This window comes from Ovis aries, chromosome 1 (genome assembly GCF_016772045.2).
Source record: "Ovis aries strain OAR_USU_Benz2616 breed Rambouillet chromosome 1, ARS-UI_Ramb_v3.0, whole genome shotgun sequence".
In the NCBI taxonomy this organism is placed as follows: Eukaryota; Metazoa; Chordata; class Mammalia; order Artiodactyla; family Bovidae; genus Ovis; species Ovis aries.
This window is the reverse complement of record NC_056054.1, coordinates 106,344,618-106,405,565: the sequence shown is the minus strand read 5'-3', so window position 1 is coordinate 106,405,565 and position 60,948 is coordinate 106,344,618. Positions and strand designations below refer to the sequence as shown.

General features: G+C 53.3%; 1 protein-coding gene and 1 long non-coding RNA gene across 13 annotated transcripts; one reads left to right on the top strand and one right to left on the bottom strand.

Annotated features, from left to right (window-relative positions):
* Window positions 1-5,071: 5,071 nt before the first annotated feature.
* LOC101105119 (uncharacterized) lies at window positions 5,072-29,583 on the top strand. Of its 9 annotated transcripts, XR_009597489.1 has the most exons (10): window positions 5,072-5,305; window positions 5,769-5,937; window positions 8,398-8,471; window positions 8,641-8,704; window positions 9,097-13,386; window positions 19,836-19,943; window positions 24,192-26,131; window positions 26,851-26,968; window positions 28,479-28,939; window positions 29,254-29,583. It is a non-coding gene; the product is annotated as an uncharacterized LOC101105119 (long non-coding RNA). The 9 variants fall into 9 exon arrangements; XR_009597486.1 differs by having other exon boundaries at window positions 8,398-8,445; window positions 19,836-26,131; XR_009597483.1 differs by having other exon boundaries at window positions 19,836-26,131.
* Window positions 29,584-45,387: 15,804 nt separating this feature from the next.
* Window positions 45,388-57,943, bottom strand: RHBG (Rh family B glycoprotein). 4 transcript variants are annotated; one of them, XM_027976362.3, is made up of 10 exons: window positions 57,724-57,943; window positions 52,196-52,382; window positions 51,581-51,731; window positions 51,316-51,463; window positions 48,436-48,602; window positions 48,004-48,141; window positions 47,757-47,890; window positions 47,085-47,206; window positions 46,002-46,075; window positions 45,388-45,807 (listed from the first exon to the last, which is right to left on the bottom strand). In XM_027976362.3, exons 1-10 carry the CDS (start codon window positions 57,908-57,910, stop codon window positions 45,748-45,750), a joined length of 1,368 nt encoding a protein of 455 aa, XP_027832163.1. In that variant the 5' UTR covers window positions 57,911-57,943; the 3' UTR covers window positions 45,388-45,747. The 4 variants fall into 4 exon arrangements, with proteins under 4 accessions (XP_027832163.1, XP_060258707.1, XP_060258705.1 ...); XM_060402724.1 differs by lacking the exon at window positions 57,724-57,943 and adding an exon at window positions 56,447-56,650; XM_060402722.1 differs by lacking the exons at window positions 45,388-45,807; window positions 46,002-46,075 and adding an exon at window positions 46,082-46,287.
* Between the last annotated feature and the right edge of the window lie 3,005 nt (window positions 57,944-60,948).

Sequence of the window (60,948 nt, the reverse complement as noted above, 5' to 3'; positions counted from 1 at the left end):
TCAGTGCTGACTCAGCCCATTGCAGTGGTGACCCTGAGGAGCGCACCAGGCGGTGGGGAGGGAGCCTGCCTGGCCTCACCAGCGGGCCCAGCCATGGCCGTATACACAGCCACCCGGAGTTCAGTAGCTCTGCCAGGACTAACGTTATCCGGGCTCCTAAGGTGGGGAATACTGGCAGCTTGTTTGGCTGAGGGATCCAGCTCAAACCCCAGAGCCTGAGCCCCAGAAATGAGCATCAGACCTAAAGAACCCTCTGTGAAGCACAGAAACGGGCACTGCACCAAGAAAATGGCACCGTGTTAGAGTATAAAGCAGGCACGCAATATGTGTGCCAGGATGTATTCCGTGCCACACATATCCCACACAGAGCGGGTGTTTGGCCAGGTGCCCACATGGAGACCATTATTTTTGTGAAAATGAGCAGAGGAGATATATACCATTCTAAGAATAAAAGTAACGCATGTACACAGATATAGGTACCAATAGACAACTAGGGAGATGTCAAGGAGAAAATCTCTCTCCAGCTCCTGGGTATTGTTATCAGGCTGGCATGCTAGACCAAGTCTCTGTGGCGAGGTCTGTCTCCTTTCCAGGGCAGCTGTGATTGTTTGGCACCATGGGAGTTCTGCGGTGAAAGACTGGTTTGTGAGACAACCAGATGTATCTGACATATTATCAGCCCATCAAAAGGGGAGATTTTGGCAGCTTTAGGGGGGATCTTTGGGGGTAGAAAACGATCTGATTTGTACCTCAGAAGTTCTGGGTTTGGAGGATGCCCTGGGCTGTAGCAGTGGTGGCCAGACATGCCTGGCCAATGGATGGTGGAGCCTGAGAGCTGGCACATAGACTGTGCTGGATAAAAACATAAACCTTTTCGTGCCATACACAAATCCGCTCCACACACAGCTCCTAACAACCGCACCGGGTAATGTGCAAATATGGATGTCCAATGGGGTTGCCAGAGAGATTAAAATTGTAAAAGAGAAAGATAAGAGATGTTTAGGTGCACGCACAGAGCTCCATAGGTTTGGAGCTCAGTTATTGTGCAGGAGAACCACAGAGACAGGAAAGTGCCTCTCGTTCAAAAGAGAAACACAGGCAGGCGAGTCCCCGTGGCAGGCAAGTCCCCATCGTAGAATGCCAGGCTGCCAGGAGATGGGTGTCTAAGCGGGCAGCCCTGGGAAGGATTTGATCCATTGTCCAAATGACTCCAGGATGTGCCTGAAGAAGCTGCACATCTACTCACCAATTTTGGGCTGAGCCTGGGGAAGAAACAGGCAAAACTGAGGACCACATGCCCAGTCTCTAACGGGGGATAGAGAATGGAAAGTGCAGCCCCTGGGGCTGGCCGACTGCCACCCTCTGGTCTTCCCTGCTCCTGACTGGCTTTCTGGTGCCTCTTAGCACCTATCTCTTTCTCTCGAGAAGGCTTCTGCCTCTCAGAGCTCTCAGTTTCTCTCTGCTCCATTTGTCTCGCTTTCTCTCACTGCCTCTTTAGTTCTTTTACTGTTCTGAATCATATGGCCACAGAGAAACGCAGCCAGATCCAGGAGCAGACACAAAAATAAATGCATAGTGTAGATGCCGAGGTCACTGGAGATAAAGCCTATCCATCTTGCTGGTCTAGATATAGCTATGTGGCAACACATTTTCATTTTGGGGTAAGAATCTAAGCGCAACATTGAGATTTTGTTTCCTTGCAGTCTTTTGGCAGCTGTCTCTCTGGGTGTCTGCCTCTCAGGGTCCCCTCCTCTTCTTCGTTGTACCACTGGAGAGCAGGTGTTTTGGCTAGTGGACTCTGCCACAGGTTTGGTAATACCCCTCCCCCACATTGCCTCGTTTGAAGTTTTCCTCACGTGGGCAAAGGTTTTTTTGTTGTTGTTGTTTAAACACGGACAGCTAGAGTGCCACATCACAAGTGGTACGTGGACAGAGGCATTTAAAACACGATGGAGATACAGGAATATCTAGGGGTTTGGGACCAAACAAAGATACTCCTTTAATGCACCTGGAGGCTCCTTCTGAGTGGAGTGGAGGGAAGGATATAGGTGAGGCTCTGAAATCCCAGCCGCTGATCCATTGGCAGCCATGCACCAGCAGAATCCCATCCAGCAAGGCGTAGGAAGAGGTACCCAGCTCAGCAGGGCAAGCCATGGGGCAATATGAAGGAAAAGCAACAACTATGAAGGCCCCACTTCCCAAGTGTGGATCTGGTATACATAGTGTCTTAGTAAAAGAGGTACAGAATGTGAAAAGGGAGGCAGTGGTGTGACTGACTCCCTAGAGACCTAGGCAGCCTGTGGAGATCTAACGGGGAGGGGGGAGGGGGAGCCAGAGACTGACCGGGCTGATGGCTGCATAACCTGGGGGAGGAGAGGAGACAGGAGGTGGAGGGCTCCCGGCTCAGCACTGGTGTGAGAAAGGAAGGTGGAGAAGGAAGGGAGCATATAGGCGAGGCTCTGAAATCCCAGCCGCTCGCTGGTCCATGGCAGCCAAGCGCCAGCAGAATCCCACCCAGCAAGGCAGAGGAAGGGGTACCCGGCTCAGCAGGGCAAGCCCTGGGGCAATATGAAGGAAAAGCAAGGACAAAGTTAAGACTGTCATTGCTCTCTCCATGCCATTTACGCTTACCCCCGTGGTGGGTGGAGTAAACGACGCTTCTGCTCGGATCCCTTGCCATTTACTGAGTGATGCAGAGAGGGCACAGGACTTGGTACTGTCCTTGGGTTGGGCTCTGGAGCCCGCAGACCACTGGGGAAGGCCTGAGCCCTCAGGCTGCCCCACGCCCAAGCCTGAGTGACCTAGAGAACTCATCCCTCTGGCTTTCAGATCCTTGTTTTCTCTGAGATCCAGATTCCTCGTGGCTCTGTGTGAGTTCACCCCTCTGTTCCTGGAGCCTTCACTCTCCTGAACTGTGGACCTGCCATCTCTGTCATTGCTTCAAGGCTTTTCTGACTTCAGCTGTCTCTGTTCTCAGGTCTCTGTCTCTCCATATCCCCTCCCTTTGTTAATTCAAAGTATTCTCACTGAGCCCCTCCCTAGCTTCACAGAATAACATTGAGTAAAATGAGATAAAACCCGCCTGCAGGTTTTTTTTTTTTTTTCTTGTCCTATTCCCCTCAGCCCCCTCCTCTGGGGCTACAACCCCCTCTTATAATGTCAGATAATTGCTGGTGTGCAGCTCTGAGAAGCCAGAGCTGATACCAGAGAAGGAGAGAGGGGGAGAGAAATAAATAATAATCTGCTTCCATTCAGCGTATATAGGTTACCTGATTTGCATATATGCTAATATTGCTATAATTACCCTGCTGTTCTGGCCTATGATCAAGTTCTATAAATACATAGGATAGCAGAGCTAGGCCTAGCAACACCACCCTGAAAATTATCCAGTATACATACATATGCATCTGTGTGCCTTTCTGTGTACTTTAAATCTATGAGCCTCTCTTAGACACAACACACTCCCTGACAGATCCCCCTAGCTCTTCCAGCTTTTCATTACCCCTCTCATGTTTAAAGGCCCCTCCAAGGAAGGAGGAAAGAGAAGCCTGAATGAGAAGATATTCTAGGTTATATTTAAATTCTTAGACTCAGTATCATTATGAATAAGTTATAACTATTTTATTAGGGAAATCAAAGATGTCCCCAAATTATTGAATTAGCTATTATTACCTGAACGCCCTCACCTCTTACAGGCCCATGCTTTGGGGTTCAGGTTGGGGGACAAGAAGAGGATATCTCCATATTCCCAGGCCTCTCACAATATCTGAGAAAGTGCTATCTATGGGAGAGGAAGTAGAGCCCCCTTCCCCAAATCCACCCCCCAGCCTCACTCTCTTAGCGTGCTCCCCACTCTCAGGAAACCAGGGGGAAGATGCTCGAGGAGTTGTGCAGATTTTTGGGTGCTAGTGGCAGAGGTGGGGAGGAAGCTTGGAAGAACATAAAAGACGCAATCCACAGCTGTCTGCTCTTAATTATAATTATCCCCTTTCGCTTCCTTTCTGGCTAATGAGGGGGGGATTAAATTTTTTTTCCTCCCTCTCTCCCCCCCCCCTCTTTTCTCTGGAACTGAGGGGTGGAGTGAGTTCAGGGTCCTCCTCCCCTTCCTCCCCAAGCCCCCTGTTACTGGGAGAAAGGCAGGCTCCAGAGGGTGGTGACAGTATAGAGAGATTTGTAGGAACAAAGGAAGGACAGGTTTGGATTGCTGGACACGTCCCAGAGTTGGAGAGACCCCCCCCCCCATTCCACTAGCACCCCCTCCCTTCAACCCCCAGCTCCCTAGACAAGGAACTCAATGTCTTCCAGGCGGTGAGAAAGGAGCTAAAGGGAGCCCTGGTCTAGAGGGAAGGAGGAGGGAAGGGGTGGGGAGCCGGGGGTGGGGGGGTGCAAAATTAGTCTCAAAGGATCTTTATTTCTGAGCTAGTGAAGCAGATGTAATCAAGGGGAGAGCAAGATAATCATAATGGGAGGAATGAGGGGCGGGGGAAGCTGAGGCTGGAATGGGGGGACTGGGCCAGGACAGGGCTGAGAACCGGGGCAGGGAGCCTTGAGTGGGGGCTGTCTGGTATCTTCTCCCACCTCCACAAAGTCTCCCTACCTTGGGGTGGGGAGAGGAGGACCGGGTCTATAGACTCTGACCTTTGCCCTCAGAATCCCTCTTTCAGAGCTTAGGGATGGCCAGGCCAGAAGGTGGCTGGGAAGGCACCAGGGAGAAGGGAGGCGCCCCCCACCCCCTAGCCCCAGCTGAGGGAGGTGGTGAGGAGAGGGGAGACTGAAAGCAGTGGGGGAGGGTGAGAGAGGGGAGCCAGCCGAGACTCAAGTGGCCTCCAGGTCTGTGGGACAAAAGTTGGAGGGAGATTTGTGTATGAGAGAAGAGGGGAGGGGGCCTTGGGGAAGGGGGGGCTTTGACAATGAACTTGAGACAAACTTCATTAGCATGCAGGCCTGCTGTCTGTCACGTCGAGCTCAGACTGAGTTCCCATGCAGGCCAGGAAGAGTGGGAGGGAGGAAAAGGGAGGGGCTGAAGGTGGGGGTGAGAGAGAGAAAAGAGACCCGACCATTGTACCATTCTGGGCCCCAGCTTCCACCAAGTATCGGGACCCCAGCCCTGGAAACCAACCCCCAAATCGCTCTCCTCTTCTTAGAACAAGATAATTTATCTCCTACTTTGAATCTGTGGTCCCACCCCTCCTCTGCTCCTGTCTAGACTTCCAAGTGCTGGCTTTCACCACCCTGCTCCACCTCGTTCCCCCCTCAAGCTCTCAGCCTTCATCTTCGGATTGCCACTTTCTCCTTCACAGCTAAGGTCTGGATTTGTGATTCTTCGAGCTGACAAGGACAGGGAGCTGGGGGAGGTTTGGGAAAGGGAGACTGGAATACTTTGACCCTCCAAATGACAAACTGTGTGCTCTTTCTATCACTCTATCAACTCCACTCCCCACCCGAGACACACATCATTTAATCACGCTCTCAAGTTCGAAGGTGGATTAGAACTGGAAGGAGGCTGGGAATGCGGTATCCCCGTCACACCCTTTCTCTTGCTTCCTTTGGGAACGAGGGGTCCTGGAGGAACAATAGCTTTCCTTAGCCCCTTCTTCCTGCCTCAGGTTAGAAAAGACAGTAGGAGGAGATGGGAAAGAGTGGAGATGACAAAGACCCCTTCCCTGACAGGCATGAGATGCGAGAAGGAGGGGCTTCATCAGAGTGGGCTGTTATCCTGGGGGGTGTCTCTAGACAGGGGCAGTACCCCCTGTTTGCTGCCTTTCCAGGGAGAGCAGCACGAGAAAGAAAGAGGGAGGCAAGCGAAATTCCTGAATGGATAGACAGATGCTACGTCATCGGAGCTGCATCCTCCACTCCACAAGAGGCTAGGAGCCGGAGAAAGAGGCAGGCCAGCGGCAGGGGCCACCGAGCCAGCGCGCCTCCTCCCAGAAGCCGGTAAGTGGCCATTCATCTGGAAGGGTCCTAGCCCCTCAGACATCCGGGCTGGGGGTGGGAAGGGATCCTCTAAAATCAGTTAGGGCATCCTACCCTCCTACTTTGCCCGCTGGCTAATGGAGGCGGGTGCAGGAATCACAGAAAGGCTGAGGAAAGATTGAGGGGGGGACCAAAAGGGAAGAGGCGTGTGTGTGTGTGTGTGTGTGTGTGTGTGTGTGTGTGTGGTGTGGTGTGTAGGAGTAGCTAGCAGAGTGGGATTTCATCTCCCGCTTCCCCATCTATCTATCGAGGTGAGCTGAGGCAGGGCCCTGCCCAGCTGCCCCAGAGCGCCTCTTGGTCTCCCTCCTCCCCGCCAGCCCAGAGACAGCTCACTAAGTTTGTCAATGGGATTCAGGGGGGCTTTAGGGTCACGGTGCTACTGATCCTATTAATCTGCCCCTCCCTTCTCCCCACCAGACAGGGCCAACATCTTAATGCTTGCACAAGAGGAGAGGCAGGAAGGAAGGTTGTAGTGGAGATGTGAGGGAAGAGAGAAAACGGTGCTGTATTCAGGCTCCTGACCTTCTTTGCTTTCTCTGGCTCTACTCCTCTCTGCCCCCAGAGACTTCAGGTTTTAGGGGCAGACAAAGTCTGAGGGACTGGGGTCACTGGGGGTTGGGGAAGGAGCCATATCTCTAAAAGGGAGGAGACCAGAATTAGGGGGAAAAAAGAAACACTTGTAGAATATAGATTAATTTTATTTCCCCCTCTCCTTGCTTTTCTCATGAGCTGGGAGGTGGGAAAGGGGCTGAGGGGAGCTTACAGGCAAGCGAGGTTTTGGGGCAGATGCTTAGGTTCAAAAAGGGGAGAGAACCCTGCCCCAGCCTCAGGAGACCCATCTGATGGTGGCTTTTTAATTTCTTGTGTTTTGAGAAGGGTCAGAGGAGACAGGAAAGAGGCACTATTCTTATCTCGAGCCCCCACCTGCTCGATGCTTTCTGGGAGGCAGGCTGGGACCCTCGTAGGGTGGCAGAGGCTGGAGGCCAGCAGGTTATTTCTGGTTCCCCAGAGGCCAGCTGTCTGGGAGAGGCCGAGGCTACCCACCACAGAACAAGCGCACACATATCCCATGCCTCCTGGGGTGTGGTCCTTGTCCCCACATCCCCCTGTACACTGTGTGTGTGTGAGGGGGTAGAGTGGGGTGTGGGGCACAGGTCAGCAAAAAGAGACACAAGTGTTCCAGGGACCCCATGACTCTTTGTGAACAGGGTCGGGAGAGGAGCCAGAGGCTCCTCAATTGCCCTTGTGCTTATTGTCTAGCAATAAGATAAAGTTGGGGTTGGCCCCCACTTTGGTTTGAAGATATTTTCAGACTGAGATGTCCCTTTATGGAATGGATGGGCTGGCAGAGCTGAAGCTGGGCATTAAGTGGGTATTCATGGATGTTAGAAGAGGGGAGAGAGGCATATTCAAAACACCCCCCCTAGAAATCAAGATTTGATTTAATTCCTAAACCTGCCCCCCAGCCTTCCTTTTTTTCTGATTTCCTCTGCATTTAGGTATGTTATCTTCCTGACTTTAAAAAAAAAAAAAAAGAAGAATTAGTTGTAAAATTGAGTTTGAGGTAGAAGGATTCACTAATTTATCACAACACACACACGCAATATACTTCTCGTAGTATTTTAGGACCTGGGTTACCTGTGGTATACGTGTCATTCTCCAAAATCATAATTTAGGCTGAAAGCAAAATACTTAGAAAGTAAGACTAGAAAATATTGAGACGGGGTTTCATACCCAACATTAAATTAAAAAAAAAAAAAAAAAAACAACTGCTTTGTGTTCACAGCTTTTGTATATGTGAGAGAGAGACGGAGAAGAAAGGGAGAAAATTGGTAGCTACAGGATATGTCTTTATGGATCTTTAGTGATATGCATGGATAGATGATAGGTAGGTAATGATGAGAAGAGAAAAGAAAGCTGGAGACAGAATGCGATCGACAGTGTCTTAAGCACCTAGAACTTTAGAGTTTCCAATGCAGTTACACCTAGATAGACAAAAATATACGTCTGACCCCAGATCCTTCTTTCCATCCTGAGCATGCTTTGTCATGGTGTACCATGAGCAGCAGGAATCTGGGAGGAGATGGTAGCCACTGGGCAGGGGATTACTCCTCTAGGTTCCATCAGAAGGGCCACAACATATTCACAGGCTCAGTTCAGATCCCTGGGCCCAGTGATTTCGGAGGGAGTTAGAGGGAGGTTGTGAGGATGGGCCTGGCTTAGAGGTATCTAGGCAAGATGGAGCCAGAGAGCTCAGGCAGGGGTCCTGCCTTCCCTGCCCATCTAGGCTTTTCTCTTCCAGCTGCTTCCCTGTGCAGCCCAGAGCCCTGTTGGTGAAAGAGTGTCAGGGAGACAAGGGTGTTAGGGAGAGGATTGGAGCCACAAAAAAGACTTTAACCTTTGCATTCTCCTCCTCGACAGGAGCGGAGCATCGGAGAAGAGGCAGCCTCGTTTGTTTCTGGTGTCATCGTAGGTGTCCACCTTTGGCTTTGGGGGTACTTATTTTCTTATTTGTTTGTTTCTGATGGTGGTGTTGGGGGGTGGGGTGGAGAAAGAAGCTGGCTGTGCAGTCACCTGGGTTTTCCCCCATTCCTTATACCTCTCAACCCCCTGCCTGCTCTCTTCTAGCTTTCAGGCCCTGATTTGGGTCTATTCTAATTGTAGGAAGACCTGGATAGTCGTTGATAATGGGGATGGAACATGGTGACTTAAGAATGAAGGCTACCCGGTGAGCCCCATTCCATGAGAGAGAGGAGAGGCCCTGAGGATTCTGGGGACCCTTTGCCCTTCTCTCAGAGGCTCCTGAGGGAAGAGATGGAGGCCCATCGACCCAGGGCGGGTGGGGCTGGGAGGCAGTGAATTGCAGAGGAGCAAAGTTATGGATGGGACCTGGATGATAGAGGTGAGAAAGGAGAGGGTGTGGGTGGTGCTGAAGGGGCACCTGGAGAGCTGAAACAGCTGTGCGTGGGTGTGTGTGCAGGGTGTGTGGGAACTGGGGGGTGGCACCGCTGCGAATATCTGCAGCTATGTCACTGTGTTTGTCTTAGTTGATAGGCTTGCATGTATGCGCATGCATGTATGCGTACACAGACCCTTACACATTCATGCTTTGCCCTCGAGGAGACCATTTGCTTATGGCTGACCACCTTTGTCACCGTCCTGACTCCATAAGGCTCTCAAGCAAGTGAGCGGTGTGTTGAGTTGAAGGAGAGAACTGAGAGCCATCGGGGGAGGCAGTGCTTAGACAGCCCTGAGGAATTCTCAGGCTGGCCTCTGAACAGGAGGAAACACACTTTGTGGGAAGAGAAGGGTGGTATCTCTGGGGAGAAATCGTCCAGATTGTATCTCCATTCCCTTTAAACTCATCTGCCTATATAGAGGTTGTATTTTTTTTTTTTTTTGGCAGCTTCCCCATTTTTTTTATTTTACTGCCAATTCTTGCTTTTATCTGGTGCAATCCCATAGAAAATGCAAATATTCTGTAGCAAAAGAATAATGTATGATAATGTTCACAATAATGAACCACGAAGACAGAAATAAATATCTGAACTCAACCTCTTCCAAATGCAGCTTTCATCTGTATCTTCAAGGCAAATTAACCTGATAATTGAAACAAAGAACAAATGTGCTTTTTATTTAATTACCTGAGTATTTTCAAGAGAGTGGCATGATGCCAAAATATATTCTGGGACTCAAACTAGAAAGATTCATCCAAAAGCTGCATGCACAGGGCATAATTCAGGCCGTGTTTTCCTATACATGGGCCTCTTCAGGGACACAGACAATGGGTGGGCCTCGGGGCTGTAGAGGTGGGGGCAGGGACAGGCACTGGCAAAGCATGTATGCTCCTTGGCTAACTGAGACACTTAGAGACTCAGATCAGCACCAGGGGGTTGGTGTGCTCTCTCCTCAGTCCGCCAGAATTTCCCTGGAAGGACTTGGGTGGGGTCTGTAGACCATTGCTCTAAGACCGCTGCGGCAGAATGTGCTGTGTGCTGGAAGCAGAGAGCTCTGCTCCAACTGAGGCCTTCCTAGAGGGACTGAGGCTGGTGGGCCAAGAGCAAGGGGAACACAATGCACCCATTCTGCCCCAGCTGTTGGCTTCTCCCAGGTCTGCTGTATCCAGTTCTTCATAGTAGAAGGGGCTCCTCTGGTCAAAGGAGCTGCCAAATAGTCACTAACATACAACTCCCCCTACTCCCCTCTCAAACCCATACACAGACCCCATAGGACACACATTTTGTCAATACCTTCCTTCTCCACCCACGATGGGCTCAGTCCACAGGAAGGCAAACTCAGACTTGCAGCCGCACGCACAGGGACACACATTCTTCTATCAATTCATCAGTTATTCATCAGGCACCCACTATCTTTTAGGCATAGTGTTAGATACCATAGAGCTGAATATGTATGAAACCACCTCTGACCTTGATGGACTGTCTCTTTTGCTACCCTCAAAGTAGCATCTTTTTTTGAAACTGGAGCAGCATGGCTTGGTATACAAACCAACCCCAGTTAACATGATGGTGGAGAGTTCTCTCCTTCTTTCACGGCTTGTAGCTCTGTCTCCATTAGAATAAAGGCAGATGCCCCACTCATCATCATTTCTGAGCAGGCACTGTGGGAGATCAGGTTGTCAAGTCTACCCAGACAAAACTAAACAAAACATTACTTCATCAGAAATCTAGGCATAGAGGGGGATTCCAAGTAGATAGTACCAGGACAATGTAGAATAATCTCTGTTTTCTTTTGTGCCACGCCCCTCCTCTCATATTTGGACACTCTGTTTAGACTGAGGTACTCTGGAAGAGCCAAAGCCACAGTAAGACACAAGGGTAGTTAGCTCTTTATCTAGCTATTTGGAGAAAATTAGATTTGTACCCATTGCTTTCCTGAACTTGGTTTTTTAGGAAATCCAGTTGAGTTGAATTTGGGTAATAAGTTGGGGGGGTGCGGTCTCTGTTGGGCAGAAAAACCCTTTCTGTCCTCCTCTCTGACAAAAATGTGGCTCCTGCTGATCCCAACTATTTCTTGCTAGGCTGTCTGGATGGTCCAGCCCTGGGTAAGGAATTGTGGAGCTAAGCTTGGGCTTCATAGAGGCAGGGGACTTGGTTGGAAATTAGGGACAGAGAAGAAAAGGGAGAGTGCTAGCTAGCAACACAGCCTCTTTCCTACTTGCTGGCCCAAGCCTCCAGGCAGTGGGTAAGGGGAAGGTGGAGGGGCACAAAGGGTTTATTTGAAGTGCTTTTAAAAGATCTTGTGGGAGGGGAGGTGGGGAAATACTTGTAGGGGAAGTTGGTGGTGTGTTTGAAGAAGTGCAGTCCCTATTTAGGATTGCTAGAATGTCTAGAGGATGTTAGGTATCCTGTAAAGGGGTGTGAGGTGGTCGACTGAGAAATACTTGAGGAGGTTTGTAGGTACAAAGAGGCCTATTGTTTCTCTGGGGCCTGGCATGGAGGATGCATTTAGGGGATACATTTAGCAGCACATCCATTGGGTAGGTCTATCTCTGAGAGTGGGGAGGGTTCGCCTTTCTGCAACTGTACCCCACCATTGACTGGTGTGCTTTCAGTTCTAGGACGGTAAAGAATTGATAGTGTGGCCATTTCTAGAAAGACTTTCCCTTGGGTAAGGCCCTTGAGACGCTATGGAGGCAGACAGAGGGGGCCAAGCACAGCCCCACCGTTAGTGTCCTGTAACCTGGGAAATCAGGCCAACAACTTCAGCTTCCTACTGTCACTCTGGTGGGGAAACACAAGTCCCTGGCCTTTGTCTTATTCCAAAGTCCCCCCACCCCGCACACGCACACACACACCTGCCTCACAACCATGCAGCAGTTATTCAGACTTTCCAGTCTTTAAGGGGAGCACCAAATGAAACCCACAACTAACCAAGGCAAATAGCATTCGGGCTGGGCTTTGTCCTAGACTATGCAGAGGGCCTCCCCCCACCCCCGCCCCACTCCGCACGGATAAAACAACCTGGCTGGGTCTGATGGAGAATCCTGGGTCCCCTGGGGGGCACTTCGGTTGCTGTAGGATCCCTGTAGAAAGGAGCCAGCCCAGATTAGGCAGAGGGACTGGCTTCAGTTATCCAAGTCTTAGGGTTTGTTTGTTTGTTTTTAGAAAAGGAGCCCAGAGGAGGGTGGTGGAGTGATAGGGTAACTCGCGACCTGTCAGGCACGGCGGCTCAAATGGGAGTTCGCAGCTCGATCGCAGAGAGCTCCACGGATCTGAGAGTCCTGACCCTGCCTGCAGACCGGTGTGTGCCGTTTTCTGATTCTCTCGGCCAGCTGGGGATCCAGGTCGGAAAACCTTGTCTGAGAATGATTTTTCTCCCTGTGACTCCGGCTCTCCAGACACCTGGAGATGGAACCCGGGGTGAGGGTGCCAGGCTCGCGATTGGAGGCGCACAGGATGAGGGGAGGAAGAGAAAGCGCTAGGGAGGGCCTCCAGGGCTGAGTCAAATCTCTGTGTGTTGCCCAGATTAATGTCAGCTGGGATTTCCCAGCCTACCCTACCTGGAACTTTGGTGCTGAGAACAAGTTCCTGAGATATTCTTATTTCTGCACGGTGAAAAAGGAGGTCGAGGCTCGCTCACACCCTGCATCTCCCAGTAGGAGTCCCAAACTTCCAGGATCTTTTCCTCGCTGTTTTGGGTTGAAAACCAATAAGGGAGGTTCCTGTCCATCCTAAAAGATTAAGATTACAGTCTGGAATGGGTCAGAATCTTAGAAGCACAAAGGATATCCTGATGCGAGAAGGCCGGCAGAGGTTGAGTCTCCAGTAATCTGGTTCTTTTTGAGGAGATATCACCCGATCTCTTTTCCCATCTTTGAACCCTGGACCTGGTGCAATATACCTTGGGTCAAAATGGAAAACGTAGAACCTACAGAGTGAGGTTGGAGATCAAAACCACAAATGGCAATGGATTGGAGATGGCGGGCAGGTCTCGGGAATGTGTGAGGCAGCAAAAGGCTGAGAATCAGCACACAGACATAGTAGTTCCACCCCCTTCACCGTTCTCCGGGGGGAAGGGCGCCCCAATTGCGCGCTCCGGCTCAACCCGGGAAGGGGGAGGGGCGGAGCCGGTGGGAGAACGAGGCGGTGACGTCAGACTCGGCGAAGCCAATCAGAGGCTGGTCTGGGGAGGGAGCACGAAAGGATGAATGAAAAGTCCGGAGCCGGAGCGCGCCCGGGCCAGAGCAGCGGCAGAGGCTGGGGAGGGAGCTAGGGAGGTGAGCTCTGCCCTGCTCGCCTTAGCTCGGCGGAGGCTGAGATCCCGGCGGGCGCCTCCACCCCGGCGCCCGCTGAGCCCTGGCACCTCGAACCCAGGGCCATGGCGTTCCGTGGGCGGGAACGTGCCGGGAGGACCGCGAGGGAGAGCACGGATGGGCACACTGGGCTCGATGTAAGTGACCTGGGCGGCTTGGGACACGAGGTGGGTTAGCGCCTTGGAATCCGGCGCCTCCGTGCCCGGGCCTCCGCCAACTGGGGCTGGCCGAGCCCCACACCCTCCTCGGGGCTCCCGGAACCTCCTTGATTCCGATTCCTGATTGGAACCCCCACCAACCTACAGCACTTCCTCTGGCTTCGGACCCCCGGCCATTTTCACAGCCCTGGGTGATTTCTGGATCTCTTTGTACAAAGCCATTTCTCTGGGGGTCCTGTGAGCCCAGGGACTCGGCTCACCTTCCCAGCCCGCCCTCCGTTTTCTTCCTCCTTCCCCATCTCATGGGTGCGCTATCGGATCCCTTCCCGCATGGTGTCTCTCCCTGTCCTTCTCTCCTAGAGACACTCGCTAGGGAGTCTCCGGCTTGCCTCCCCGCCCCCATTTCCCTCTCTCTTTGGGTTGCCGGGATTTCCCTGTTTCCTAGTGGGACGCCTCCGGGGTTTTACCCCCAGGATTTCGCTGCCCGTTGCCCTTTTTAGTCGGTGGCTAGGATCCAGCTTTTTCTCCCGCCTCCCCCCGACCCCGCGGCGCGAGCTCCACTTCGCTTCCACCGCCCTTGGGAGTTGGGAGATGTGGTGGAGTCGGCTCCGCTGTTCCCCGCTACGACCCCACGCGGAGGCTTGGGCTTCGCTGAAAGCCAAGGCTCAGGCTATCGGATGCGGCTGGATCTTCCAGAGGAAGGGGCAGTGTAGACACCGTGAGGTTTGCGAGGCCTCTGCCTCGGTCCCTGAAGTCTTCCCGGGTGGCACGAAAAGCCTGCGAGTCCCTCCTCCCAGGGACCAGCGGCACTCTGACTTCTGGCTCGAATGGGGAGCGGGAAACCAGGCATCGCAAGCTTCTGAGATCCGGGGGCGATTCCCAGACTTCGACGCCATCGGCCGTCGCATCTTTCCACGCCTTTCTCGGTCTCCGTCGTGTCTGTACCGCAGCGTCTCTGAGTCTTTTTCTGTCTTGGACTCTGCTTCTCTCTCTGTCCTCCCCCTCTCCCAGTGTACCCTTTCCCCAACCTCCACCGGCGGGCGACCTGGAGGCTGCGGCGATACAGGCGTGGGCAGCGGCAGCCAGGCGGCTGCGTGGAAGAGGCGGCGACTGCAGCCAGGAGGCGGGGTTGGTTGTTATCTTTGGTTATCTAGCTGTATGAGTGGTGTGGAGTCTTCATAAAGCTAGATAACCGAAAGTAAAAATAACCCCATACACTGCGCAGAGGGGCCCCTGGAAAGCTGGCGGCACGGGCGGACGGGAGGCCTAAGGGAGGGGCTAAAGCCGTGAGGACCCACGGGCCGTGGGAGGCGAGAAGAGGACCCGGCGGCCCTCGGGCCTCAAGACCGCACGGGTCGCGGCGTCTTTCCACCCTCCAACTTCGGTCCGCGCAGGTAGGAGTCGCAGTCCTGTTTCACTTGCGCCAGGAGCGATGCAATGCTTTCCACCGCCTAGTTGCGGGGTAGCAGAAAGGGCGTGATGGTTACCTCCCGAGACCGGGCCGTTTCAGGCAGTCAGCGCCCGGGAACGCTGCTCCAAGGGAGAGATCTCTTGAAATCTCGTTTTGGGGTTATTCTGGGCAGTGCCTGGGGTTCCTGGCCCAGGCCTTTCCCGCGGGCGCTGGGAAACAGCTTCCCGCAGGCTATTCACAGCTATTGCTGGGGCCGGAGAGTTTGGGGGAGGTCACCTAAGAATGCCAGTCTTGGCTTTGATCTGCTCCCTAAAGCCCTATCGGTCTATTCAGCTTGGTCGGGTGCTGAGAGTGGCAAAGCAGGAGATACGCGGAGGGAGGCTGGAAGTACTAGGGGTCCAGGTTGGGTTGCTCATAGGGAGCCTTTTTGCCCAGGCTGGGTTGTGGGCAACGGAGTGCAAAGTATTTCTCAGCCCCCTTGTTTTCATATTCTTTCCTCCTTCCCACTCAGGACCTGAATTTGATGTTTTGCAAAGCTTCTCATGCCAGCTTTGTCTTCACTGACCAAAGGGGTTGTGATGGGGTCTTTCAGGACACGCTACCTTCCCACCCCATCCTCACTGTCTTGGAAATCATCTCCAAGAGCAAATGGCCTCAAGGAGCTCAAACACAAAGGAATTTGTAGCTTGGTATTTATGCTGCTGGGAGAAAGCAAAGAATTAGAGAGATTAATCAGGGCCTTTCCTAAAAGAATCCATTTATCTGGCCTGACCTAAATATTTTAAGCAAAAGAGTGTTTTAGGTGCAGTTGAGTGGAGGATGGTCTAGTCACTAGGGAGAATAAAAGTAACAGGCAGCAAAACTAGAAGTAGCTCCCTGTGCATTTATTATCTGTTCCCATCCCAACAAACCCCCACCGTGCCCCCCTCCACCCCACCCCGCATTTCAGAACACAGGGCAGGGCCCTAAGGAGTCTAAAGGGAGCAGAAGAACTGGGCAAACGACCTTGTACTGACTCCTGTTTCCTTGTAAATTTAAAATTTCCTCCCAGGAGCTGATTTTATAGCTAGAAGATTATGATTCTATTATATATTATGTGGCAGGAATATTGGGGAATCCAAACTAAAACAATTGGGCCTCAGAGAGTCCAGAGTACGTAGAGGTTTGAAGGAAAGGGAGATTAGCAGACTTTTTGTCTATTTCAGCTCTTTTGAAATCTACCTTTTTTGGGGGGGGAGGGACAACTGGAGACTGGATTAGGGAGCAAGGGAGTGGGATTGGGGCAGGCACTAATAATCCCTAACTCGACACACCGTATTTCTCCTAAGAGCACTCTGCCTGCAAGCCTTTCTTTGATCCTCCAGCCCTGTGAGGTAGCTGTTACTAACCGCATTTTACAAACAGGAGCCACAGACTCAAATGAATCGCTAATGTCACTCAGTGGTTTCAAATCCAATACTTTTCTCCTTCTCTACTTCTCTACACTTGCCTAAGGGAAGGACTGAGAGTCGAGGTGGATTAGACTGAGATGGGGGTGAGAGGCAGGGAATCCTTGCACCAGGGGAGAAGGAAAGCCCACTGAGAGATGCAAGGCCCGGTTGTGAACAAGTGTTGCCTTTTTTTTTTTTTTAACTTTTCTTATAGCTGGCTGGCAACATGTATTCTGGATCTACTAAGGCTCATCCACATGAGACTCAGAACCTATATTATTAGCCACACAATTTGGGTTTATATTATTATTGTCATATTCTATTAGCACATTTGACCATAGAATCTCCAAAGAATAGAGGGCCTGTGGGAAGTGGTGGGTTGAGGGTTTACATCCTACAAAACAAGCTCCTCAGTGGAAAGGGCAAATAGAAGCCAGAAGAGTTGTGGGGGGTGGGGGTTTGCATCAGCCGCATGTGTGGGTGTATAGATGGGGTTGCCAAGAGAATGGTGGGTGACAATGTTTGTGTCTGCTTATGAGCGTGAGAAACTGAGTGATGTGTGAGCTGGTGTGAGATTGAATGTGTGTGATCCATGATGGGTAGGAAGCTCTGATGTGAGATTAGGAATTCCTGGCTACTTACAGCTATAAATCCAGGAGAGGAAGAGACACTCTGAAATATGGAGGGGTTTACCAAATGTCGCCGTCACAGTGACACCACAGAGTCCTCCTTCTGCCTTCCCCAACCTTTATACCATTAGCACCTTCTTCAGCTAAACCCAGTAGGAAAACTGGTAGAATGGGGATGTGTGGAGGCAGGGTTGAAATTTCTCTTTTGTATCATTACATTTCTGTGTCCAGTAATTTTTAGGTCTGTTCACATCTTGCTATATCCACCTATTCCTACTGGAAAACAAATTCTAAACTGGTTTCTTTACCCATTTCTCTCCTCAGTCCTTTATCCCAATACCCTCTCCTATTGAATTCTGAGTCCAGGAGTTCAAAGGCAATTTTCTTCTAAATATTTGTCTCAAGTTTTGCATTTTCACTCACACCCTCACCCTGGGGCAACTTTTTCATAGGTCTAGGCATCAAAAGGGTTTAGTTGAAAGATCCTTGCAATAATAGAAATCATCATAGTCAGAAGTCTAGGGAGAGAAAGAGAATGAGCAAATGTGACTGAACACGGTCTAGGTTTAGGTGCCATTATTTACCAGCTTCTGATCAGATATTTGTTCACTGGGGGTAAGAGTTTGTATCCTCGGGGTTGTTATATGGAACAAATGGAGAATTCTCTATAAATAAAGGTCTTATACATTACGATACCCACAGGTAGTGGGTAATTCTTTGACTGCAGAGGTGATAAATGCTACAGGTTGGAGCAACTGTTTGAAAGCATATGATTGATGTCAGAATGCAGAAAGGACAGCTTTTTGGCATATTCTATGCTGAGGATCTCCAAAGATTTAAATTTAAGGAAGTTCCCCCTCCTCTTCTAGCTTTGAAATCAAGGAGGGACTCTTGGGACCCGAGGAAGCAGTGTCTGAAGCCTGGGGGAAGAGGAGCAGACTCTGGGAAGTCTGTTAAGGAAAGAGGCTGGCGTCCACGTGGCAGAATGACCTTTGTTTTTTTTTCTCCTTAATAAATCTTACCATGTATTGGTAAGAGTACTTAGGATTGGTAAACTGACTTATGTAGGTAGAGAGATATGGCTTGTATAAATGACAATTCCAAATTTATTCGACTAAGCTTCTAGAGTTACTAAAAACAGTTTATTAAATTAAAGGACCAGTTAGATAGTGGGTGTAATTAATGAACTAAAGAGCATGCAGACTTTTCTTCATTGCTCAGTGACTCACAGAAGGAATGTTTTCTGTCCTTTGGCCTCCCAGCCCCACCTCCCACCTTCTCAACCACCTACTCCTGATTCCCAAGGTTGATACCTCACCAGAGAGCACAGGCCCCTCTGCATTCTTCCACATCTGGAAGTCCTTCTAGAGCTCTGGACTTCCCAAGGCTTGGGAGTGGGAATCCCGATGTTTATTTTTTTCACCTCCTTTCCACTCGGGTATTCTGGGGATATTTGACTTTCTTTCTCCCTTCCTTTGCTACTGAGACCTCAGAGATCTTGAGTAGTTATAGCACTGTCTCATCCAGGGCAGGGTATGCCAACTTCCCTAGTTGTTAAATGAGTTTCGGGTAATGCTTTAAAATCACTGGGAGGAAAGAATAGGCAAAACTATAAAAAACATTCTCGGAGCTCTGAGGAGAATGAGGAGTAGGGCTATGGAAGGTAAGGCTGGGCAGGAGCGTATTTAGATAGGAGAGAGTTAGAGAAAAGGGGAACCCTTCTTTGCCACCCAGGCTCTCCCAGGGCTCAGAGTGACACCCCCCTCCTCCTGCCCTAATCCCCCCATTAAGGCTGCTCTGAGTTTGTTATGACAGCGGCTGAAGGCAGCTGAATTGCTGTTTGCTGTGTCTGCTAATTGGACTGAAGGGTTGGAATCTGGACACTGAAAGAGACCATTGTTGCTGTTTACCTTCCACAACTGCCTCCCTGGGGACCTTCTGGGTGAAGGGGAACAGCATGCCCTGGGGTTATTGCACCCATTCCCTGTCTCTGTGCAAGGAACCAGGGTGGGGGGAAGTGTATCTCATTGACTTGGGTGGTGTGAGCTCTCACAGCAGGGAAGGGACAGGCCCAACACCTGAGTCGGTCTCCAGGTCAGGCTTGAGGCCACTGAGAACTCCTAGGCAAGGGGAGGTTACACGAGCTTGTCCTTCTCCTCCTTATTCATTCCCTTCTTCAGGGGCCCTAGCCTTGCCCTCTTCCTCCAGGTGATCAGGCTTAACCCCTGAAAATTTTCACATTTACTTTCTTCCAGACCAGTGATTCTCAACTTGGTTATGCACTAAAATCACCTAGGAAGCTTTTAAAAAGTTACTGATATTTGGGTCCAGCACATCCCAGAGTGCCTGAGAATAAGGCCTAGGCATCAATATCATTTAAAAGCTCCCTTGGTATTTCTAAATGTGCAGTTAGGGTTAAGAACCACTGATATAGTCTTATCACTCTGCCTGGGAAATACATGCTCACACACATACACACACATACACATGCAAGCAGGCACACACATGCCCTTTCCTATCTTGTCTATCTTTCTACCCACCCCATCAAGCTCCTAATAGCTATAATACAATACTATCAGGCAGATTGTATATCTTCTTCATTTTTATTACTGAATTCCTTGTAGGCGCCTTAGAATTTAGGATGGAATTTAGAGGTCTGTAATCCATCAACTGCTTCAACCTGAACTATACCATAAGGGCAGGAACTATGACTCCATCTCCCTGTGGATTTCTGAGTAGGATCCAGATGAGGACTGAGCTAATCCGGGACACTTACAGCATTAGGGATGAAGGAGTGTGAGGTTCAGAGTTTCATTGACTCTTGATCTCTTCCTCCCCTAAAGGAGTACTGGCTATTTGGAGATCTTCAGAGAGGAGATACAGAAGTATTTCTTCAGAAATACATCTGCCCCCCTCCTTACTGTTTCCAAATGTTTCTGCTTCTTCTCTTCCCTTTAGTTTTCACCTGGGGTGAATGGGTGTTCCACCACTCTCCTGCCCTCTTTCCGCCACAAGAGCACCAGAACCGTATCCAGCACCACGGACAGCTCCCAGGCGATGAATGAGGTGGCTGTGCTGACCCCCTTTGCAGGGGTTAGGAGGGGAATCCTGTCTGCACGGTTATATATCAAAGACTAGAATTTTAATCTTTGGGAGTTGTTTGCAGGCAGTTGTTAAGTCTCAGGGAGAGGAAGAGGCTGATGGCAGCTGTCATTCCATCTCCAGGAAATAGGGTTTGTCCATTTCGGAGAGTCTGAATGAGAGGGCTCCAGCAGCAAGAGGTTTGAGGGTTAAATTTCTGGAAGAATTTAAGCTAAGGTCATATAAGATTCAGGCTCCCCCAGTGGCTCAGAGGTAAAGAACCCACCTGCCAGTGCAGGAGACACTGGAGACTCTGGTTGGATCCCTGGGTCAGGAAGATCCTCTGGAGGAGGAAATGGCAACCCACCCCAGTATTCTTGCCTGGGAAATCCCCTGGACAGAGGAGCCTGGTGGGCTATAGTCCATGGGGTTGCAAAAGAGTCAGATACAACTGAGCAGTGAAACAATAACAACATTTAAGAAGCAGAGTGTGTGGATCAGGTAGAGCCTTAGATGGCATCAACTCTATATCCCTTGTTTTACAGATTCCCAAGAGAATGGAAGAGATATGACCAAGGTCACTCAGCTGGTTAGTGGAAAGGCCAAAATCCTGGTTTTGGATTTGGCTTTGGACAGGCCAGGCTCCTGGTATCCATCCTGGCCCTGTTTATTGTATCTGATACCTCTTTAAGGACTCTCCCTGCTTGAGATGGGTAGAGCAGGCCTACTGCAGGCAGGGAAAGTTCACCGATTGTCCCCATACAAAAAAGAACAGGATGCATGTCCGGGCATATGAGGTGTCCACACAAGCCAGGAAGAGCTGGAATTGACTGTTTCCTCTGTCTGAGAAGGCTTGAAAGGGAGGCCTCAGGGAGAAACACAGGGGAAGGCATACCTAGCAGTAGCTGATAAGCCCATGGGAGGAAAGGCAAGGAGGCAACCATCTGCCAGGGCAGAAAGGGCAGTGGATGGCCACAAGGAGTCTCCAGAGGCCAGCAAGAGCCACACAGACTGGAACGCGGCCTGGGAAAGGCCCTTCTGTGTGCCCAGTCCTGCCCCCCCAGCACCGAAAGCCTAGAAACAAAGGGGCCATTCTCTCTAGGATTTGATGCCGCCATCTCCGGCTGGCAGTGCCAGGTGGTGGGGGCATCAGGGGGTGTCAATCCATTATCCCCCCGAACTCTCTAGGTCCTCTGGGGCTGGATGTTGGGAAGGTGGGTGTTCCATGCTATGTTGCCATGGCAACCACCCCAACCCCCACCTTCCAAAGCACAAAGAGAGACAGCTTGCACCCCCCACTCCCAGGAAGAACCTGGGTCTGGTTGGGAATCTTCCCTTGGGAATCCTCCTTTCTGATGCACAAGCCTTGGTGTGCATAAGCATCACCCTCTTTTCAGCTGAAGGTTCAGCCATCAGTGGACCATCTAGGCAGGGAGGCTGATATATCCAGAGTCTCTGGGCAAAGTTGTGTAAGAGAGTTCCTTGTACCTGACCCTCTCTCCCTCCAAGCTCTGCCGTCCCTCACCTACAGCCAAGGCCATCCTAGGCCTTCTCAGCTGAAGCGACAGGGCCTTGACCTTCTTCTCTTTCCCAGAAGCGAAGGACACCTCACTATTCCCAGCGAGCCCCCAGGCTGTGGGAACGGAGAAGAGGGGGTCACTCCTGCCACCTTCCATCTGCACCCTCCGCCATTACTCATTAGGCATTCTGCCCCTCCTTCCGCTCGTTAAGCCTTATTTGCATATATTTGCATAATACAACTCATTTGCATTCCAGGAGGCTCTTGGTAGGAGCCAGGAGAAAAGGGGAGGGGGGCCGGAGAAGAGAGAAAAGGGGAGAGATTTTGTTTTCATCAAAGTATGTGTGTTGGGAAGGGGGAGGTGACAGGAAGAAGACCGAAATAAAAACTCACACTACTTTCTTTCTTCCTTTCTGCTCTCCCTCCCTGAGCTGGACTCAAATGCCAAAAAGAGATGCCAAGGGGCCGGCTTTTCTGTCCTTTTTTTGTCTTGCTTCCTCCGGCCTTGGCTCCCCAGCCTGGCCCCCCACCTTGTTGGGCTCAGGCTTCAGAAAGAAAGGGGCAGGGGTAGGAAGCAAGGCTGTGGGAACGGAAGAGGGAGGCCACCATCTTAGGTAGCCGGAACCTATAAAATGGCCGCCTCTGACAGGTGTGGGCTGAGAGCCAGCCCCGGCTGGAGGGCATGCGGGGAGGTGAGACCACAAGAAGGACTTTCTGGCTGACCAGGAACGTTGTTGCATCTTCCTCCTAGTGGAACTGGGAAAAGAGGATGGGGAGAGAAGGAAGGAAGGAGAGATGAGGGACGGCAGCCCAGAGGAGACGTGAGCCTCACACAGGAGCAGGGGTGGTAGAGAGGTCTCTGTGCTGAGTTTAGTTCCAGACCACTAATGAGTGTCCGTGGACTTGGAGGACTATGAATAGTTTAAAAAAAAAAAAAAAGCTGGAGGAATCAGAACTAGGGGTATCAGCAGGAGGGGCAAGGGGCAAAGATGGGGGCAGGCAGGACACTCTGTCAGCCTGAGGGGCCTGTGCAGGGCTGCTGGGTACTTGAGATGGGGTTTCTTCTTCTGTCCTCCGCCCGTCAGTCTGGCTTCCACCTTCACGCCTGGTCACACCTGTACCTCCTCCAGCCACTCACATAGGCTCCTCAGCTGGACCCCGTGGCCCTTGTTAACCTGGTGACCTCTGGGGTACATTTCATACTGAGGTCTTCTCCGTCCACCTTTGGCTCTTCTCTTGTATCCCTGATATGTGTTCCGGGTTCTAGTCCTTCAGTCCTCTGCGTAGATCAAGTCTCCAGCCAGAAGTGTTTCCCAAGGTTTTGCTCAGTTTATTTTTCCTTTCCACTCACATCCTTTTACTTTTTATCATTTCAACCATCATTTGGAATTATTAACACTCATTTCTTTAAAGTCAAGATTTGTACCCTTACTACCACCTGTGGTCCTGCCACTAGGCTCCTAGATCAGACTGGAGTGGTGCATCTGATTGGCTAATCCTGGATCAGATGACCAGGCCCTGGTTGCAAGGAAACCTGGGAAAGTTCTTCAGCCGCTCAATCATGTCTGACTCTTTGTGACCCCATGGACTGCAGCACACCAGGCTTCCCTATCCTTCACTAACTCCCGGAGTTTGCTCAAACTCGTGTCCATTGAGTCGATGATGCCATCCAACCGTCTCATCCTTTAGTTTCTGCAGTGGTATATAAGTACAGCCTCCCTCCAAAACTCCTGAGATGGCCATACCTCAGACATAGAGAGGGCATTCAGATGTTTATTCACGCAGTATTGTGCTTCAAGACTTGCCCCACATTCCTGCTTCCCTACCTCTATCAAGAGCATCGTTAAATTTCTAGGTCCTCAGGTACAAACCCTGAGCATTATCCTGGGATTTGCCCTCTTCCTTCCCCTTCACCCAGATCATTCACATCAGAACCCATCCCTTCGTTCTTTGTAGTGCTTCTCATATCCATGCTTTCTTTTCCCTTACCTGTCAAGCTCCTTCATTCAACAGGCATTTATTGGGTGCCTACTGTGTGCCAAGGGCTATGTTGAAGAGGAAGGTGGAATACAAAGCTGCTTTGAGGGCCTAGACACCTAGTGGGGAGGCAGATACAAGTGATTACAAGATAGTATGAAGGCTGTGGTCCGGAAGACCTTTGCATGGGGACAGCATAGGGGCTGAAGCCCTGGGATACCTTAGGGGAGTTGAGGAAGGCGTCCTGGAGGGCGCCAAAAGATAAGTAATCAAATAAAAGGGATAAATGTGATCAAAGGTAAGCAGGGGGCTAACAGTCTAAGGAGTTGGAGTAAGTGCCTAGTAGGGAGTGGATAGCATATGTAAAGGCAAGGAGGTATGGAAGAGTGGGTCATATCAGGTAACCATAGTGTCCATCAGAGGGAGTCTGGACTGGGAGAACATGGGAAATGGAGTCAGAAATCCAGTTATTAGGAGACTCATGGGTTTCACCAAGGCAATTGGATTTGATAGGGGTACTGGGAAGTTAGCTGACAGCTTCAGAGATGCCGGGTGTAGAATATGGCTGAGGGGCAGCACATAACCACCCGCAGCATGCAAGGGGATGCCCAAATCTAGCCGCCCACTGAGCCCGGCACCAACCAGATATTTAACTGCCTCTTGGCTGGTACTGAACAAACGGAGGATGATGAAAGGAGTGTCACCTGAAGAAGGGTCTCTGCCTCTCCCCCATCTAGAGTCACCCTCACTCCTCTCAGCCACACACACCTGCAGGCTCAGGAAGCTCCCCGGCAGGAGATGCAGAGAAGCCAAGGTTGGTCCCCAGCACCGTGAGTGCCCTGAAGTCAGGGCAGGGGATGGGCCCCTGGGGACTGGAGTGTAGAACAGAGGTTCGGTCTTGGAAACTTCCTGGAGGAGAGAGTGATGGAGAGCGCAAGGGAGGATCTGGGGTGGGCCAAGGCTCTGAGGAGATTCTTTACAGAGAAGGGGTGAGAGGCTGGAGAGACACTGAGGAAAGGATGGGGCCGCTGCGGGCCACTAGGGTGGAATGGGCATGGCAGGGGGTGCAGCCTACTGCCCCTCCCCCAGGCCCAGCCTCTGCACAAAGGCCTCTCTGTGAGTGGCTGTGGAAGTGGCCCTGTCAGGGGAGGGGGCTTAGCTCTCAGTGCCCATTGGGGGTGGGCGGGAATGGGGTTGGAGGAGTGGGAGGATAAGGGGTGGCTTCAAGCTTTAATCAAGTCCTAGAAGAAATAGAAGCCAAGACTTGGCCAGGGAGGCCATTCCCAGGACAGGCTCCTCTGCACACCAAGGCCCTGCCCGACTCCCTTTCCATGTCTTTCCAGGTGTGACTGCAAGGCCTGTCCAGCCTGCCTTCCCCAACTGTACACGCCCTCCCACAGTGCCTCTGAGGCTGGCCCCACACAGACCCTCTTTCTTCTTCTCGGCAGAGTCCCCTCCAGCTCTGTATGAAGCTACTCCTCTAGAGACAGCTGTGTTGGGAGGGTAGAAATTCAAGTCTGACCAGAGCTCAAAAGGAGTCTAAGGTCCCTTCAGTCTCCAAACCCAGGGGTTTTTCTCTCCTTGCCTGGCCTCAGCGTCACATAGACTAGTCATCAGTGCGGGTCAGACCTCCCCTACCTCCAACCCCCATTGTGTACGCTCTCCTAGCTAATAAAAGTTTGGACTGGGAGCTCTGGAAGTGGTAAAATGATAGAAGACACACCTCAGTTTATAGGTTGCTCACAGATTTGGTGGAGGGGCTCCATCCGCAGGAAGAACAGCAAAAGGAGGTTTTGGACTTTGACTCTGGAGACAGGCTGGTCAAGAGAGAAATCCTGTCTTCCCTCCCTTACTGTGTGCGTGCATGCTCAGCCACTCAGTGGGGTCCGACTCTTTGCAATCCCATAGACTATAGCCTGCCAGGTTCCTCTGTCTGTGGAATTCTCCAGGCAAGAATACTGAAGGAGGTTGCCATTCCCTTCTCCAGGAACCTTCCTGATCCAGGGATTGAACTTGCCTCTCCTGCTTCTCCTATATCGGCAGGCAGATTCTTTACCACTGAACCACCGGGAAGCCCTACAAGCTGCGTGGCCTTAGGCAAGTAACCTAATATCTTAGATCCTAGCTTCCTTCCACAGTTATCCTGAGGGTCAAATGGATCAGTGTGGATGAAAGTGTTTTACAAGACTGTGTGCAGATGTCCAGTGCCCCTTCTGAATGACACTGAGGAAATGAGGGACGCAGAGTTAAAGGGGCCACTGTAGACAGGTGGGGACAATCAAGGAAGGCCTCCGAAGTTTGGAAATGAGGGAGTGGATTGCTGGGGAGACGAGCAAAGGGACTCTGGCCTGTCTGGGAGGCACGGCCAGGCTCTGTGGACTGGCTGGTTCTCTCTGGTCTCAGGCGGGCCAGCGTCTTGCTGAGACTGGCTTGGGAGGCATTTGTTTTTAACTAAGCAGCAAAATGGACTCCATAGCCACAGCTTCTTTCATCCTTCTCAGGAAGAATTTCCCGCTGGCCCTGTGTGGACACTGTCCAGCACTTCTGGGAAGAGAGGGAGGGCAGAGTGAAGCCCGATTTCCCCACGTGGCCCCGACCTGCTCTGCCTCCTCATCTCAGAGTTCACCAGAGGGAACATTAGCCAGACACTGTGGCCCACCCCCGCCACGCGCACACTGTATGTGTACGAAATGGTACCTCCGAGCCCCACCACTTGGGACCCTCCCAAGTCCCTGTTGCAGTTCCTTACCAGCGTCAGGAATGCGCTAAATTCAGACCGGTTTAGATCTCTTGGCCTGTGGGCCAGGGAGACTTTGAACAGGAGGGCCTTTTGTCTCTGAGCAGTCATCCCTTGTACACAAGCGAGAGTCAGGACAGGCAATGATTTCGGCATCATCCCCCACAGATAGCACTGGAGTCTTTCAGCCTGGAGGGAAGGGCCAGGCTGAGGCTGGCATATGGAGGGAGAGCCCTGGGCACAGGGGGCATGAGCGTCACCCAGCTGGGGCTACCTTCTGCCGGGCTTGTCCATCCGGCACCAGCTGGCTTCCCGGCGCTGCCCCCGCAACCAACCAGGCTCCTTCTCTGCTGTTACCATGGCAATTGGCTGCCATCTTGTACTCGGGGCACGATCTCATATCCGGATTTTCCCATGGGGTTCCTGGAGGATGGGAGATAGTTCTCAGGGGATTTATCCTTCCTCCTGATATCCACCCAATAAAAATTCATATTAATGTATGATTTTTTTTAATAAAGAAAAAAGGAGGCTTACTGTATGTCAGGCTCTGCTAAATACTCCCTATGTGTTATTTAATATGTGAGGTTAATGAGGTAAAATTTAAGAGAGTACCACTCAGGTTCCTGTTTCTGTGACAGACTTCTCCTCTCTCCAACCAGGAATTTCCATGATCTTGCTTATTCCTGCCTTGGAAAGTCGTTTCCAATGTCTAACCAAGATCTATACTGCTGGAGCACCAGTTCTTTGACCTATGGCTTGACATGGCTGATTTGAGAGGTAAGGAAGGAAGCATCCCCCAGTTTCAGCCACATTATTGAGCTTCCCAGGCTCCGGCTGTTGGGATAGGAGAACTGAGGCTTGAATAGATTGGGGAGAGGCTCAGGTGCCCCTTAAAGACTTGGAGGTCCCAAGTCTAAAACTTTTGTTTAGAGAAGTAGAGTGAGTGTCACAAAATGCTTTGTAATTTCCCTTCCTTGTCCCCCTCCCCACCTAAAAAAGAGGTAGGAGCAGGAGGCCATTGGAAAGTAATAGTCTCCCAGGCTCCTCCATCCAGTCATAGGGGAGGTTCCATCCAACAAGGTCCCCAAGAGATCCTGGAATGGTGAGACTTCTCTCCCTCTGGAGCTCAAGCAGAGGCCGAAAATGGTCACCTTGAGTTAGAGGGGCACCTCTAAGGGGCATCGAACAGGGCCCAGCTTTGCAGGGGAATCATGAACGAGGAGCAGGTGGAGAGAGAAAGGAGGCCTCTCTCAACTGAGGAAGGGTGGGCTGATGGGGAGGGCCTAGGGATAATTTATGATATCATTGTTCCCCGCCCCACTTTCCCAGCCCCCACCCTCTTCCCAGCCCCCTACTGTACGGTTGCTAGGAGATTCTCCCTCTGTCTGGAGCTGGGAGGGTGTAACAGGCGGAGACTGTTCCGTCTGGACCCCTTCCCCCTACCCAGGGGAGGGCCCCACACTGAGCTTCATCTACCACCCCTTCCCAGGCCGCAACAGACACGAGTCTCCTCTGTCGTTCCCCCAAATCCAGCCAGCCTGGTTTGTCACCTCCAGGTGACAGGCTGAGGATCTGGAGCAAGGAAGACCAAAGGGAGCTGAGAAGGGACTTAGCGGGGACACTGAGGAGCAGCTGGCTTACCTCAGGGCCCCTGGGAGCCAGCCCAGGCTGGGCAGAGGACCAAGAGGGGTCAGGGACACAGGCCTCAAGGAGCCCAGGTTTGAGGGAGATTGAGTCTTTACCTTTAGGGAGCTTCCAGTATGATGGGTGAGGCAGCCCTCCCATCCCCACCCCTCTGACACATCAAGGTTGGGGGCCTGGCAAAGGTGGGCAGGCCAGGGGGCAGGGCAGGGGAAGGGGGAGGTGGGGTAGGGAGGCAAGAATTGCAAGTCTAGGTGGGAGGAAGGTGACACTGATCTGAGCAGAGCTGGGCAATGCAGGGATGTGGCCCAGATACCCTCCTCTTTCCGAAATTCTCTTCTCAGACTTTAAAGCCCTTGGAAAGTTCACGTGAGGTGAATTTTGGGGGGCTCCCAATTCCAACTGGGATAGGAAAGGAATGCTGTGCCCACAACTGTGCTTCTGATGCCTGATTTCTCAGTTCAGTCGCTTAGTTGTGTCTGATACTTTGCGACCTCATGGACCAGGCTTCCCTGTCCTTCACTCAAACTCATCTCCATCGAGTCAGTCAACCATCTCATCCTCTGTCATCTCTTTCTCCTCCTGCCCTCAATCCTTCCCAGCACCAGATTTCTGAGTAACCCTTCTTGATTTTATTCTTTCCTAGGTACAGCTTCCCACCACCCAGGAAGGAAGGAACTGGCTTTGATTTTGGCAACCTCTTGCGTGTGTAAGCCCTTTCTTAGCCATTGTCTCAGTTGATCACCCAATGGTCCTGAAAAATTGCTGATACTGTCCCCACTTTACAAAGGCATAATCGGAGCCCTAAGTCAGAGGACTAGGAAGCTGGGTTGGGCATCAAATGGGGCTTGGGGGATTCCAGAGCATATGCTGTCTCCGTCCCCTGTGCCAGCTTCCTGCAGAGCATGTGCCAAACACAAGCAGTGGGACAGAAAGGAGGAGAGGACCGAATGGGCAGGGGGACGTCTCTGCAAGTTCTCAGGCGAGGGAGGCCACTCCTCAGGTGCAGGAGTGAAGTCTGAGGAATGCTAAAACAGTCCTTGCAGGTTGAAGATGTGGCTGGGGAAGAAGCCACAGGAGCTGTAGAAGTCAACAAAATCTTCTCAGGTTAGTCCCTGATCAGGGAAATACGCTTCCCATCTTCCTGAAGCAAGTCCCCTGGGCTCCCACCTAGCCCCTCCCCTGCTGGGGATCAGAATTCCTGCCCTGGGCATTCCTCTCCCACTCCCCTACCGTGGCCCTGGACAGAGCACCTAGAAGAGATGCCTAGACTCACTGTGATGGTGGCCCCCGTTTCCATGGAGCCCTCCCTGGTCTTTCACCCCTCCTGGCCACTGGACAGTTGCCCTCCATCTCCTGCTAATGTTTCCATCCCAAAAGAACCTTTTTCAATCTTGGCCTTCTTTTTTTTTTCTTTTCAGACCAAAAAGAAGAACCTACTTCATCCACTTGGCTTGGGTGCCCTGTGAGAAACCTTCCTGATTCATTGAAAGATGAGGCTAAATTCTAGCAAGTTGAGTGGCTCCTTCAAGAAGCCTGTGTGCAGGATAGAAGTGGAGAGGCCATAGCCTCCAGCCTGGGCAGCCCATTGGCACCTGGAGCCACCTCAGCTTTGCCTCCCCTTTGCTCCTGTGTCTGCAAGCTGCCCAGCCCAGCCCATCCTGGTTTCTCCTGTGTCTTCTGAGCTATGATTTCTCTGAGATGGAAGTGCCATCTCATGTCTAATAAAGACTCTTGAATACTGAGCAACATTACTGGTGGCAGTGGATGTACCTGGGCAGGGGAGGGGCTGGATGAGAGGAGAGTAGTGCCAGCCTCCCTCTGAGACACAGGTCCCCTACCTCTGGGATCTAAGGCCTGATGGTCTGAAGTGGAGCTGATGTAATCATAATAGAAATAAAGCACACAAAAATAAATGTAATGCTCTTGAATCATCTCAAAACCATCCACCCACTCAGGCCCATGGAAAAACTGTCTCTCATAAAACCGGTCCCTGGTGTTAAAAAGGTTGGGGATCGCTGCCCTGAGAGACTAGTGCTATAGAGGATGCCACGGCAACAAAATGGGGGAGCCTCACTCAGACAGAACTTCCACCTGTGCAGGGTGGGCGGGGCGCAGGTGGGCTCCTGCCACCTCTCTGGGCCGCCCCAGGCTTCTGGGAACACCGTCCATGACCTGGTTAGTTCCAGCTCCGAGCAGTGGGCTGATGCGCCCGGCCAAGGAGGCCCCTAGGTACCATCCCAAGAACCAAGAGAAGGAGAGGATGGGGATGCTTCCCTGGAGCACCTGTGTGGGAGGTCACCGGATGGCCCTCTGTCTTGGCCGCGATGGGACACATCCCTAGAAATGTTCTCCAGGGTTTGAACAGACCAGAGAGAAACAGCACCCCTGCTTCACGGGGTCACCCACTCCTGCTTCCTCTCTGTCCACCCTGAGTGGAGACAGAATGGGATGAATGTGCCTAACAAGAAGGATTCAGGTTAGACAGCAGGTAGGACTTCCCAGCAATACCTGGGAGGGAACCTGAGGGAGTGGGGGAGACAAGGCAAGAAGGACCTGTGCTCTTGGTCTCATTTCCCCCATGACACACCTGTAAAAAACATGCTCCCCCAGAGACAAGCCCCCTGGAAAGTGCTGGCAGAGTCCAGAGTGCAAGCTCCTTTTAGGCATTATACCACTCCCATCTAAAAAAGTCCTTCCTCCCATCTAACAATCCCTTCATGAAACGATAGCTTGAATCCTGGAATTTTTCTAAATAAAAAGACTTAAGATAACACACATGGTCCAATTTCAACAGCACAAAGGGAAAGTATGCCTCTTTCCCCTCCCTGTTCACAGCCACCCACCTCCTCTCCCAAAAGGCAGCCGCTGGTGCCTGCGTCCTCCCTGAGATACTCTGTGTGTTCAAGCACATATGTCTACACGCCCTCCTCTTCCATTTAAGCCCTGATCACGGCACTTTTAGCTCCTCTAGACCAGGGCTCCTAGCCTGGGGTCAAGATGAAACTCAGGGGATCTTTGCATCTGCTGAAATTGCACACACAATGCCGGCTAGGCACCTAGGTATGGTTTTCAGGAAGAAATATTGCATTAAGAGGCACCCGGTCTAGCCCAGCTCCTCAACTTGCAGAGGAAGCCGAGGCCAGAGAGAGGATTGTCCAGGGTCCTCAGCATGGTGGAGGCCTGTCAGGAGAATTCCAGGCTCCTCTAGGCTGCATTCCAAGGAGCCCCAGAGTCCCCCACAAGGACAGGGTCAAGGAGGGCTGCAGCTCCGAAAGGCAGTTCCATTCATACCCCATGTGGCATATATAAGGGGCAGAGCCTGGGCTCATCAGGCCAGGCCAAGTGCTTCTGAGGTTCCCAGACCTCCTTTAGGGATCCTCCTGACTGCCCAGCCTTGCAAGGACCCACTGCAGTCCTGGCGGTCAGTCCCGCGAGGAGGGGTGAAGGGAGACAAGGTCTGGCCTGGGATCAGCACGAAGTCTGGCCTCCCCCTCCTCCTGCATTTGTTTGGACCCTGGAGCCTACACATCAACATTCTAGGGCTTTCTTAACCTCCAGATGTTGAGGGCCCTGGGGAGGGCGAGGCAGCCAGTGCCTGACCGGGGCCAGCCCTCTGCTTCCACCAGTGGCCTGGCTCCTGGCTTAGAAGGGAGGCTCCTGGTGAAGAAGCCGGGGCAGGCACGAGGAGGTGGGAGGAAAGACTAGTCTGAGCACAGGAATGGGAAGCAGGCACTGGGGACAGAAGGTGGGAGAGGAGCCACAGAGGGTAGGATGCCTTTTGGAAACAGAAAGACCCAGACACAGACAGGGGCAGAAAGGGTGGGGAGGGGTCCCTCCCTCAACAGGGATGCCAAGACAGGGTGGGAGGGTCCCTGGGGACACTGAGGAATGTGCTTCAGAGTCCCACTGAGCATATGCAGATGAGGCCTGTCTGTATGCAAATGAGACCGTCTATATGCAGATGAGGAAAGAGGGCATTCTCTTCTCAGGGTTACCATAGAGCCCACCTCTACCGCCTTCCCCCAGGCCCCCAGCTGCCCGGCAGCCTGGGAAGAAGCCAGGCCTAGGGAGGGGGGGAGCAACCTGCAATAGAACGTTAGACTTCAGGAAGAACTTACCAACGGAAAGTGGCCAGCCCTGGGCAGGGAACTGAAGAGGAAGTGGTGGATATAGAGGGGCTGCTGAGAGAGCCAGGCCAAAAAAAAAAAGATGGCGGTGGACTGTGAAAGAACATCTCAGTCACCCAGAAACATAGGCAGATGGAAGCAAACTCTGCGAGAGAGGCAGGAGACAAAAGAACTTCGACTGAGCCTCCACTTTGTGCCAGATCCCCCAGGGAGCGTCTTCCACTCACAGTCTCACGGTTCCTGGTGATAACCCTGTGAGGCCGCTCACAGATGTGGCCCAGACAGACCGACACCTCTGGGCCACACACTTTGCAAGAGGCCCTGGGCTGTTCGACTCCATAGCAGACAGCCACAGCCTTTAGGATCTTCCGGGTCCTTCCTGGCCAGCAGCTCCTCCTAACCTGAGGGCAACTGAAGGGCCCTGGGGGCTGGGAGCCTGCGCCTGACTGAAGGGGAGGTCTGGCTGGGTCTCAGGCCCACAGAAGGGCTGCAGAGGGCTGGGAACTTCAGTAGAAGGTTGGGTGGGGCTGTGGGGGGTAACTGAGTGGGCATAAAGCAGGAGAGGAACAGCAGGGCAGGGAAGGACGCCAGGTATAACACTGTGGGGGAAACCGAGGCCCACAGAGATTGGGAGGGTCGCCCTCCTCACTCAGCAGATTGAAGTCCAAGCTGGGCCTGAACCCAAGGCACTGGGCCCCCAGCCCAGGGCCCCCTTCCTGGGAATGCAGAGGCTGGGCATCGGGGTTGTCTTTGAGAATAGCCTCTCCTCTTCCTCCTGTGGCCCCTGGCCCCCCACATCCAATGGTGTAGCCAAGGCCTTTGTGGGGAAGCCGTGGGGAAGAGAGGCCCCTTGTTGGCCCATTCATCGTGCTGGAGGCTCGGCCAATGCCAGCCCAGGCACCGGCTGGGCTCTTCTTCCTGGGGGTGCCAGCCGGCCCCCACCCACTGCCCCTGCCCGCTCCCCAGCTCTGCCGTTTCCTGGAGCCTCAGGGCTTTGGCCCCGGTCCCGGCTGAAAGATGGCGGGGAGCCCCGGCCCCCGCGCCCCCCACACCTCGCCTTTCACATGCTGGCACCAGAGCCGTGGGAACGCTGGACGGCAGCTGGGCACCGGTGCCCGGCTCTACCCACCCCCAGCCCAGCCGACCTCAGAGAGGGGAGAGGAACATGCTGCCCCCAAAAAAAGATCCCTCCAGGATGGGGCCCTAGAAATCCTTAGCACTAATTATGAATCTGGGGACAAACAAGGCATTTGCAAGTCAATTAGTGACAGAACTTTCCCAGGAAAGCGCTTCATCCAGGCTCAACTTCAGACAGGGACACATGCTGGGTCATCTTGTCCCTCCCCCTGCCTCTGCCCTGCTCGAAGCTCAGGGACAGCAGCCGCCCAATGTTCTGCCAGCCCCTGTGCAGCAGAGGGTCCCAGAGCCCCGATGGGCATGAGAGGCAGGAGGGCAAGGCAGCACTCTGCTGAGGTCAGTGAGAGGTCACTAGAGGTCTCACACCAGGAGACACTGTTAGGCCCCTGGCCTCAGTTCCCCCGGGATAGAACCTGGTGGCTCATGGACAGAATTGCCAAGGAGACAGCTGGCCCGGACAGGGTGGCATGGATGGTGGGTGGAAAAACAGACGTCACCGTAAAAGGGCCAGGGAGTGGAGGACACAAAGAAACCAGGTCAAGAGGAGACCAAGGGAAAGGCAGGTGGTCCTGGGCACCTCAGCGTGTGCCCAGGCAGGAGGGAGGCCCACAACCGAGGGAGGGGCTCAGCTACACCCACGGGAACGTCAGGCCGACCGGCCAGCCAGCTGGGGCCCCTTCCCATACAGAGGGTGACAGAGCCCAGGGGGTGGCTGCTCCCAGGCAGGGAGGCCTTTAGCTGGGAGAGGGGCTCTCTGCTGAGAGGACCCCTTAATTGGGGGAAGAGAGTGAGGGAAGGGGCTGTTTGGGCCTCGCCATCTGAGGGAGATTAAGGGATTATAATTAAAATGTGTTTGAGGGACTCCAAGCAGGTGGGTTGGGGCTGGTGCTAACGATCTAATTGCTGCCTTTAGCCGGGGCTTTAGCCAGGGCCTGGCTGCCGAGGCTTGGTAATGAGTGGGGGTGTTTTTTTCTTCAAGGAGAGTGAGTGAGAAGAGGCGGAGCTGAGGGTCCAGGAGGGGAAATCTTTCTCTCCACTTTGAACACCTCAGCTTCCAGGTCACATGCCTGCAGAGGCTCCCCTACTGCTCTCCCTGAGAAGCCAAGGGGAAGGTGGTGGCTCCGTGGCATTCCGGGCGGCCTGGAGAATTTGGGAGCCAGGAGTGAGTGCAGAAGATACTTAGGTCACTACAGAGGGGGAACATTGAGACAGGGAATAGTTTGGGTGTCCTTGGAACAGTTAAACAACGTGAACATGAATAGCATTCGTGCTGTGTCAAGCATTGTACAAAACACCCTATGAATGGATTTCACCCTCACAACCCTGGTGAGATAGGTCTGCCCCACACGACTCGAGCAGGGCTCAGCCCCCTAGCTAAGCAGAAGTCAGGGGTCCCACTGACCAGGGGTGGCTCCTTTCTGGGAAGGGACAGAGGGATAAACCCTCTCTAGCCTCTGAGACTTCAGGCTGAGGGGCAAGAGCATGCAGAGTGCAGCCCAAAGACCCCTGACTCTGGGAGTCCAGCCTGCCTGAAGTGGTGCAGACCCTCCTTCCTCTTCTGCAGAAAGCACGTTAGGACACACCAGGTGTCACAGAGCCAAGCTTTCACATATGATGTTCCCTCTACTTGGAAAGCCGTTCCTGCTGCTCCATCTCCGCCCTTCTGAGAGATCCTCCTCTTCCCCTGCAAACCCTGGATCCCCTGAGAGTTTACCCTCTCCGGTCTCTAAAGTTTTGTGCCTTTAAGATGAAGAAATGGCTTATTCAGAAATAAATCCAATTTAAAATAATAATTATTCCCTCTTTTTTTAAAGGCTTGGGAAGGACAGTGCACGTGTGCGTGCTTTAGTCGCTCAGTTGTGTCCAGTTCTCCGTGACCCCATGGACTGTAGCCCACCAGGCTCCTCTGTTCATGGAATTCTCCAGGCAAGAATACTAGAGTGGGTTGCCATTCCCTTCTCCAAGGGATTTTCCCAGTCGAGGGATCGATGGGTAGATCACAACACAGGTCTCCTGCATTGCAGGCAGATTCTTTACCGTCTGAACCACCAGGGAAGCCTGGGAAGGACTGTGTTTAACCGCAAAGGCCAGAGCATAAGAGAACCCCTGAGGCTCCTCACTGGAGAGGAAAGAGTGGAGTTTCAGTTCCTTTTCTCATCCTCGCCTTCCTCCCACCAGGTTCCTGCCACCCCCCGGGGCCTGGTCACTCTGCCCTGCACACCCCCTGGCCCTCTAAGAGCATTTCAGTGTTGGCCCAGAGAGCGGAAGTGCTCCTCACTACCGGGTGGGCCTCATGGGCAGAGCCCCTGGAGTCTCACTAGCTCTGCACAGGCCAAGTCCTGGAGCTAGCTGCTGCCCGTGTGAACACACAGTGAAGGCTTGGCTGCTCTGGCCCGGAGCGCTCTGGGGACTGCTGCTCACCTCCTCTGTGCATGCCCGAGGGACTCTTGCTGCCCGGTCCTAGCTGTGGGCCCCGATACTCTGCCGTGTGCTCTCTCCCAGGCCACCTCCCCTCTCTGCACCTCCATGTTCCACCTGGAACATGAGTGTATCCCTGCCCTTCCTCCCCCTGTATGGCTGAGCTAAGGATAACGGGGCTCTGGGCACCGGTCTTGGCGTTCTTATCTGAAAAATGGGGATACAAATAGTAGCTGATTGCCAGAGCTGTTGGAAGGATTAAATGAGATAATGTATGTAAAGTGCTTGGCACGCAGCGGGGCATGAAGCAGGGGCTCATAAATGCTGGCTGTTATTATAGTTATTAAATGGGAGGGACCCTACAGATTGTGCTAGCCTGGGGAAGGGACTCCTCATTATTGCTCTGGCTGGGAATAATGAGGCCTCATGGTAATAGCCCCTTGCACTCCCAGGCCCCTCTGACAAAAGGACGCAGCGGCTGCGGACGGGCTCGACAAAGTGAGAAGTGAATGGTGCATAATGGGACACTTAGGGGCTTAGCCTGGGCTGGGGGGCACTGGGAAGGACCCTCCGGCTGTGGCTCCAGGTGCTGAAGGACCCCACAGGCCAGAAACCCACGCCAATAGTCTGCCGTTGCTCTGTTTCAATGTGGCTTGGTCAAGAGCCTTCAGCTGCAACCCAGGTCATCCGGGCTCTTCCTAATATGGACTTCGCGCCTCTAAGTGCCAAGTGCTGCTCTGCATGCCAGGGCACCAGCCTGCACCAACAGACCCCAGGACCTCTGGCTTCATGAGGCTAGTGTGCAAGACCAACACGAATCAAAAAAAATAATAATAAGCAAAATACATAGAGACGGTGATGAATGCTCCGGAGAAAACCAGAAAGGAAAAGGGGGCATAAGGACTGGAGTCAAGGCGGTGAATTCAACTTAAATAAGGTGCTTCTGGAAGGCCAGATTTTGTTCAGCCTTTTCTTGTGGAAAAAGTTAAATAGATGCAAAACTCAACAGACTAGTCTAATGAACCCCCACCTGCCCTTCATTCAGCTTCCACAACTGCCAATCTTGTATCATCTGCACCTCCATCTACTCTCTCCTGCCTCCCATGTCACTTTGAAGCAAATGCCAGCCTTCTCCTGTCATGGAGGATGTGATTTGAGCAAAGACCAAAGGAGATGAGGAAGACAGCCACGTGGCCATTTGGGAGGTGAGCATTCTAGGCAGAGGGAGCAAGTGCAAAAGTCCTGTGCCCAGGATTCGAAGCTCAGGCTCCAGTCTCAGCCCTGCCTCTCCTACTGCGTCACCTACAGGAGTCCCCTCACTGCTCTGAACCTCGGTTTCGTCATCTGTGAAATGAAGCTTGTGTCTTCACCCCACAGGGAGCTTGTAGAGATGGGATGAGAATCTCCATGAATGTTTTTAAAAATAGAGCAACGCAGGACTTCCCTGGTGGTCCAGTGGGTCTAGGCTCCCAGGGCAGGGAGCCCGGGTTCAGTCTCTGCTCAGCCGCGTCTGACTCTTTGAGACCCCGTGGACTGTGGCCCACCAGGCTCCTCTGTCCATGCGATTTTCCAGGCAAGAACACTGGAGTGGGGTGCCACCTTCCCCACCCAGAGACTGAACCTGTGTCTCCTGCATTGGTAGGCAGTTTCTTCACACTGACCCCCTGGGAAGCCCAGGTTGGGAAGGGGCTCTGGGGGTGGTTTCCTGCAGAAGGTTACCCCTGAACTTAGCCTGGCAGGTCACAGTGATGGGGAGGGAGCTTGGGCCCAGAGCTGGGCCATATTTGCTGGCCTATCCCTCACCCCCACCCCCATGGATGGGCCACAGGATCCCAGGCTGCTGGAAACAAGAAGAGGGCCAAAGGCTGATGGCCAACTGTTCTCTGAGAGGCTTGGCCCCCTTTAAAGAAACTTACCATCACCTCCACCTCTCTCCCAGGGTGATTATCACCCAAAGAGGCCTTTCCCGGGGGGAACACAAAGAGATCCCCCCTCTCCCATCCTCTAGGCAGCATAATGGGCCATTCACACTGAGGGGACCCCAGCCCCACACCTGGCCTCTCAGGCAGCCCCCGACAGCCCCTTTGTCCCAGGCCCGCCCTGCACACGGGTGTCAGTTGTCGGTGGCAGGGACGCCCTAGCCCCCAGCTGGAACACTCCTGGCCCTTCCCCCACCTCTCCAGCCGCCTGGACTCTGGGCTTCGTTTGGGGGAAACTGGGCCTACCATTCACCCCACACCGGCTCACTCGGAATTTCACTCCTCTCGAGAGTCCTTACAGAGCTATGGGAAAATGGGAGGGAATAATTAGGAAAATCATTAGCGTCTCAAGGCCCATCTGAGAGGGATTAAGGGATTAAAAGCCTTCCAACCAATCTCTCCTACTTTAAGGTTGTTGTAGCGGTTTTGTTTTCAGGACTTTTTTTTTTCTCTCTCTCCTTTTTTCCTGGGTCGAGGGGAGACTAAAGTCTTGGTGGATTCTTCCTTCAAAAGCTGCAGGAAAAAGTCAAGACATTGAAGTCTGAGGGGAGAAGAATGGGGAAGAGCAGGTGTGTGGGGGAGGGTCCCTTCCCAAGCTCTCCTGGGCCGCTTTGGGTCACTTCTCTGGACATGAGTGGATGGGGGCGCTGGAGGAGAAGCCCAGACACGCCTGCTGAGAGCTGACAGGCTTCCCTGGAAGGCCCCTGAGGGGCCTAGCCCTGCCTGCTGGGCCACCTACCTCCTTCTCCAAGTCATGGCTGATGGGGTCCAGTGGAGGCAAAATGGGCCAAGGGTTCCATGTGACACATCCTGCTCTGGAAGCCCAAGGCTGAAGGTCAGAGAGGAGGGAGAGAGGCAGAAAGGCTGCGTCAATAAAGTTTTTTACTGTTTGCAGGGAGCAACGTATAGCCGCTGTCTTTGAGCAACGCACGGTCCAGTGGGGGTGCTTGCGTGCATGCCAAGTCCCTTCAGTCTTCAGTTGTGTCTGACTCTGCAACGCTATGGACTATAGCCCACCAAGCTCCTCTATCCAGGGGATTCTCCAGGAAAGAATACTGGAGCGGTTTGAGAGGCCCTACTCCAGGGGATTTGTCCAGCCCAGGGATTGAACCTGTGTCTCTTATGTCTCCTGCACTGGCAAGCACAAGCGGTAGCTAGTGCTACCCGGGAAGCCCCTAGTGAGACTGAGCAGGTGAAAATGAACAGCTTGTTACAACAAATCGTGAGGCTGGCTGAAATGTGAAAGGGGTGAGGGGGTCTACAGAGGCAGACCTCATCCAGCCTGGAGGGATTTGGGACAGTTCCCTGGAATGGGTTATTTATTTCTGAGCAGATTCCTAAGGCCTGGCACCTGGTAGTACTCAGCAGCTATGAGGGAAATGTTCCACTAAGACGCGCCATCCCCTTTTATAGGGAATGTCTCAATGAAATGGTCCCCCAACCACAGGAGGAGAAATTAAATTCTATGTTACTTGGCTTAAGGCAAAGCTGGTATTTGGGTTGCAGGAGGGCAGAGGTGCACATCAGAGGGGTGCATCCAAGCTCTCCCTAGAGTCTTCATGAACTCCATCCTGACCCAGCCTCAAACATTCTGGGGAAGAAAGACGCTAGCTAGCATCATGTGACTCACATAGCACACCTCCCCCTCCACCCCCACCACACAGTCACAGCTCCATTTCTCTGGAAGGCTCAGCTAAACCCCCTCCGAACCCTCTGTGCCCACTGACCCTTGCCTTGAAGGCCTGAAGCCAGGTGGGGTAGGTACTGAAAGGGAACAGTCCTTCCCAAGATGGAGTCAGGCGGGAGCAATCCCAGAGCCTGCACCTCGCCAATGGTGCGGGTGAGAGATGTTGGTGGCTGCAGCCCGCTTCAGCATTAATAGTCGCGTTTATAAATGATCTTAATTAGCAACTGCCAACAAGAAGCCCGGTTCTAATTCCACCAATAATTGAGGCTTGCGGGGCGTGGACAGGAACACGAGTGGGGGGATGGATGGGATGGATGGCTTGCAGACCCTGTTTAGCTTGCAGATACCGTGCAGCTGTGGAGTGCAGCTACCGCAGTGGCTGCAGAGATGGGAAGGAGGGGGACCCTGCCTCCCACAGGCTTCCACACCAGGGTTCCTTGACCCCCCATGGCGCAGCCTCCTCAGATGGTGTTGGGACAAAATGAAGCATGAGGAATTGCGGGGAGGAGGGGAGTCCTCTGTCTGTGCCTTCAGAGCCAGATCCCAGACAGCAGACTGTGGGATGGAGGCGAGCCTGTAAAAGCCCGAGTGAAATGAGCTAGAAGGGGATTGGGAACAAGCCCCACAGTGTCCAGGAGCCGCATTCCTTGCTCTGGGGAGATGGATGGTGCTAAGCTGAGTAAGGAGGGGACACTGGGGTGGGGGTGGTGGGGGCAGCTTCTCTAGCTGAGAGCTCTCTTACTGAGAAGAGCAGGGGAGGAAAAACAAACTTAAGAATCCAGCCTATGTCCTGGCACAACAAAGCCCACTTCCTCTCTCAGCCTCAGAGCCAAGCGGGGTCTGCTTGGATCCTGCCCAGGGACCTTTCCGAAGACCATCCAGAACAGTCCCAGGGAGCCCTGGAAATGCAGGCTGAAGAGAGAGAGCGCCACCTTCAGGGCAGAGAATCTCTGGGCAAGCCTGGGACCACCTGCAAATGGGAGAGAAGAGGGAGGGTCGAGGGGGGGAGGATGTGTTCTGGGGTCCAGCAAGGGGAGGCTCTAGCCAGATGTGGAGACAAGTGAGGACTTGGTTTGGCTTCTTTCAGAGGTGGCATCTGGGGATCCTCAGAGTCTGGGCAGCCCCAAGTCAGAATGCTCTGAAGGGTTCCAGGTTGGAGCAGAGACCCAGTGAAGAGTTGCAAGGGAGCCTACTTCCAAGGGCTTCCCTAGCGGTTCAGTCAGTAAGGAATCTGCCTGCTGTGCAGGAGACTGCCTGCAGTGTAGGAGGCCTAGGTTCAATCCCTGAATCAGGGACAATCCCCTAGAGAAGGAAACGGCAACCCATTCCTGTATTCTTGCCTGGAAAATCCCAAGGACGGAGGAGCCTGGCGGGCTACACCCCCTGGGGTCACAAAAGAGCCAGACACAATTTAGCAACTAAATCACCACCACTTTCAAAGATGGAGAGCAGAGGTGGACAGAACTCTTGACTGCTTCCCTAGTACATTGAAATGCCTCAGCTCCCAGCCCACATCCCTTGACCCTGCCTCAAACTCCCCTCTTATCTAATAGTCTCCCAAATGCTCCCCCAGGAGGCCAGGCTCCACTGCCTGCACCCCGCCGCTGCCTCCCCAGAAAGGAGTTGCCATGCGTGTTGTGCCTGGCTCCTCACAGAGGCCAGGAAGACAGAAGACAAACCAGGAATGAGCAGGCCCCTGAGGCAGCCCTGTAACCCCTGCTTCCCACAAGACCCCTGCCCTACCTGCGTCTTCTTCCTCTTCCTCTCAGTTTTCTCCTGCCTTGTGAGCATATGTTAGTTGCTCAGTCATGTCTGACTCTTTGCGACCCCGCAGACTGCAGTCCACTGGGCTCCTCTGTCCATGGAATTCTCCAGGCAAGTATACTGGAGTGGGTTACCATTCCCTTCTCCAGGATCTTCTTTGACCTGGGCATCAAACCCGAGTCTCCGGCACAGTGGGCAGATTCTTTACCGTTTGAGCCACCAGGGAAACCTGCCTTACTGGGACTGAGAACCTGAACTTCCCTGGTCAGTTCTCATTTTGCTGTTGCTCCCGTTGATTTTGCCACCTCAAACCTCATGAGTCCCAGAAGCATCACTGCTTGAAGGGCCCAGGCACCATTTCTGAAATAGCTCTCACCTTAGAGAGAGAGAGGGTGTCGGATCCTGAGCCTGTGCGGGAATTTAGGAAAGGTGAAATCAGGTCCTGCACCTTGCAGAGTTGAAAGTCCATTTACTGGAGCTCAGCCTGCAAACACCCAAGAGCCAGGGCTAAGTTCCCAACTAAAATGGACTCTGCTCCAAGCACAGAGTCTCTTGCCCACTGTTATTCCTCCAGTGCCAAACAGTGCAATGTGTTAGATGGACACAGGCTCCTGGGCTGCGGGGAGAGGAACACACTTCTTTCACTTGTGGGAGGGAACTTTGTGTGGCACCCTCATCGCTGAACCCCTAGTCACTGGAGAAGCTTCAGGCCTGCATGGCTGGCATTTCTCCCATAAAAGGTGGGCCTTCTTAACTGGTAGCAGCAGAAGGAAGCAGGAAGGCAGCCTGGACTCGGCCTAGGGCTCACCCTGTCCAGTAACCTGTTCTGGGGAAAACATGAGTATTTCCCTCAAGGTTCTAGAAGGAAACTGGCTCCAGAGACAACCCAGATCAATGCCACGTGAAAAAATGATGGAGATGGGGAGGGCAGTTAACAGGGAAGGAGGATGGGAAGAGCAGAAACTCTAGGCTAGGTTTAACCTTCAGGATACAGGGCCTCAGAGAAATGAACTGGTTTGTGCAGGCCATCAAGCTAGTGAGCGGGGGTAGCCAAGTTGAGGGCCCACCACGGTCTGACCCTAAAGTTAAGGCTCTTTGGGGAGAGGAGTAGGAGTGGAGGGAACGGGTGACCACCCCTCCCTTGCTCCAAGGCCTGATTTTGGTCGTCTTCTGCCTTCCTCCTGGAGCTGGCCGGCTCCGATGGGCGAACAGACAGCCTCACCGAGACAATGGCACTCTGTCCCGGGCGGGCGCTCCGGGACGATAGCTCATCCCTATGCAGGGGCCGCCTCCCCCACCCGGGCCTGGCCGCCAGCCCCTTTCAGGCGGTGGAAGACGCGGCGGCGGCAGAGGGGGATTCTCACAGGCCGTTGGGCATTTGCATAGCCCGCTCGCCCGCCCGGAGACATTGGCCCGCATTGTTCCCGGGAGGCGGCGGCGGCGGGCGCACGGGCCGCGGCGCGCGGGGCGGCGCGGCGGACCCGGCTGGGAGTGGGCGGGAGGGCCAGACAAAGGGGACGGGGCGCCCGGAGTCGGGCGGCGGCGGGTGGGGGAGATCCTGACGGTGGGAGAGAAATATCGGGGTGAGGTGGGGGGAGCACGGCTGCCCAGTTAGTCTGTCCCGGGACCACCACCACCCCCTACTTCGGACACCCACTCCGTGTCTAATTCCTCCTCGAGCTGGGGCCACCGTGCGCCGTGATTTGAATCCCAATAGCGGGGCATCTCAGGCCTTTCCCAGGCTGCGCAGGTTCGGAGGGCGGGGTCCTCCAGAGGTCACAAGAGCAGCTCGGAGCTTCTGGCCTGGGGCAGTGGGGGTGGTGGGGCGGTCCGGCCACACAGGCACAGAAGCACCCCGAGGTCCGTGGGGAACCTTGGGCCTCTCTGCCGGATGTCTAGCCAGGAAGCCCTGTTGTCGCTCACACATACTCCAGAACAGTGACCAACTCCAGAAACCCTTCCCTAAGGGTTCTGACCCTGCTGGCTTGACACTGACCTCTGGCGTAGCTGGTCTTCCCCATCAGTGGGGCCCTGGGAGGCAAGCAGGGGCTCGGGGTCCTCGTCCGTCATTGTCCCCAGAACTTGGGCACTGGGGCTGGACAGACAAGAGTTCATGAGTGGGCAAGTGTCTGATTGTCTTGCATTGAGAATAATAATGGTGGTGATCAGAGGGGCTGTCCCTGAGGGGCAGAGGCCTCTTTGTCCTGAAGAGGTGAGGAAGGAGCCCCCTTGGCCCCTGTCCCCGCCATCTCCTTGACCTGCTCATTGTCACCCTGTTAACCCAGCCTGAATGGATGGGCCACTGTGTGGGGGGGATGGATGGTGCTGAGCTAGGGGCTACAGGAAAGATGGGGGAGGGGCTCAGTCGCAGGGCAGCAGACAGGCTCCTAGGGTAGCCCAGGAGCTAGGACATTTCTTGCCCTCCGAGCTATCTGCCTGAAAGCAGTGACGGTACCCAAACTGCAAACGGTGATGGCTTAGTCCATCACTCGGACTGAACGACCTATGGACTGCCCTCCAGGGTGCTGGGCACCAGAGGAAAAGCTATGGGAGGGAGAAGAGGAAAGAACAAGGGCCTGGTTTTGAAGAGTTCAGCCCTGGACAGAGTCCCCTGAGCCCTGAAGCCAGGGTTCTGGATCTTGTAGATCTCAGCAGTGTCTTGGGCTGTGAGCAGCTTTGAGGGAGTAATGGAGCCTCAACTGCTTGGCCATAGGATTTTCAGGGCCATCACTTGCTGGGCAGCTACCACCCTGTCCCTCCTTTCTCAAGGACCTCTTGGTGGGCCACCCTGGGACCTGCAGCCTTTCCTCCCTTAGAAGCTGGTAACTGTCCTCTCCCAGGGATGGTTCAATTGTCACTTCTTCAGGAAGACTCCCTGGATTAAGATGGGAGCAGTGACCAGCCTGGGCTGGAGCAGTCCCATTTAGTCAAGCCTGGAGATTTGGTTATGGTCAGAAAAGAACGGGAGTGAGCAGGAAAAGATCAGGTGGGAAAATGCCAGTGGTATGTGTAAATGAATACTCATGTATCGGAGCTTTACCCACCCAGGCAGGGCAGGGAGGGTCTTATCCTCAAACTCTCTCCTTTCCTGTAAGTCTTTCAGATCTCAGAGGACTGCTCGGGGAGCTTGGGGGCAGAACAGGTCAGCTGACTGTACCTGGATCTTTCCAGGGCTAGAGGGAAGGCTCCGCAGGATGGAATGGGGGATGGGCCTCTGCTTGTCCAGACTCCCACCCTCCTGGGGCTCACAGGACAGGATACCTTTCTGCAATCTCAGCAGTCATCCTTCTGCCTCAGCACAAGGATCTCCCTCCAACATACCGATCCCAGCCAGCAACGGGGCAGGGGAGGCTGTGGAGGAAGGAGGGGAACTCAAGGGGAGGGATACACCAAGTCTGTTTGGGCCACAAAGAGGAGGGTCCCATGGGGCACTTGTCCCTCAACAGCCCTCCTTGTTCCTCAGCTCTGTGCTGTCCGCTTTCTCCAGCCCAGCTCAGTCCCTCTAACTACAGTGAGGATGAAGCCTCGTGGGAACACCTTTTGCGCCTATCCCAGGACTAGGCCCCAGAAATCCCTCCTGGGGTTTGGTCTTGAGGAAGAGGTCTGTAGTCTTGTTCACTCCTGTCCGAAGCCTGGGGAGCGGCAGGAGAGGGCAGAGGGGCTCCCAGCACTTCAGGTTTGGGAAAAGAGCTCTGGTCTACTGGAAGGATGGATTCCTAGTCGAATGAAAGATCTGGAAGCCCTAGCACCGCCTGACATGCGATGGGGACTGGGCGCTCAGAAGTCTTGTGGTAGCAATAGTGAGGACCAGAGCTGAAGCAGGCAGGAAGGCCTGAGGCTGCAGGAAGGACTTCCATTCTTGGTAGAGGATGCTGGAGCATGAAGGCCCCATCTTCCTCTGCTGGGACTGGAGCGCCCTCTGGTGGTCTGATGGTGTCAGGCCGACGCAAGCCCTGGGCCTGCCTTCCCCATTCCCTGCAGCAACTCTGAATTGTCCCCACTCCTCAGACTCTGGACAGGGACCTAAGTTGGTGCCTGGAGGCTGGCTGCTTCCAGCTTCTGAGGAGTTAGTGGCAAAAGAATTCCTTATGCTACTCTTAAGCCTCCCGGGGCTCTCTTCCTACTGTTCAGAGGTCAGCCAAGTTGAGGGTCAGAGTGGCATTCATTCTAGAATAGGAAGAGCTCTCTAGCAGACTGAGCTGTCTTGTAACAAACATACACTTGCTGGAGGGGAATGAGCTCCCTGTCTCTGGAAGCAAGAAAGCGCAGTCTGCGCATTGCCCTCATAGAAGACAGCATCCTAGGGGAATTTCCTTAGACTTGAGGAGGCAGGATGTTGTCACCAATCAGGTCTTTTTTCACCTGAGGTTCTAATATTCTGAGTTAGATGGTGTGAGAAACTCCCCAAATTCTCAATGCACAAAAACAAAGGAGTCAGAGTCCTTGGTGACCATGGTATTTATCATCCTCAGAGAGCCAGGCCCTGACTCAGGCTTCACAGCAACTAAGTGATGCTGGTCCAGTGACTCAGCAGTCCCTCGAGTGCCTCACTTGTAGGGTGTGGGGTGGTGGGGTGGGGGTGTGTGAGGCTCTCTCCTCATCATGACCAGGTATAGCCACCTGGTTCCTCCACCATCTCCCCAGCCTTCCACTGCCCCTCTCCCAAGGCTCCTTATGGAAAGGAGCTCCTGTCTTCTTTCCTGCAGCAGAGGTGATGGAAGCTAATAATGAGGAGCTTCCCCAGGGTAGGCAGTCATCCGCTTCTAAAAGGAGAGCATCCTTCCAAGGGCTGGAAGCAAATTAGGCCTGAGTCTCTATTTCCTGTGATCCTTGGGCTAAATGCTCATGTTCCCCAGGCACCTGGAGGGCAGGGATGGAGGAGCAGGTGAAGGGTCAGTTCTCGAGGACGGAGACCACAGCTGAAGGGTGAACCCCAGAGGAGCAGGAGCCGGGGAGGAGGGAAAGAGACAGGTTGGACCAGAGGAGGCGAGGCAGGGAAGGGGGCGTCTGAGGGTGAGAGGGCCCTGAGGGCCTGAGGGGTGGGGACAGCTCACCTCCCAGTAAATCTGGTCCTCGTAGCACTGGGAGTCGGGTGGGGAGTCCAGGATGGGCAGTCTCAGCAGGAGCCCTGGTGGCGGTAGGGGACACTGTGTGAGGCTTTTTGCTGCCCCCATAGGGGAGGTTGCTACCCAGTACCACAGGGCACAGAGGAGCTGGGAGTCATGAGGTCAGTGTGATGCCTGGCACAGGCAAATCACAGTATTTATCAAGCGCCACTTCTGCTAGGCCCTGTGCAAAATTCGTGACAAAGCACTGCCTCCCGGAGTGATCACAGCAGCCCTGCAAGGTGAATAGGATCCCTGAATTACAAAGAAGGGGACCAAGGTTCAGAGAAGTGACATACGAAAGTGTGCACCGCGGGAACGGACCCAATAGTGAGTCTGTCATGAACCGCAGCTCGTAAGCTTTCTGTGGGCTCCTCTCCAAGAGGCACGCAGAAAGTGTTTCTTGAGTAAATAAGTATTAAATGAATGAATGAACTCTTATTTAAGGATAAGATCTCAAGGTGAGAGCAGGAAGATGGGGATACCGAAGCGTATGTTTAATTTTGAAGGCCAGACATCAGGAGGGACTGCTTGGCCTGGCATCAGTGGGCAGGCTGCCTCTGTGGAAGGTTTTTGTGCCCTAGTCTATTGATGAGCCAGCCAGGCCTCTTCCGTCCGGGCCCCTACCCCAGCGCCAGCCCCAGCCCCAGAGAGGTGGCGCCCCAGGCCTCGGCCTGAGGTTGGGCTGCCCTCTAGTGGGAAGAGGGAGCAGCGCGCCAAGCCGCGGAGGAGAGGGACTGGTCAGCAGGCTTCCCACCTTCCTTTGCGGCCAGAAGGGAGAAAGTACCTGCTTGGTCCTCCTTACCTGGAGGAAGTTACCCCTGAACACCGTAACCCCACCCTGCACCTGGCACGATGTAGGTGTTCAACAGAGTAAATGAATGTCAGGGGAATGGGATCGATCCGAAGGCCCTTCCTCCGGAGAACACCTGCTCCCCCGCCCCCGCCGCCCCCGCCGCCCCCGCCGCCCCCGTCTTCTGCCCTCCCTGGAGCTCCTCCTGCCAACTCCCGATCCCAGCCAAGGTCACTCACCTCCAAGGCCCCCACCCACAGAGGCAAATGTCAGTGTGACAAACAGCGCGAAGAGCTGGTGCATGGCCTGAGACGTGGCACTGCGCTGGCCCTCGGCGATGAGTGGAAACACACTCTCCAGGCTTCAGGGAGAGGAGGGAGTGGGGAGACGGCTGGAGCACGGAGCCAGGGCTGGCCAGCGCATCGGTGCCCTGCCCCGCTTTCTGCAGCAGCCCAAAGGGCCCTGGGGAGCCTGCCAGGCTGAGTCACCTCCAGGCCTTTGCTCCAACTGAGCCCATTGGAGGGGAACACCCTCCCATCCCCACTATGTCAGCAACACCCTCACACCTTTCAAGGCTCAGCTTGAGGGTCACTTTTGCCTCCCCTCTCCTCTGAGCCCTGATGTGCACAAATCTATCCTAGGGGTCAGTGTCTCTTCCTTGACCCTTTAATAATGACACTGTTGAAATCATTTATTCAACGACCTTCTGCTGCACCTGACGGAGGACCAAGAAGCCAGTCCCCAGTCTTGTTCACCCCAGTTTCTTCAGCTTCCAAGGTAAGAGAACAGACAGCTCTTTTTTTGGTGGTGGTGGTGGTCCACAAAAGGAGGCAGAGACTGAGGGAGTTAGTTCCGGGGGGATAATGATTCCATTGAGGATTGGGGGTGGGGTGAGGGTGGGGAGAACTCACCCATCTCCATAAGCTTCACTGGTGGCCAGCCCAGCCACAAGGCTGCCCAGGAGGGCTCCCAGGACCCCCGGCATCCCATGGAGGTTGTGCACACCGCATGTGTCTTGGACTTTGAGTTTGGACTCAAGGATGGGCTGGAGACAGGACACCAATCATGAGTCTCGTGGGCCCCCTCAGCCAGGCCTGCTGGAGAGGAGGAAGGGTGTGAAGACACCCTGCCCTGCTCAGGGCCCAGGGGCTTATGTACCGTGACAAACTTGTACCCCAGTGTGGAGATGGCCCCAGCCAGGAAGCCAGCTGCCAGAGCCCCAAAGGGTGTCAGCATCATTTCAGCTGATGTCCCTACTACAACCCCTCCGGCAAGCGCTGCGTTCTGCACGTGGACCTAAGGGAGCACAGAAGAGCAAGGCTCTGGAGGCCCTTTCTGATCATCACAGCCACACCCACCCCAAGCCCACCCACCAGAGTGCCACCTGCTGCTTCTCCACCGTCTAATCCTCTACCTCACATGCGGTCCTAGCCTCACCTCCTGCACTGGCCCCAACGCCTCCAGCGTAGATGCAGTCCCCTGTGCCTCTTCCCTTACCTGTTCCTCTGGAGGATCAACCTTGCAGGGTCTCAGATCTCTCCCTGGCCTCCCGGCCCACCCCTCTGCCTCTCCCCACACCCTTCCCCATACCATGTCCAGCCGCCCATCCCCCCCAACAAGGGCTGACAAGGCGAAGGTGCTGAGGGTACTGGCGGCCAAGGAGTAGTATGTGTTGAGAGCAGTCCGATGCTGCCCATCCCCCAGGGCGGTGGGTGCAGAGTTGAAACTAGGCCAGAAGATCCACAGGAAGATGGTCCCTAAACGGTGGGCAGGCAGGCAGAAGGAGAGGCAGTAAGTGACTCCCTCACAAGGTACAAGTTGTGTAACTGCAGTCAAGTCACCTACCCTCATCAGCCTCAGTTTCCTCATCTGTAAAGTGGGCATAGTGACACATACCTCAGGAAGTGAGGACTAAATGAGATGATGCATACCAAGTCCCTAACCACGCCCTGTTACTTTAGTTAGTGTCAGTCGCTCAGTCATGTCTGACTCTGCGACCACATGGACTGTAGCCCGCCAGGCTCCTCTGTCCAAGGGATTCTTCAGGCAAGAGTACTAGAGTGGTTGCTGCTGCTGCTGCTGCTAAGTCGCTTCAGTCGTGTCGGACTCTGTGCCACCCCATAGACGGCAGCCCACCAGGCTTCCCTGTCCCTGGGATTCTCCAGGCAAGAACACCGGAGTGGGTTGCCATTTCCTTCTCCAATGCATGAAAGTGAAAAGTGAAAGTGAAGTCGCTCAATCGTGTCTGACTCTTCGCGACCCCATGGACTGCAGCCTACCAGGCTCCTCCATCCATGGGATTTTCCAGGCAAGAGTACTGGAGTGGGGTGCCATTGCCTTCTCCGACTAGAGTGGTTAGCTATTTCTTTCTCCAGGAGATCTTCCAGGCATCAAACACAGGTCTCCTGCATTGCAGCTGGATTTTTTACCAGCTGAGCCACCAGGGAAATCCAACCATGGCCTCATTGTTGTTGTTCAGTAGCTCAGTTGTGTCCGACTCTTTGCGACCCTGTGGACTGCAGCACACCAGGCTTCCCTGTCCTTCACCATCACCTGGAGCTTGCTCAAATTCATGTCCATCGAGTTGCTGATGCCATCCAACCATCTCATCCTCTGTTGTCCCCTTCTCCTCCCACCTTCAATCTTTCCCAGCATCAAGGTCTTTTCCAGTGAGTCAGTTCTTCACATCAGGTGGCCAAAGCATTGCAGCTTCAGCTTCAGTCCTTCCAATGAATATTCAGGGTTGATTTCCTTTAGGATTGCCTGGTTTGGTCTCCTTGTTGTCCAAGGGACTCTCAACTGTCTTCCATGGCCTAACTGGTACTAAATGTCTAACAACTGGTACCACTGAAGGGTACTGGCATGAGAGGGCGTTAGTTACTTGATTGAAAACCACGGGTTGTTTTTTTTTTTTAAGTATCAGAAAAGGAAAGAAAAAAAAGGCAAAGGGCACCACATGTCAGGCACGAATCTGGTACTTGATATCTGTAACAGGAAAATCATTTGTTTTATAACCTCAACTGCCACCTGGAGAGGGTGGGCCCTGGCGTGAGCACTGATGGGCTGGGCCTGTGCATCTCGGCAGGAACTGGGAGCTCCACAGGCCTTGCTGCCCTGTGAGGTTCCCAGGTCAGTCCTGGAGGGAAAGGTGGGGCAAGGGAGGAGGGGGGCTGGGGGCCCTGTGGGGCAGGGCCAGCATGGCAGACAGGCTTGAGGAAGTGCCCCTTAGTCCTGAGTGGTCCTTGGGCTGCGATGTAACTTCTGCATCTTCACAGTCTGCAGTGAAATCTACCACACATACACATGTGTCTTCTGAGAAGAGTTTTGAGAGGAATCAAGGAAGAGACCCATTTTCCTGTCCAGCAGGAGCTGGGAGGCAGAGGAAATCTGAGAATGTAAGCCTCCCAGGAAAACACAGAAATCTTTGGGAAGCCTTTGGACTTCAAACCAAACTTATCAAAGGGCAAGGAGGCCTCAGCTGGCCTAGGGTTCCATGTGCTCTGTTTCACAACACACCCAGATGTGAGCAAGAAACACAAGGCAAGTCTCTTTTTAAAGTAAGAATGGGCACTTCAGTAACTACTCAATACTACCTTCAAAAAGGTAAAATATCAATTTCCTTTCCTGACTCATCAGTGAATGGACAGGAGCAGAGATGCAGGCTTAGAAGAAATAGGTGGTGATGAGGGTGCTTGCAGGCCAGACCCTACTCCTCCCAGGGGTGACCTGTGACCTCCCCTTCTCTCCTGAGAGTGCTGAGGCTTCCAGGAAATCTCCTGGGAGGAAGTGTCCTCAGGAGGTGGGAGGCAGCACCAAGGGAACAGGCCTAGAGGATAGAGATGGGGAGAAGCTGAGTCTGGATGGAGAGAGAGGGGGAGAAAGAGGTGGGGAGTGGGGAGGGGAAGGGAAGCAAATTACTGCAGGGGCCAGTATGCCTGACTGAGGAGTCTGGTATGTGGGTAGGGGGGCCCTGAAGGCCTTTAAACAGAGATAGGTACCATCAGACTTGGATTTAGAAAGGCCCCTGGGATGGATCTTGGGCATCCCTGGTGGCTCAGACAGTAAAGAATCCGCCTGCAATGCAGGAGACCTGGGTTCGATCCCTGGGTCAGGAAGATCCCCTGGAAGAGGGTAGGGCAACCCACTCTAGTATTCTTGCCTGGAGAATCCCATGGACAAAGGAGCCCGGCAGGCTACAGTCCACAGGGTCACAAAGAGTTGGACAAGACTGAGCGACTAATGCCTTCATGAACATTTTCTGGGAAGGAGCCCTGAGATCCATGAGCTCTGAGTTCTAAGAACCTGTCATAAAACTACCAAAAATGATAAGCAACGGTCCTCAGGCTCTGATGGAAGAGTCCGAGTTGGAAGGGAGTTCCCTGCCAGAACCCCAAGACTTATAGGTGGCACCACAAGACCAGTCCTGGATATGAACCAGCCCCTTACCCACCACACCTAGGGAGGCCTCACCAATCATGGCAAAGAGGTCCGAATGGTAGGTGGAGCCCTGGCGATGCTTGCTCTTCTCCAGGTGGGGCCTATAGAGGACCCGGGAGAGGATCAGCCCAAAGTAAGCACCGAACGTGTGGATGGTCATGGAGCCTCCTGCGTCCTTCACCTGGGAAGGTGGGGCTGAGGTGGAGGGGCAGCCCCTGGCCCCAGTCCTACCCCATGCCTACCCCATGCTCAGGGCCTGGCCATGTCCACTCCTCACCCCATCCCCATCCAGACTCACCTCCAGGAGACTAAGGAGGACAAACTCGTTGAGGCCAAACAGCACCACCTCCAGCAGGGCCATGAGCAGCAGCTGAACCGGCCCAGTCTTGCCCAGTATGGCCCCAAAGGAGATAAGCACGGCCGCAGCAGAGAAGTCAGCATTGATCATGCTGGGGGGTTCGGATGGGGAGGGTGAGGGGGCCTGGAAACAAGGGCAGCCCGGGGCGGGGGGGGATGGGCGGGGAGGGGGCAATGAACGCACCAGGCTAAATTCTTCCTTGGGAAGTGGGAAGGGATCACCTCCCTTTTTTGTGGAGATTCTGGGATTTGGCAAACAAAGCTCAGGACAAGGGAAGAACCAGATTTTGAATCAACAGCGAGCACTGCCCTTTTCCACGATGCTATCTACTCTCCCAACAGCTCTTGAATAATAAGGGGCCTAAGGGGAGGTGTGGGTCAAGGATGGGAGAAGAAATCAGACAACAGGAACAGGCAGGGTACCTAAAAGAAATCGACTGATGGGTCAAAAATCTAGGTCAGGGGGCAGACTTGAAAGACCAGGCTTGAGCTGGGTCCCTTGGGCAGGGGCCTCTCAGGTAGACCTAGGGGAGCCAGGGAGGCCACTGCTGCCCACCTCTCCATGCCTACAAGGATGTAGCCGCCACGGAAGGAGTGGAAGAAACCCTGGATGAGCGTGGACCACTGCAGGGCAAAGGCGGCCAGGAGGAAGGTGAAGCCCACGCTGCTGAAGCCGTAGCGCTGCAGGAAGACCATGAGGAAGCCGAAACCCACGAAGATCATAGCATGCACATCCTGGAAGCCTGCGAGGGGGGAATTTGGGACTACTCAGGCCACCACCCGGCTACCAGTCAGCAATCCGGCCACACCCCCCAGCTCTCACCAGCCATGCCGCCTGGAGGCTGGAGCCAAGCCTATAGAATTCCCCGAGGCGTGTCCAGGCCTCCCAGCCCACCGGTGCAGAGCTGCCCAGCAGTGGGACCCCCACCATCCCTGTTGTCCCCAGGTCAGAGCAAGAGAGTAGAGCCTTCTGCTCTCCTCTCTACCCCACTCACCTGCCCAATCCCTGGGTCATTACGACCAGTGAAAAGCCCCACATTTCCAGTGTGATTTCCTGCAGCAGCCCCTGCCCTCTGTGATGGAAATTCTCTTCCCCTTCTGGCCTTTGTGCTGGAAGTTCATCTTGATATCTAACCTCCATTCCTCATACTTCAGAATCTATGCCTCTCCAGTTTTAGGGTTTTAAATTTTACAAATTAATTGATAAAATAACTGTTAACTTTGTAGAACTGTATAAAATAACTTTAATAACTTTGTTAAGAGGTTCTCTCAGGGAAAAAAGGAATTGAAGGGAGGGGGAGGGCTGCTGAGCCATACAACTCTGGTGCAAATAACAACCCCTGGAGATTTGCAATATGGCCACTTATGGAAAAGAAGATTTATGGGAAAGATTTTACCCTATAGTTTGCTTCTTTCTGTACTTTGGATATCTTAATTTTATAGATGAATCACTTGAATTTTTTAAGTGTCAGTGGGGTTTCTGGGGAGGGACACTTGGGGTCTTTTCTGTTTGCTTTCCATTCTGTGTACAAAAATCTAAAATAATAAACAGCCATATTGAAAGTGAGATACATACAACAATTTGCTTTGTATTATTTTGTTTTGCACCCCTCCCACCATCTACTTGTAAACAGGGCTAGAAACACAACCTCGGTGATATGCAGCCTGTGCATCTCGTCCTGTTTCCTTTGTCTTGGGTCTATGTATCAGTAATGCTGTGCTATCCTTGGCTCTAGTTGAGAAGCACTAGAGGAACATTTGAGTGCATTATTGCATCTGTTGTAAATAACTTATTGAGAAACAGGATCCACCAACCATGACCCTAAACTCTCCTTTCATAGCTCCATGTGGGAAATTTCTCCTGGAACTTAGTCCTAGGAAATGTCATCTCCCCTAAGGAACAAGGAACTGATCTGCTTTCCTTCACTCATGTGTTAGATGTTTACTAAGAAGTCATAGAACTAAAAATAAATAAACAAACAAAAAAACCTAAGCAGTCATGCATCAGACTCTGGGAATGTAGCTGTTGCTGGAAGACAGACATCAAAGGAATCAAAGAATCACGTATGTGAGGCTTCCTTTATTCTGATGAGAACCTGTAACTGTCCATATTTCCCCTTTTTCTTGGCTGCCTGTAGCTCAAAGCTACACTGGAATTTCAGCTCTATCAGCTATAGACCTTCACAGTGTTCATTATTTGCGTTCTTCTCTGCTTTTCTGTCCTTATTCACATGTTTTTGTTGTAAATGAATTCAAGTAGAAAGAGGCAGATCACAAAGAAAAAAAAATCACTATCACCTTTTTTGTTTAAAGGTAAAGAAGCAACAACAAGGGATTTCCTTGATGGTCCAGTGGCTGAGACGCTCTGCTCCCAATGCAGAGGGCCTGGGTTCAATCCCTGGTTGGGGAACTAGATCCCACATGTGGCTACTAAAGATCCTGAGGGCCACATCTAAGACCCAGCACGGGCAAACAAATAAATGAGAACCATCAACAAACCAAATATGTACTACTGAACTTTAGAATGCAATCAATAACTTTGAGAGAAGCAAATCTGTGTGTGTGTGTGTGTGCTGAGTGTGGGCTGATAGGAAAGGAGTTTGCCAGCCCCTGCAGAGGGTTGGGTACACGCAGCCCCCGCAGCCAAGGGGGTGAAGGTCCATTGGCCCCATTAGATGTCCCCACCACTGTGCCCCTTCTCCAGCCCTGCCCACTCCTCAGTTGCCCAGATCGCTCTTCCCTTTCAGATCTTAAAACCCAACAGAAAAAGAGAGGTGTTGTTTAGATACCAGTATGCAGCCTTAGTTCTTTCAGCCTCCCCACCTGACTTGCTCTCTCCTTGTGCAAACAGTAAAGGGGAAGCCATGTCTGTTCGTTTGCCCAAGGACAGCAAGACAACACAGGGGGCTGTGTCACAGGGCTCCATGCCCAAACCGCTCCAGAACTTGTCTTAAATAGCAATAATATTTACATCTCCCACCTGGGGTTTGTTTGGAATCAAAACTCAATCCGGTGGCTTTTCACCTGGAATCTAAACACCAAGAAATCTCCTTTCTTCATTCCATTCCATGGAATGTACCACACAGACATTCTCTGTGAGCTGTGGAGGGTAAGGAGCTATTCCAGCTGGAGACAGGGGGATAGATATGATGACCCCTCAACATTCCCTTCAGGGGATCCCTGGGTCCAGCAGCATGGAGCCTGTTTCCCATCACATCCCCAACCCCTCCAAACCCATGCACTTTTGGCTGGAGAGAAGATAAAAGCCCTCCAGGGCCACCTATCACCCTCCCTCCTTCCCTTACTGCCTCTCTCCAACCCCACCAGATGATTCCTGAACAAAGTCAGACTGTAGGACAAGGGAACAGTGACAGCTGGGGCTTTAGCATCTCACAGAGCTGGCTTTAAATTCCAGCACATGCATGCCCACACACACACACCCAGACCCCTACACGTCTCACTGTGTGACCTTGGACAAGTCACTTAACCTCTCTAAGCCTCAGTTTCCTCATCTGTAAAGTGGGGATATAAAATATGAGAAGCAGGAAAAAGGGAGTGGTGAGCTGGGGAGGCCATCTCTCCCCACCACTCCACCTCCACCTGCCTTTAAGAGGGCAGATCAGGCTGTATTCTCCTAAGAGTCACAAACCACTCTGGTCCTGGTCACACTAACCCCTATCCCCGCCTCAGGAAGATCCTGTTTCCATCTGTCCTAAACCCCTCTTCTGGCAAGTAAGGTCTCAGAGACAGACAAAAAAGAACCTGTCCATATTTTTTCTTAGAACCCTTTCTCATCTTTGCTTCTGCGTCCCCTGCACACTTAGACTTTCCCCCTCTTATTTTCCATGGCTTATCTCGTGGAATAAGAGGCTTGTAATGTGGGGGAAGTGCTGAAGATGGGGAGTCAAGAGGCCGGGTTCTAGGCGGGCTGACATGCTGTGTCATCTTGCACATTACCGCTCTGGTTCTCTCTCCACCTCGGGGAGGAGCGAACCAGCTGGGCTCTGAAGGCCCTTCCTGCAGAGATAACAGGCAGACACTCAGAGCAGCCATGCCCTTGGCGTTGGCTAGTCCCACTGCTTAACAACAGCGGCAAAACTCCCTTTTATCTCCCAAATCAAAGGGCAGTGGCCACACCACCCTCTGGCCCTGACCACTTCTCCTGGACACAGGGACGGTGAAGACTCGGCACATCAAAGCCTCAGGCTCAAGGGACCTCATACCTCCCTCCTTTCCAACCCATCCCCAGGGTCCCAAGTCCACAGGGACAAAAAACTAGTGCAGAAAGAGGTAGGATTCCCACTGCTGTTCCTCCTACTGCAATCCAGGGACAGAAAGCTGTGCATTCAGCAGAGTTTATCATGCAACGCAGGGGCAAGGACGGTCAAGGAGGCCTTTGAAGCAAGCAGGGCTTGAAGGCCTTGATTGAGGCCCATGGGAGAAGCAAATAGGGGGTCATGACAGGCAGCCAGGTCAGACTCTAGAGCAAGAGCTTACAACTCTCAGTCCAGGGACTGTTCCCCCTCCAACTCCCCATCTCTCTGGACAAATGCATGACCCCAAGAGCCTCCCATCCCAGCTCTGTGGCTTTGATCTCAGCATCCATGACTCACTTATGCAGCTAGAATTGGGATGAAATGTGGGGAAGGAGGATCTGTAGCCCTCTCTGCCTAGGACCAAGCCTCGACCAACACTTTGGCCACCTGATGCAAAGAGCTGACTCACTGGAAAACACCCTGATGCTGAGAAAGATTGAGGGCAGGAGGAAAAGGGAACGACAGAGGATGAGATGGTTAGATGGCATCACCGACTCAAAGGACATGAATTTGAGCAAACTCCGGGAGATGGTGAAGGACAGGGGAGCCTGGCGTGCTGCATTCCATGGGGTCATAAAGAGCTGGACACGATGAAGCGACTGAACAAAACCGAGCCTCCACTTCACCCTCTTGATTCTCAGCACTATGAGCTTCATTGTGTTGGGGTTGGGGCCGGAAGAGAGTCAGGTGAGGACAGCTGCCACCAGCTCTGCGCACAGAAAGGAAGGTAATAAAAGCTGGGATTTTTATAGGAGACACCCACATTCTGGGCCTTGTTTGAATGTATATCTTTCAAACGGAGGCACCTTTCTTCTCATCGCTCAGCTGGGGAAAACTGAGCTTAGAGACCTGCTCAAACATTTGTAACAAACCCTGGGAGATTTGGTGCCACTGGTCCTAGCTGCCCAGGGCCTGACTCACACGGCTGGTCCCCCAAACTTGAGGGAGAGGCTCTGTCCTCAACATGAAGGAGGGGCTTAAACTTCCCCTTCCTGGGCCTTGTCAGCAGGCAGGTAAGCTGCAGTGCTAAGAGCTTAGGGTGACCAAGTCCTAGTTCCAGCTCTGTCACTCACTTACTAGGTAATCCTGAATAAATCACAGCCCCTTTGAGCCTCAGCTTCCTTCTCTGTGAAATGGGTTAATAACACTGCCTTGCCTCCTCCTCAGGGCTGTGGGGCGGCTACTCTGTGATTGGCTGGTGGCTCCTTACATCATTTTTTCTATGACTCTGGAAGAGCCAGCTTTGGGGGTCTGGGGAAGAACCGTCTGAGCCCACTGGCCTCGGCTGCCTTCACAAGGGGACGACATCACTGCATCAGGACGATATTACCTGCATCACTGTCTCCCCCGCCCCACCCCCTACCTCCCCTGCCCAGAGGATTTCTTTTTCTCCTTGTGTTCAGGGTGGAGGCCTGAGAAAAGACAAAGTCTCTAGGCAAAGCCCAGCTAGGCCAACGAGAGAGCAGGTAAAGCTGGAGCTTCAGATTTGGGTTCAAATCCCAGCTCGCTCACTTCTAACAGCAAGACCCTGAACCAGCTCAGTTTCTTCACCTTTGTCTACTTCACAGACTAAAGGAGAAAATGCATGTGCCGCCCTTGGCATAATACCTGGAACGTGGCAGACACTAGTGAAAGGATATTATTATAAATCTGGGGCACCTTCATCTCAAAGCAAGAGGGTAGCCCACCTAGGGGTAGATCTGGGCTCCCTCCCAAGACACCAGGGAAACCGGGTCTTAGCTCCCCGCGCGCCCTCACCCGCACTCACTTGGGTAGCGAAAGTAAAATTCATTGTCCGCGTTACTGTGGTTGCCCCAGTGCCAGAGGGCAGCATCGGTTTCACGGTTGTAGCGGACAAAGACCGCAAAGAGGATGGCGGTAGCGCCCTGGAGGAGGAGGCAGAGCAGGGGCAGCTGCAGTCGCCGGCCCGCGGAGCGACGGGGAGACCAGGCCATGGGACAGAGGCTGTGAGTCTCCGACTCGGCTGTGGCTCCAGGCGCGTGGCGAGAGCAGACACTCCCGGGGCGGGGACGGGGCGAGCCAGGGCCCGCCCACTGAGCTAGGCCCCGCCCATCACAAGAAGGCCTGCCAGAGCCTTCCTGTCCGCGCTCAGTTACCTATCCCAGTACCAGGAAGCGGGTGTTGTGGGGAAGGCGAGGGCCTGGGCCCCAGACGTGAGGCGGGGCGAGGAGTGGGAGAAGTTGGGGCGTTCGTAGCCCCAAGTCCTTTTTCCTTTGGCCCAGCTGACCCTGATGCTGTTCCTGTTGGGACAGATCCTTGGAAATAACCCTGGAAAGGCTTCCGTGTCCTGCCCTGCTCCGGCCAGCTGCGGGACAGGTGGGGGTGGAGGGAGAAAGAAGGGAGGGCACCCGCCCCCTCAAACATGATGTTAGTTTAGAGAATGTTTCCCAGAGAATAAGCGACCTCGATGGGCTCAGACTTCTCCCACCGGACCCCTCCAGGGTGATACAAGAGAGGGTTGAAGTGTTACTCAATCTTTCCCCCAATTGAAAAACCAATAGAGAACGGAGATAAAGAAGCGGCTCTGTAGGCACTGATGATTAATGTGGCCAGGAGGGTCTGAGTCTCGGCAGTTGAGTTCCTTACCCCACTCCGAAGCCTCCTCGCGTCTACACCCCACCACACTTCTAGGACAGAAGGCTGAACCTGGGAGCAGGCTGGGCAGGGGCCCACTGAAACCTGGGTTCCCTGAACACCCAGTGTGACATGAGAGGTTCTGGGCTGCCCCCAGCAGCTGGAAAGACGGGAAGATAGGTGGTAGGAAGGTCTTCTCAGTTAAGAGTCAAGAGCCCCTTGTTAAGGGTGTGTATTCACTTGTGTCCTGGTAGACAAACAACGAGGAGACAGCTGTTAACCGAGCACTTTCTGTGAGCCAGGCTTTGGGGATGAGCCAGATCACCCGTCCCTCCAGGAGCCACTGTCCAGTTAGGAGAGAGACATTTAGGAGGGAGTTGAATTGCCATCGGGGTAAATATGTGACCCAGGAATCACAGAGACTGTGGAGCCCAGAAGATAAGTTGCAGAGCCTACAGTAGGGATAAGGAAGGGGTCTGGGCTGGAGAATTGCCTCCTGGGAAGTGGTGCCTGAAGGCAGCCTGGAAGGGCAACCTGGAAATTGAGCAAGTGAAGAAAGGAGAGGAGACATCTCAAGAAGGGACCCACACAAGCAGAAACCGTGGGCATGTTCAGGGTGCTCAGAAACTGAGTTTGGGCCTGGGTGTCAGCAGGCAGAGAAACGTGGCCTCTATCTAGTGGGTGCTGGGCCCCTGAAGACCTCTGAACAGGTGGAGGACCTTTTGGTCCTCCGATTATTATTATTGGTTCTGACACCCAGCCCACAAAGGGCTTCAAAGAAGAAAACCTGAAGGACGGTAGGGCTGGTGGTAGGAGAAGTCCTCTGTCTCCACTGCCCACAGCCTAGCCACACCTACCTGAGGGGGTTGTTATACAGAGGTAGGGGTAGGGGGCGTGGGCTTGTGGGTGTTTGCAAAGATGTCCCAGACCCTGGCCTGAAAGAAGAGCTGCCATTCCCATGGGCTGTAGCCTAAGCCCATAGGGACCAGTCACTGCCCAGAGCTGATGCCAAGTAGGGCTCAACCTTGCTTCTCCTCTGCCACGTCCCCAGTTCACCTCCTCCCTACCTCCCCTCAGGGCCTGAGCCTTGGGTTCAGCATGGACTCTGCAGGACAGTTGGATTCTAGGTGCCCAACCAGGCAGGCGTGGGAGGGTGGTAGCTGCTTCTGATAGCACTGCTCTAGCAGGCGGAGCAGCCTCTCTGGCCCTTGGTGGCCCCTGGCCCCGAGGCTCTGTGTCACTACTTGGTCAGCAAGATGGCTGTTTTCTTGCTCCTCTGCAGGTGGTGGGGCAGGGTGAGAGGACGGGGGAGAAGATGTCTGATCAGCTGCCTTTGGATAACAACTCTCAGATCATTCAACATCTGGGGTTTCCTCCCACATCCAGCCTTCTGCCCCAAAGATGCAGTCTGCTTCCTGAGCCTTGTTTGGAAGAGGGGGTTGCCCTGGGTTGCACAGGCAAGGACTAGACAGGCCTTTAAGGGGAAAGGTTTTCAAAAGCGCCAGAACTCGAAAGAGAAAGGAGTAGGGGCTGTGTCCTCTCAGCATCTTCTGGGAGCTTCCACCGTGATTCCAGCCTCCTCCATCTCTGTCCCACCTGTTGTCTCTCTTAGTCTCTGAATCCCTCTGAATCTCTGATTTTTCCTTTCCTCTGTTGCCCATTCATTCATTCACAATATTCATTTAGTGTCAACCCTGAGCCGGGTTTGGGGGCTGTGACCTAAGGTTCTAGTCACATGTGTAACACGGTTGGGTCCTGGGTGCTTCCAGCCCTGACAGGTGTTCACCTCTTATGTGTTGGATTGTGGGAGGTCTAGAGGGAGCCCTTTGGGAGGGCCAGGATAGCTGGGCCAGTTTCTCGAAGGCACACTTGGAGACCTCTGGGCTATTGCTATTCACCAGCCTTTATAGGAGGATCTTGGTATTCTCACAACTAGTGGGTACCAGCTGGTATCACCCCTGGTCTAACAGAGAACAAGGTCCTGACAGTCCTCCCCTTCTGAGGGTCCCCCTGGCCCACCTGTCCCCTCTGTGGGCTCTCCTGGCAGGCCTACACCTGGGGGCTCTCCCGGCCCACCAACCACTATGGAGAGTCTCAGTCTATGGTTTTCTTTGGGATTGCCAAGTGCTGTTGGAACGCTTGGCCCTCCCTCCTGCCTTCTCCAGCCCTGGAAATGCTGATGGAATTGGGGGGAAGACTTCATCTCTCACCCATCTCTCCACCCTTGACCGCCTCTGAGGGGCCCCAGCTCCATCACTAGCGCCCATCCTGCCTGGCCTGGTGGTTTGCCCAAGCTTTGACCTTCCATCTCCAGTTTCCAGCTATGATCAGCTGGGCACTTGAGGGTGGCCAAGGGGAACTGGTGTCTGCCGCTTGCCCTGGCCCAGCCTGGCCAGGC

What these genes read in the sequence shown, in the direction of transcription:
- RHBG (XM_027976362.3), bottom strand. Translation starts at nt 57,910, where the DNA reads ATGGCCTGGTCTCCCCGTCGCTCCGCGGGCCGGCGACTGCAGCTGCCC. An exon ending in TGGGGTACAAGTTTGTCACG is followed by an intron (nt 47,891 to 48,003) that starts GTACATAAGCCC and finishes TCCTGTCTCCAG; the next exon opens with CCCATCCTTGAGTCCAAACT. An exon ending in AGGACCAGATTTACTGGGAG is followed by an intron (nt 45,808 to 46,001) that starts GTGAGCTGTCCC and finishes CCTGCCCTCCAG; the next exon opens with GTGCCTGGGGAACATGAGCA.